Raw genomic sequence first — 72,089 nt, forward strand, 5'->3', positions numbered from 1 at the left:
AAAAGGGGTTTTGAGATCAAGAAATAAAAGATTAAAAGAACTAAGCAATAAAAGAACTAAAAGATTATCAAAATAGAAATTTAATGCAAGAAAAAAAGAAACAAGATCAAAACATAGTGAAAATGCTATAAATGCAGAAAGAGCCTTGACATGGGAAATGAGAATCTAAGAGATCCTATCATTGCCATAACAACAATTATGATAATTATGATGAGTCAATCTTACCTAGTTAACCTCAGACATCGAGGAGTAAGTCAAGCAAGCATAATTGACCTTAATCCATAAGTCCTAGCTAACTTACCAAACTAGTTAATAAAAGCTAGCGTCAATGAAAACAAGAGGCAACTAACTACCCAAGAATTATCACTAAATGCCAGACATCATAACTTTAGTATCTTAGGAACTCAATCCCAAGTCAAGGTGTGAAAATCTACTCCAACTTATCAAGTGGCATTTTTACAAATACTTGGTGGGCACAAGACCAAAACATGAGAAATTACAAGCAAAATTAGAAAACTATAACCAACTATCAACAAAACCAAACATAAACAAGCAATCAAGCATAAAGGAAGCATGAAACATAAAATCCATTGATAAAATCTTCAAGAAACACAAAATTGCAAATATGAATAAAGTAACTTGAACCAAGAGGGAATGAAAGTAAAAGTGCTATAATTAAAGAGGAAATTGAGAATACTTACAATTAAAGAAGCAAAATCCAAAATTAAAGCTTGCTATAAAATGCTACAATGGAAATGGAAATGAAACCCTAAGAGAGCAATCTACTCTACACTACTCCTACTCCTAATTACTATATAAAACTATGTCTAAGTCCTAATACTCCCTAATGCCTTCATATATCTTGAATCCCCCTTCATATAGCATCCAAATTCAGCCTTCAAGCCTTTCAAAATGGGCCAAAAGGCTTCAGAAATCGCGAAACACGTGTTTCATTAATGAAATCACGTGCAGGATCCTGTGCGTATGCACAGATGTGTGCGTACACACACTTTGCTGAATGGAGACCTGTGTGTACGCACAGGGGGTTGTGCGCACGCACACTTCGCTGTGTGTGCTTTTCCTTCTTTTCTTCATGTTTTCTTCCTTGTACATGCTTTCTTCCACTTTTGGCTATCCATTCTTGCCTCTATGACTTGAAATCACTCAACAAACAAGTCATGAAATCAAATGGCATGAAAGTGAAATTAAATTACTCTATTTAAGGACAAAATTACATGTTTTCACATTTAATATTAAATTAGGGACAAAGCACAAAAGTACGCTATTTGGGTGCTTAAGTGTGAGTTTATGTTCTAGAATTCATCCAAATTGAGTCAAAATATATCATCAAATATGGACTCATCAATTTTCTCACACTTAAACAATAGCATGTCCTCATGCTAAACCAACAAGGAAAATAATGAAAAGGGGGTAATCAACTTATTAAATGCAACTGCCTATATGCATGCAAGTATGTATATATACTATCTATAGCTATATATCTATCTATACTATAGTATCTATATGGAATTGGTGCAAACAAACAAATGAATTCCTAAGCAAGTATAGACAAATAGGGCAAAGTGAGGAAATAATCCAATGCAAACAAGATCTAAAGAATTGATTCAAGTTTCAAAATGAAGCAACTTGCAAGAGTGCATGATAAGAGGTATGAAAACATAGAGCTGAGTAATTGAACCCTCACTAGGTGTGTATACACTCTAATCACTCGGTGTCTACGGGTCAATTCACTCAAATCTTCTCTAATCATGCTTTCAAGGGTTTGCTTTTCATCTAACAATCAACAAACAAGTGATGCATGAATGCAATTATCAGGAGGACTTATTAGGGTTGTAATGGGGTTGTTAAGGTGTGATAGATATGGCTAAGTGGACTAAAATGAATTGAATCCTTGATAAGTTTAAGTATTTCACTCAACCTTTATCAATCCAATACAAAGATATGTAATCATAACTCCCCATCATCTATTTTTTCATAAACATTCATGTATGCTTTTCATTCACATCACATATGCATTTCTTATTCACTTTTGTTGGGGGTAACCTTTGTCCTTTTTTTTTTTTGAAAATAAATGCATATGGTTTAGTAGTTCATACATGAATGCACCAATTTTTCAAATTTTTTTAAGAAATACCAAAATTAAACATTTTTATTCACTACCAATGTTTCCCGAAAATTCTTCCACACTTAAATGAAACACACTCCTCAACCTAAGCTAATCAAGTATACAATCCAAGGTAAATCATGATTTTTCGCTTAAGGTTGTGACGTGCTAATATCAAGAACAATGAGGTAATTAAAGCTCAAAGGGGGTTAACAATGGTAAATGCCAAGGGTAGGCTATATGGGCAAAGTAAGCTTTAATCAAAGATGGCTTCAATCATGCTCAATGCAATTCAAAACATCAATCACTGAAAATAAAGAATCAAGCAAAATCAAGATTACAATCATAGAAGAGATATAGCACACAATGAACAAAATTAGTAGTTAAAATGTGTAACCACTCATTGTAAGCTCAAAAATTCACAAGGTATTTGTTCTTTACTCTTCTATGTTCCATAGAATCATTCAAGCAAGGTTAAAAATAAATTTCCAAATCAATTCTTTAGAAAGCCCTTGAAACAAAATTCTTGGAAAATTTTGTTGTTTTTTTCACCAAAAATTTATTTCCTATATGTATGTATGATGTGATGGATGCAAATTTTTCAAAATTTCCTAGTTATTTTCCTAATTTTCAACCAACAAAAATAACATGAACAATTAGGATCAAAATGAACTAGGCACATGCTATTAACATCATCCAATCACAATCCATATCTATACTATATACCAAGCAAAATAAAGTGCGATATATATATATATATATATATATATATATATATATATATATATATATATATATATATATATATATATACCAAAGTAATACTAAAGATGACTAGAAACAACTAATATATATACCAAAGTACCAATATGTAGCAAAAGATAAAGTACTGTAAATATCTACAAAAGCATAATAAAATTGAAATAAACTAAATGAAAAGTGTTCAGGACAGAATGTTTACACCAAAAAATCGTAGATCCTCCCCCACACTTCTCTCTGGTCAGGGGACTCGACTACCTGACCAGCTTCAACTGCTGGCTCCTCCGGTGCCGACTCGTCGGTCTCAAGCTCAGGCTCTGGCTCTGGTGTATCTGGAGTAGGTGGCCCAGGGTCTCGACCCTCAAACTTCGCCACAATCCACTAAAAGCGGCGAGGGTTATGGTGCTCAAAACGGTGGAGGGTCTTAAGGATCTCCTGACCCTGTTCATAGGGAGTCTGAGGTCGGAGTGTGGGTACAGGAGGTGCTGAGGGCACTGATGGCTCTCCTGATGATGGTGGCTCAGTCGTCTTCCTCTTCTTCTGTGGTGGCGGTCCCTCATACTCGCCGTATGGTAGGAATGACTGCTTGCTGATGAAGACAGACGTCCTGTCTGTCAGGCATCTCTCCACTCCAGATAAAGCTGCTAATTTGGTAATCATCGATGGGAAGGGAATGTTGTATTTCTGTTGTTGGTTCACCTTCCACTTCGAATCTCTGATAAGGGGAATAAAAAAATCCTCTTCCCCTCCAAAATGGCCCATAGTAGAACAGCCACACAGATGCGAATATGAGTGGCATGCGTGCTCGGTAGGATGTAGTCGGCGATGATCTGCTGCCAGATCCTCGCCTCAGGATGAAGGTCGGAGCACGCAATGCTAATCGGAACCGCATTCTCTCCTCTGCTATACTCCCATCTGGCCTCAGGTAGGCCAATCTTCTTCAGGACCACGTCCAATGAAAGCTTGCCGGATGTCAAGTCCTTCACTATCTGAGGATAAGCATCCCTAGCCGGTGAAATATGCGGGATCTATAAGAGGGTCTCCATCGCGTGGTGTCCAGTGTGACACCTCTCAGAAAAACAGTTGGGGCATCCCTCTTTAACAAATTTCCGTAGAATTCCTTGACCTGGTGTTCATTAATTTCCACCGGATCAAATCTTACGAACTTCCACTGGTAAAAATTAAGTCTATCAAGAATTTGGTGCGCATATTTTTCCAGTAAGTTTAGCTTTCTCTCACAGTGAAAGGCTCTCTTTTCTAGTTTCTTATATTGCTCTTTGGCCGTTTCATTTATGAACGTGTCCGGTTGAGAACTCGGAGGCGCAGGAGGAGGACGAGCCAAAGGATTGGCTTTTTTCTTTCCCTTGCGAGTCATCCTGAAAAAGACAAAAACAGAATACAGCTCAGGAGAAACAGATAAAAATTCACAGAAAGAAGAGAAAATAGTTAAGCAATGCATATTAAAGCCGCAAAGGTAAACACACATTCAATTAAGGGAAAACATATTCAAAACAGTCAAATGCTCAAAAAGAAATGAAGTTTTCCCACAATCAAGCAACCTAAGTAACATAAAAGAAAATGAGCAGAAAATGAAGGACATATATGACTTAGGTGTAACAATGCAAGTCAATTGGACCAAGAGTTGGTCATTCTCTAATCATGTCTTAAAAGTGTAATCAAGTTTAAATAAAAAACTGGCACTAAGAGAATAGCCAAGTCAACAATGAGAGCATGCACTTATTCATGTTCAGAGGTGGAAAACAATTAAACACATACAACCCTTGTTTAACAAAGCAATCAGTTGAAGAAGTTCAATTTGGATTGCTAAAAAACTTAAAGGAACAATTAACTGTGTATGCGATTAGTTATATCAAAACAATATGAATAAGGTATAACCACAATTCACTCAACAAAACTAGTTATGTACTTAAAATGCACCAACTGAGTAATTAAGGCTGGGATTTCAAATCAAGTTGGTGTTTAAGCAAGAATGAGCAATAAGTACATAACCCGACAAATTACCCAAGGTAAAGCAAAATATGCACAAATAAGGTAACACCAAACAGAATAATCGCAACTGTAAAGTTTGAGTTCAGATTGGTGTTCAACAAATATGACACAAGGTGCATCCATGAATTCAGTGTTAATCACCATCAAGAATCTCATAAAACAGCATAGGTATGAATGGCAATGCATAATGGAAGGAAAATTCAATGCTTATGCTGATCAGACACAGAAATTGAATAAAAAATTCCATTCAGGCATTTCATCAAGCAAGATATGTGCAGGATTTACAAGCAGCATTCTTAGTTCAGTTAAAGCAGTATTCAACACAGAGAAAATCAAAACAATCAGCCCATGAAATTAGAAATAATCAACCAACAATCAACATTCAATCCAGACAACAGGAATAATCTAACCTAATGCCACCAAGTTACTAAAACAGAAATTAAAAGCAGTTATAAAAAATAAATGAAACAAAAACAGTAGATGCGCAAGTTACAGAGGAGGAAAATAGAACCTGTAATGTAGAGGAGAGAAGAAGAAACAGGGAAGACGGGGTGACGGTGAATGTCATGGCGGCACAGAAGCTCGCTGCCGCTGGTGGCTGGTCGGAGACTGAAGGACACAGACGGGGGCTACTTGTGGCACAGCAGGGCTGCAACGCAGAGACATGGGATAATGGGGAAGAAAAATGGGAATGGAACAGAAAGGAAAGAAGGAAGAAGAGAGAGAGAGAGAGAGGGCGACGGCGGTGTGGTCGCCGGTGGTGGCTGGGTGGACGGAGGTGGTGGTTGGTTGCAGGGTTGAGGGCTGGCGGCTTCTGAAAGTTATGGTGTCTCAGAAAAGAAGAAGAAGAGAAAAGGGTTGGGGGGTTTTGTGAAGCGCGACAGTCCACTTTCGAACTAACGTTTGAAAAGGACCTGTGCGTACGCACAAGCTCTGGTGGGGATGCACACTTAAGGAAAAAGGAAGAGTATGCGCGCGCACAGCAGCGTGCGGGCGCTGCGAGCAGAAGGGATGTCGCGGCCTATGCAGGCGCACAAGGCGTGTGCACGCGCACAAGAGAGTCAAAAAGAGGTTGTTCCCACGCACAAGGGGTGCGTGCGCCGCGGACAGAAGGGTTGTCACAAGTTGTGCGTGCGCTCTGGGCTGTGTGCACGCACAGGGGCTTCTCTCTCTCTCTCTCTAGAGAAAAAAGGGTGAAGTGTGCGTATGCACGCAAGGTGTGCGGACGCACAAGGGAAAAAAAGGGCAGTGTGCACACGCACAAGCTGTGCGTGTGCCGTGGATAGAGGCAATGTTTAAGAATGTGTGTGCGCACGTTGCTGTGCGTACGCATAGGGACGAAAAAATAGGAGAACTGTGTGCGCGCACAAGGCTGTGTGTACGCACAGGACTTTGTTCCTGCAACAAAAAATTATGCTTCTAAGGCATCAAACATGACATCCAAAATAGGTTTTCAAGTCCCAAAACATCATAAAACTCCCAAAACACATTAGTACACTAAAATTAACTAGCAACCATCAAAATAGACTAACCAACCAAGCAAAATAACCAATTATTCAAGCATTAAAAACTAAAAGAGAGAAAGTTAGAAGGATATTACCATGGTGGGGTGCCTCCCACCTAACACTTTGGTTTAAAGTCCTTAAGTTGGACTTCGAGGAGATCCTTGTTAGGGTGGCTTGTGCTTCCACTCCTCCTTGAATCTCCAACCAAGTTTGCTTTTGATTGGGCCTCCGGGGTCCCAAGTGAATTGCACCAAACTCTTGAGAGACTCCAAGCTAAGCGCTAGGATCCATAAGTGTTGACTCCCTAAACCAATTCCCGGATACCATGTTCTAGTCTCTTGTTCATCTTCTCGTTGATCTTCATTGTTGCACATAAATGAACATTGTCTTGAATCACCATGGAAGCACTTATGCACTCCCCAGAATCCACTAAATCGACTCTTGCACCAAAATTGAGCTCTAAATGTTAAATTGGCCCCTTTGATGAGCTTTCCATTTCTTTGCCAATTAACATTCTTCTCTCCACCATCCATTACTCCAAGAAGGGTTTGAAGTTGACAATCCATCTCTAAGACGGCATATTGATGTGGGTCTAGAAAGCTTGTCGGAGAAATCTTCACCCACTCAATTTGCTCTTGCATAAGTACCTTCACTTCTTGGTAGCCAAAATCTTCCTCAACTTCTTTTGAATCTTCCTTATCATCACTCAAATCATAAATTAGAGGTTGTGTGAAGTCCACATCAACATCTCCTTCAAATTCAAGCAAGGGAGGCTTATGAATATTATTGAAGGGATCAACCAAGTTTGACAAAAAAGCTTGAATGATGGAATCCTCTTGATAAATTCTCACCAACTCTTCATTTGTCTCCCCTTATGCTTCATGTTGCGACTTGTCATCTTCTACTTGACTTTGCAATTCTTCGCTCACTCCACACTCCTCACTTGATTCCACACGTTCATTCACTAGAATTTTTTGGTCATGGCCTGAATGCAATGAAGCTAACCGGTCAAGAGTTTCCGATGAGATAGACATGACTCGTTCTTGCTTCTTCTGAAACTCTTGTTATTCTTGAATGAGCATGAAAAGTACTTCTTGTGTGGCCTGATCCATATGTGAAGATGAAGATTGATGTGATGAAGGTTGATGGTGCACGAAATTGTGATCACTACAACTTCGCACAACTAACCAGCAAGTGCACTGGGTCGTCCAAGTAATACCTTACGTGAGTAAGGGTCGATCCCACGGAGATTGTTGGTATGAAGCAAGCTATGGTCACCTTGTAAATCTCAGTCAGGCAGACTCAATTGGGTATAGTGATAAACGAATAAAGCATAAAGATAAAGATAGAGATACTTATGTATATCATTGGTAAGAGCTTCAGATAAGCGAATGAAGATGCCTTTCCTTCCGTCTCTCTGCTTTCCTACTGTCTTCATCCAATCCTTCTTACTCCTTTCCATGGCAAGCTTATGCAAGGGTTTCACCGTTGTCAGTAGCTACCTGATGAGCGGATAATTTGTATACTTTTTGGCATTGCTTTTAGTATGTTTTTAGTATCTTTTAGTTAGTTTTTAGTATATTTTTATTAGTTTTTAGTTAAAATTCACTTTTCTGGACTTTACTATGAGTTTGTGTGTTTTTCTGTGATTTCAGGTATTTTCTGGCTGAAATTGAGGGACCTGAGCAAAAATCTGATCCAGAGACTCAAAAGGACTGCAGATGCTGTTGGATTCTGACCTCCCTGCACTCGAAGTGGATTTTTTGGAGCTAAAGAAGCCCAATTGGCGCGCTCTCAACGGCGTTGGAAAGTAGACATCCTGGGCTTTCCAGCAATATATAATAGTCCATACTTTGCTCAAGATTTGATGGCCCAAACCGGCGTTCAAAGTCACCTCAAGAAATCCCAGCGTTAAACGCTGGAACTGGCACCCAAATGGGAGTTAAACGCCCAAACTGGCACCAAAGCTGGCGTTTAACTCCAAGAAGAGTCTCTACACGAAATTGCTTCATTGCTCAGCCCAAGCACACACCAAGTGGGCCCGGAAGAGGATTTTTATGTTATTTACTCATTTCTGTACACCCTAGGCTACTAGTTTCTTATAAGTAGGACCTTTTACTATTGTATAAAAAATCTTTTGATCACTTTTAGATCTCTAGATCATCTTTGGACATTTTAGTTCTTAGATCATTGGGAGGCTGGCCATTCGGCCATGCCTAGACCTTATGCTTATGTATTTTCAACGGTGGAGTTTCTACACACCATAGATTAAGGTGTGGAGCTCTGCTGTACCTCGAGTATTAATGCAATTACTATTGTTCTTTCATTCAAATTCTGCTTGTTCTTTATCCAAGATATCACTTGTTCTTCAACATGATGAAGGTGATGATTGACGCCCATCACCATTCTCACTCATGAACAGAGTGACTGACAATCACTCTTGTTCTACAAGCATTTGAGGCTTGGTGAATATCTCTTGGATTCCTGATTGCACGATGCATGGTTGATCGCCTGACAACCGAGTGCTCGCCTGACAAACGAGCCAACCATTCCGTGAGATCAGAGTCTTCGTGGTATAGGCAAGAACTGATGGCAGCATTCAAGAGAATCCGGAAGGTCTAACCTTGTCTGTGGTATTCTGAGTAGGATTCAATGATTGAATGACTGTGACGTGCTTCAAACCTGTAACCTACTGGGCGTTAGTGACAGACGCAAAAGAGTTATTCTATTCCGGTAGGGGAGGGAACCGAACCGGTGATTGGCCGTACTGTGACAGAGTATTGAGCATTAGCTTTCACTGCGAGGATGGGAGGTAGCTGCTGACAACAGTGAGACCCTATACGAGCTTGCCATGGAAAGGAGTAAGAAGGGTTGGATGAAGACAGTAGGAAAGCAGAGAGACGGAAGGGAAGGCATCTTCATGCGCTTATCTGAAGTTCCTATCAATGAATTACATAAGTATCACTATCTTTATCTTTTATGTTATTTTCGTTCATCACCATATATATCTGAGTTTGCCTGACTAAGATTTACAAGATGACCATAGCTTGCTTCAATACTAACAATCTCCGTGGGATCGACCCTTACTCACGTAAGGTTTATTACTTGGACGACCCAGTGCACTTGCTGGTTAGTTGTGCGAAGTTGTGTAATGCCATGGTATTGGGCTACCACGTTTTTGGAGCCATTACCAGGGATTATGAGAGTTGTGAAAAAGTATAGTTCACAATTTCGCGCACCAAGTTTTTGGCGCCGTTGCCGGGGATTGTTCTAGTTTTGAGCGAGCCTTTGGTAACATCAGTGCCAAGATCCGGCAACAACATCAAATTTTTGGTGTTATTGCCCGGGATTGTTCAGGCTGGACAACTGACGGTTCATCTTGTTGCTTAGATTAGGTATTTTTTTTTCGAAATTCTTGAAGATGAATTCTATAGTTTCATGATGATTTGTTGAAATCTGGCTGGCTGAGAAGCCATGTCTAATCTGATTGGACCGAGGTTTCAACTTATCACCACAAGAGCTTGTTGATTTCGTATCAATCTTGCTTTTGGAGCAGTGATTTGCTAAGGCTTGGCTGACCTTTGGTCATGTCTAGTGTTTTGGACCGAAGCTTTCTTTGGAAGCTTGGCTGGCTGTGAAGCCATGTCTAATTCCTGGACCGGAGTCTTAGACTAGCATTGCACTGATTCCTGGAATTCTCATTAAGAATTTTGATACCTTCTTTTTCCACTTAATTTTCGAAAAAACACAAAAAAATTAAAAAATTAAAAAAAATCATAAAATTCAAAAATATTTCTTGTTTGAGTCTAGTGTCTCATCTTAAGTTTGGTGTCAATTGCATGCATTCATATGTCTTAGTGATCTTCAAGATGTTCTTGATAATTCACTTGCTCTGATCTTCGAATTCTATTGACTTGAGTATTTTGTGTGTCTCATATGCATTTTCAGTTCATTAGTGTCAGTAGTATACAAACTGCTAAGTTTGGTGTCTTGCATGCATTGTTATTTGATTCTTGTTGCATTTTAATTATTAAAAATCCAAAAATATTTTTAAGTTGTGTCTTTTCAAGTCAATGATACAAGGGATTGAAGATTCAGAACACACTGCAGAGGAATTATACAGAAAAAGCTGAGCATTCAAAAATGCCCAGTGAAGAAGGCAGACTGGCGTTTAAACGCCAGCCAGGGCACCTGGTTGGGCGTTTAACGCCCAAAGAGGTAGCATTTTGGGCGTTAAACGCCAGAATGTATACCATTCTGGGCGTTTAACGCCAGGATGGTGCTAGGGGGAAGATTTTGTTTTCAAATCAATTTTTTTCAAGTTTTTCAAAATCAAATCTTTTTCAAATCAAATCTTTTCACTCAAATGTTTTCAAAATCAATTTCTTTCCTTTTTCAAAGATACTTACTAACAATTAATGATTTGATTGAACATTTTTTGCCTTTTCTATTGAGGAAGGTTTTATGTTTGAATCATATCTTTTCTTGTTAGGCAAGTCACTAATTTTCCAAATCAAATCTTTTAAAATAATTTTCAAAACATATCTTTTAAAATGGTTTTCAAATCATATCTTCTCAATCACATCTTTTTAAGACAATAACCTTTCAATCATATTTTTTTATCATATCTTTTTCAAATTAGTTTTCAATCAAATCTTTTTAGTTTCTAATTTCAAAATCTTTTTCAAAAATCACTTGATTTCTCTTCCACTTTCAATTTTCGAAAATTATCAATCAAATTTTCAAAATGTTTTCAAAATCTTCTAATTGAATTTTCGAAAATCCTCTTCCCTCCTTCCCACATCCTTCTATTTGTGGAGTACCACTCCTTCTAAATGCACAAATTCGAACCTTATCTAATTAAAGTTCGAATTCTTCTTCTCCTTCTTCTTTCTATTTCTCTTTTCCTCTGACATTTCAAGGAATCTCTATACTGTGACATAGAGGATTCCACATTTTCTTTTTCTCTTCTCTTTCATATGAGCAGGAGCAGAGACAAAGGCATTCTTGTTGAAGCTGACCCTGAACCTGAGAGAACCTTGAAGCGAAAGCTAAGAGAAGCCAAAGCACAACTCTCTTTAGAGGACCTGACCGAATTCTTCAAAGAAGAAGAACCCATGGCAGCCGAAAACAACAACAATGCCAACAATGCAAGGAAGGTGCTGGGTGACTTCACTGCACCTACTCCTGATTTTTATGGGAGAAGCATCTCTATCCCTGCCATTGGAGCAAACAACTTTGAGCTTAAGCCTCAATTAGTTTCTCTAATGCAACAGAATTGCAAGTTCCATGGACTTCCAATGGAAGATCCTCATCAGTTTTTAGCTGAATTCTTGCAAATCTGTGACACAGTCAAGACTAATGGGGTTAACCCTGAGGTCTATAGACTGATGCTATTCCCTTTTGCTGTAAGGGACAGAGCTAGAATATGGTTGGATTCTCAACCTAAAGAAAGCCTGGACTCTTGGGAAAAGCTAGTCAATGCCTTCTTGGCAAAGTTCTTTCCACCACAAAGATGGAGTAAGCTTAGAGTGGAAGTCCAAACCTTCAGACAGAAGGATGGAGAATCCCTCTATGAAGCTTGGGAAAGATACAAACAATTAATCAAAAGATGTCCTTCAGACATGCTTTCTGAATGGAGCATCATAGGTATTTTCTATGATGGTCTCTCTGAACTATCTAAGATGTCCTTGGATAGCTCTGCTGGAGGATCTCTTCATCTGAAGAAGACGCCTGCAGAAGCTCAAGAATTGATTGAAATGGTTGCAAATAACCAATTCATGTACACTTCTGAAAGAAATCCTGTGAACAATGGGACTAGTCAGAAGAAAGGAGTTCTTGAGATTGGCACTCTGAATGCCATATTGGCTCAGAACAAGATATTGACTCAACAAGTCAATTTGATTTCTCAAAGTCTGTCTGGAATGCAAAATGCACCAAACAGTACAAAGGATGCTTCATCTGAGGAAGAAGCTTATGATCCTGAGAACCCTTCAATGGAAGAGGTGAATTACATGGGAGAACCCTATGGAAACACCTATAATTCTTCATGGAGAAATCACCCAAATCTCTCATGGAAGAATCAAGAGAGACCTCAACAAGGTTTCAATAACAATAATGGTGGAAGAAACAGGTTTAGCAATGGCAAGCCTTTTCCATCATCTTCTCAGTAACAGACAGAGAGTTCTAAGCAGAATACTTCTGACTTAGCAACAATGGTCTCTGATCTAATAAAGACCACTCAAAGTTTCATGAATGAAACAAGGTCCTCCATCAGAAATTTGGAAGGACAAGTGGGTCAGCTGAGCAAGAAAGTTACTGAACTCCCTCCTAGTACTCTCCCAAGTAATACAGAAGAAAATCCAAAAGGAGAGTGCAAGGCCATCAACATGGCCGAATATGGAGAGGAAAGAGAGGAAGAAGACGCCACTGAGAAAGACCCCAGTGGGCGTGCACCACTCTCCTCTGAGTTCCTCAATGAGGAACCTTGGGAATCTGAGGCTCAAAATGAGACCATAGAGATTCCATTGGACTTACTTCTGCCATTCATGAGCTCTGATGAGTATTCTTCCTCTGAAGAGGATGAGTATGTCACTGAAGAGCAAGTTGCTAAATACCTTGGAGCAATCATGAAACTAAATGACAAGTTATTTGGAAATGAGACTTGGGAGGATGAACCTCCCTTGCTCACCAAAGAACTGGATGACTTGTCTAGGCAGAAATTACCTCAAAAGAGACAAGATCCTGGAAAGTTTTCCATACCTTGTACCATAGGCACCATGACCTTCAAGAAGGCCCTGTGTGACTTAGGGTCAAGTGTGAACCTCATGCCTCTCTCTGTAATGGAGAAGCTAGGGATCTTTGAGGTACAAGCTGCAAGAATCTCATTGGAGATGGCAGACAACTCAAGAAAACAAGCTCATGGACTTGTAGAGAATGTTTTGGTAAAAATTGGAGACCATTACATTCCCACTGATTTTATAGTCCTAGAGACTGGGAAGTGCATGGATGAATCCATCATCCTTGGCAGACCCTTCCTAGCCACAGCAAAGGCTGTGATTGATGTTGACAGAGGAGAGTTAATCATTCAAGTGAATGAAAAATCCTTGGTGTTTAAGGCCCAAGGATATCCCTCTGTCATCATGGAGAGGAAGCATGAAGAGCTCCTCTCAAAACAGAGCCAAACAGAGCCCCCACAGTCAAACTCTAAGTTTGGTGTTGGGAGGCTACAACCAAACTCTAAGTTTGGTGTTGAAACCCCACATTCAAACTCTAAGTTTGGTGTTGGGAGGTTTCAACACGGTTCTGAGCATTTCTGAGGCTCCATGAGAGCCCTCTGTCAAGCTAATGACATTAAAGAAGCGCTTGTTGGGAGGCAACCCAATGTTTTATAATTAATTATTTTCTTTTGTTATTTTATCTTTTTTGTAGGTTGATGATCATAAGAAGTCACAAAAACAATGAAAAAAGCAAAAACAGAATAAAAAACAAAAAAAAGCACACCCTGGAGGAGAAGAAACTGGCGTTCAAACGCCAGTAATGCTAGCTGTTGGGCGTTTAACGCCCAGTCTGGCACCATTCTGGGCGTTTAACGCCAGAAAGGGGCACCAGACTGGCGTTAAACGCCAGTAAAGGGCAAGAACCTGGCGTTAAACGCCAGGAATGGGCACCAGCCCAGCGTTTAACGCCAGAAATGGCTCAAAACGTGATTTTGAGCAACATTTGGTGCAGGGATGACTTTTCCTTGACACTACAGGATCTGTGGACCCCACAGGACCCTACCATCACTCTCTCTCTCTTCCCCCATTCACCAATCACCTCAACACCTCTTCCCCAAAAAAACCCCTCACCTATCAAATCCCATCTTTCTCTTCACCACTCACATCCATCCTTCATAAAACCCCACCAACCTCACCCTTCAAATTCAAACCACTTTCCCTCCCAAACCCACCCATAATGGCCGAACCTTTACCCCCTCTCTCCTATAAATACCCTTCTTCAACTCTTCATTTTCACACAACCTAAACACCCTTTCCTACCCTTCTTGGCCGAACACACTACCATCTCCCTTCTTCATCATTTCTTCTTCTTCTACTCTCTTCTTTCTTCTTTTGCTCGAGGACGAGCAAACATTTTAAGTTTGGTGTGGTAAAAGCGTTGCTTTTTCGTTTTTCCATAACCATTTATGGCATCCAAGGCCGGAGAAACCTCTAGAAAGAGGAAAGGGAAGGCAAAAGCTTCCACCTCCGAGTCATGGGAGATGGATAGATTCCTCTCAAGGGTGCATCAAGACCACTTCTATGAAGTTGTGGCCTTGAAGAAGGTGATCTCCGAGGTCCCCTTTTCACTCAAAAAGGGTGAATATCCGGAGATCCGCCATGAGATCCGAAGAAGAGGTTGGGAAGTTCTTACCAACCCCATTCAACAAGTCGGAATCTTGATGGTTCAAGAGTTCTATGCCAATGCATGGATCACAAAGAACCATGACCAAAGTGTGAACCCGAATCCAAAGAATTATCTCACTATGGTTCGGGGGAAATACTTGGATTTTAGTCCGGAGAGTGTGAGGGTGGCGTTCAACTTGCCTATGATGCAAGGAGATGAGCATCCTTACACTAGAAGGGTCAACTTTGATCAAAGGTTGGACCAAGTCCTCACAGTCATATGTGAAGAGGGCGCACAATGGAAGCAAGATTCAAGAGGAAAGCCGGTCCAATTGAGAAGGCATGACCTCAAGCCCGTGGCTAGAGGATGGTTAGAGTTCATACAACGCTCTATCATCCCCACTAGCAACCGGTCCGAAGTTACCATAGACCGGGCCATCATGATCCATAGTATCATGATTGGAGAAGAAATAGAGGTTCATGAGGTTATAGCCCAAGAACTCTATAAGGTGGCGGACAAGACCTCCACCTTGGCAAGGTTAGCCTTTCCTCATCTCATTTGTCACCTCTGTTATTCAGTTGGAGTTGACATAGAGGGAGACATTCCCATTGATGAGGACAAGCCCATCACCAAGAAAAGGATGGAGTACACAAGAGATCTCACTTATCATGAGATCCCTGAGATTCCTCAAGGGATGAATTTTCCTCCACAAAACTATTGGGAGCAGCTAAACACCTCCCTAGGAGAACTAAGTTCCAACATGGGACAACTGAGGGTGGAGCATCAAGAACACTCCATCATCCTTCATGAAATTAGAGAAGATCAAAGAATCATGAGGGAGGAGCAACAAAGACAAGGAAGAGACATTGAGGAGCTCAAACACTCCATAGGATCTTCAAGAGCAAGAAAGAGCCGCCATCACTAAGGTGGACCCGTTCCTTGATTTCCTTGTTCTTTATTCTTCTGTTTTTCGATTTTTATGCTTTATGTTTATCCATGTTTGTGTCTTATGATCATTAGTGTCTTGGTGTCTATGCCTTAAAGTTATGAATGTCCTATGAATCCATCACCTTTCTTCAATAAAAACGTGCCTAATTGATAAAAGAAAGAATTGCATGAATTTTGAATTTTATAATAGTTTAATTATTTTGATGTGGTGGCAATATTTTTGCTCTCTGAATGTATGCTTAAACAGTGCATATGTCTTTTGAATTTGTGGTTCATGAATGTTGGCTCTTGAAAGAATGATGAAAAAGGAGACATGTTACTGAGGATCTGAAAAATCAATAAAATGATTCTTGAAGCAAGAAAAAGCATTTCAAAAAAAAAAAAACCGAAAAAAAAAGAGAAAGGAATAAGAGTTGTGATCCAAGGCAATAAGAGTGTGCTTAAGAACCCTGGATACCTCTAATTGGGGACTTTAGCAAAGCCGAGTCACAATCTGAAAAGGTTCACCCAATTATGTGTCTGTGGCATGTATGTATCCGGTGGTAATACTGGAAGACAGAGTGCTTTGGGCCACAGCCAAGACTCAATAAATAGCTATGTTCAAGAATCATCATACTTTACTAAGAGAATCATTAACACTATCTGGATTCTAAGTTCCTAAAGAAGCCAACCATTCTGGATTTCAAAGGATAGAGTGAGATGCCAAAACTGTTCGGAGGCAAAAAGTTAAAAGCCCCGCTCATCTGATTAATACTGATCTTCACAGATGTTTTTGGAGTTCATTGCATATTCTCTTCTTTTTATCTTATTTGATCTTCAGTTGCTTGGGGACAAGCAACAATTTAAGTTTGGTGTTGTGATGAGCGGATAATTTGTATACTTTTTGGCATTGCTTTTAGTATGTTTTTAGTATCTTTTAGTTAGTTTTTAGTATATTTTTATTAGTTTTTAGTTAAAATTCACTTTTCTGGACTTTACTATGAGTTTGTGTGTTTTTCTGTGATTTCAGGTATTTTCTGGCTGAAATTGAGGGACCTGAGCAAAAATCTGATCCAGAGACTCAAAAGGACTGCAGATGCTGTTGGATTCTGACCTCCCTGCACTCGAAGTGGATTTTTTGGAGCTACAGAAGCCCAATTGGCGCGCTCTCAACGGCGTTGGAAAGTAGACATCCTGGGCTTTCCAGCAATATATAATAGTTCATACTTTGCCCAAGATTTGATGGCCCAAACCGGCGTTCAAAGTCACCTCAAGAAATCCCAGCGTTAAACGCTGGAACTGGCACCCAAATGGGAGTTAAACGCCCAAACTGGCACCAAAGCTGGCGTTTAACTCCAAGAAGAGTCTCTACACGAAATTGCTTCATTGCTCAGCCCAAGCACACACCAAGTGGGCCCGGAAGAGGATTTTTATGTCATTTACTCATTTCTGTACACCCTAGGCTACTAGTTTCTTATAAGTAGGACCTTTTACTATTGTATAAAAATCTTTTGATCACTTTTAGATCTCTAGATCATCTTTGGACATTTTAGTTCTTAGATCATTGGGAGGCTGGCCATTCGGCCATGCCTAGACCTTATGCTTATGTATTTTCAACGGTGGAGTTTCTACACACCATAGATTAAGGTGTGGAGCTCTGCTGTACCTCGAGTATTAATGCAATTACTATTGTTCTTTCATTCAAATTCCGCTTGTTCTTTATCCAAGATATCACTTGTTCTTCAACATGATGAAGGTGATGATTGACGCCCATCACCATTCTCACTCATGAACAGAGTGACTGACAACCACTCTTGTTCTACAAGCATTTGAGGCTTGGTGAATATCTCTTGGATTCCTGATTGCACGATGCATGGTTGATCGCCTGACAACCGAGTGCTCGCCTGACAAACGAGCCAACCATTCCGTGAGATCAGAGTCTTCGTGGTATAGGCAAGAACTGATGGCAGCATTCAAGAGAATCCGGAAGGTCTAACCTTGTCTGTGGTATTCTGAGTAGGATTCAATGATTGAATGACTGTGACGTGCTTCAAACCTGTAACCTACTGGGCGTTAGTGACAGACGCAAAAGAGTTATTCTATTCCGGTAGGGGAGGGAACCGAACCGGTGATTGGCCGTACTGTGACAGAGTATTGAGCATTAGCTTTCACTGCGAGGATGGGAGGTAGCTGCTGACAACAGTGAGACCCTATACGAGCTTGCCATGGAAAGGAGTAAGAAGGGTTGGATGAAGACAGTAGGAAAGCAGAGAGACGGAAGGGAAGGCATCTTCATGCGCTTATCTGAAGTTCCTATCAATGAATTACATAAGTATCACTATCTTTATCTTTTATGTTATTTTCGTTCATCACCATATATATCTGAGTTTGCCTGACTAAGATTTACAAGATGACCATAGCTTGCTTCAAAACTAACAATCTCCGTGGGATCGACCCTTACTCACGTAAGGTTTATTACTTGGACGACCCAGTGCACTTGCTGGTTAGTTGTGCGAAGTTGTGTAATGCCATGGTATTGGGCTACCACGTTTTTGGAGCCATTACCAGGGATTATGAGAGTTGTGAAAAAGTATAGTTCACAATTTCGCGCACCACTACCTCCCATCCTCTCATTGGAAATGTTCAACGCACCCTGTCACGGCACGGCTATCCATCTGTCGGTTCTCAATCAGGCCGGAATAGAATCCAGTGATTCTTTTGCGTCTGTCACTAACGCCCCGCCCTCAGGAGTTTGAAGCACGTCACAGTCATTCAATCATTGAATCCTACTCAGAATACCACAGACAAGGTTAGACCTTCCGGATTCTCTTGAATGCCACCATCAGTTCTCGCCTATACCACGAAGATTCCGGTTAAAGAATCCAAGAGATAAACACTAGAGCCTTGGTTGCTTGTAGAACAGAAGTGGTTGTCAGTCACTTTGTTCATAAGTGAGAATGATGATGAGTGTCACGGATCATCACATTCATCAAGTTGAAGAACAAGTGATATCTTGGACAAAGAACAAGCGGATTTGAATAGAAGAACAATAGTAATTGCATTAATACTCGAGGTACAGCAGAGCTCCACACCTTAATCTATGGTGTGTAGAAACTCCACCATTGAAAATACATAAGAACAAAAGTGATCATTGGTTTCGGCCCCAGAGAGGGAACCAGAAGAACCAAGATCTGATCTAAGAACTAGATGTCCAAAGATGAAAAATACAATAGTAAAAGGTCCTATATATAGAGAACTAGTAGCCTAGGGTGTACAGAGATGAGTAAATGACATAAAAATCCACTTCCGGGCCCACTTGGTGTGTGCTTGGGCTGAGCAATGAAGCATTTTCGTGTAGAGACTCTTCTTGGAGTTAAACGCCAGCTTTTATGCCAGTTTGGGCGTTTAACTCCCATTTTGGTGCCAGTTCCGGCGTTTAACGCTGGAATTTCTGAGGGTGACTTTGAACGCCGGTTTGGGCCATCAAATCTTGGGCAAAGTATGGACTATCATATATTGCTGGAAAGCCCAGGATGTCTACTTTCCAACGCCGTTGAGAGCGCGCCAATTGGGCTTCTGTAGCTCCAGAAAATTCACTTCGAGTGCAGGGAGGTCAGAATCCAACAGCATCTGCAGTCCTTTTGAGTCTCTGAATCAGATTTTTGCTCAGATCCCTCAATTTCAGCCAGAAAATACCTGAAATCACAGAAAACACACAAACTCATAGTAAAGTCCAGAAAAGTGAATTTTAACTAAAAACTAATAAAATATACTAAAAACTCAACTAAATATACTAAAAACATACTAAAAACAATGCCAAAAAGCGTATAAATTATCCGCTCATCACAACACCAAACTTAAATTGTTGCTTGTCCCCAAGCAACTGAAAATCAAATAAGATAAAAAGAAGAGAATATACTATAGACTCCAAATTATCAATGAAACTTAGCTCCAAATTAGATGAGCGGGACTAGTAGCTTTTTGCCTCCAAACAGTTTTGGCATCTCACTTTATCCTTTGAGATTCAGAATGATTGGCTTCTTTAGGAACTCAGAATCCAGATAGTGTTATTGATTCTCCTAGTTAAGTATGATGATTCTTGAACACAGCTACTCTATGAGTCTTGGCCGTGGCCCAAAGCACTCTGTCTTCCAGTATTACCACCGGATACATACATGCCACAGACACATAATTGGGTGAACCTTTTCAGATTGTGACTCAGCTTTGCTAGAGTCCCCAATTAGAGGTGTCCAGGGTTCTTAAGCACACTCTTTTTGCCTTGGATCACAACTTTCTTTCTTTCTTTTTCTTTCTTTTTCTTTTTTTCCCTTTTCTTTCGTTTTTCTCCTTCTCTTTTTTTTTCTTTTTTTTTCTTTTTTTGTATTCACTGCTTTTTCTTGCTTCAAGAATCATTTTTATGATTTTTCAGATCCTCAGTAACATGTCTCCTTTTTCATCATTCTTTCAAGAGCCAACAATTTTAACATTCATGAACCACAAATTCAAAAGACATATGCACTGTTCAAGCATACATTCAGAAAACAAAAAGTATTGTCACCACATCAAACTAATTAAGCTAGTTTTAAAGATGAATTTGAAATCCTGTACTTCTTGTTCTTTTGTGATAAAAAACAGTTTTCATTTAAGAGAGGTGATGGATTCATAGGATATTCATAACTTTAAGGCATAGACACTAAGACACTAATGATCATAAGACACAAACATAGACAAACATAAGCATAAAAATTTCGAAAAACAAGAAAATAAAGAACAAGGAGATTAAAGAACGGGTCCACCTTAGTGATGGCGGCTTGTTCTTCCTCTTGAAGGTCTTATGGAGTGCTTGAGCTCCTCAATGTCTCTTCCTTGTCTTTGTTGCTCCTCTCTCATGATTCTTTGATCTTCTCTAATTTTATGGAGGAGGATGGAATGTTCTTGGTGCTCCACCCTTAGTTGTCCCATGTTGGAACTCAATTCTCCTAGGGAGGTGTTAATTTGCTCCCAATAGTCTTGTGGAGGAAAGTGCATCCCTTGAGGCATCTCAGGGATCTCTTGATGAGTGGGATCTCTTGTTTGCTCCATCTTTTTCTTAGTGATGGGCTTGAGGTCATGCCTTCTCAGTTGAACCGGCTTCCTTCTTGAATCTCTCTTTCATTGAACGCCCTCTTCATAAATGTCTATGAGGACTTGGTCCAACCTTTGATCAAAGTTGACCCTTCTTCATGGCCACAACTTCATAGAAGTGGTCTTGATGCACCCTTGAGATGAATCTCTCCATCTCCCATGACTCGGAGGTGGAAGCTTTTGCCTTCCCTTTCCTCTTTCTAGAGGTTTCTCCGGCCTTGGATGCCATAAATGGTTATGGAAAAACAAAAAGCAATGCTTTTTCCACACCAAACTTAAAAGGTTTGCTCGTCCTCGAGCAAAAGAAGAAAGAAGAGAATAGAAGAAGAAGAAATGAGGAAGAAGGGAATGGCTTTGTGTTCGGCCATGTATGGGTGGGTTTGGGAGGGAAAGTGGTTTGAATTTGAAGGGTGAGGTAGGTGGGGTTTTATGAAGGATGGATGTGAGTGGTGAAGAGGTATTGAGGTGATTGGTGAATGGGTGAAGAAGAAGAGAGAGTGGTGGGGTTGGTGGGGATCCTGTGGGGTCCACAGATCCTGTGGTATCAAGGAAAAGTCATCCCTGCACCAAATGGCATTCAAAATCACGTTTTGAGCCATTTCTGGCGTTAAACGCCGGGCTGGTGCCCATTCCTGGCGTTTAACGCCAGGTTCTTGCCCTTTTCTGGCGTTTAACGCCAGTCTGGTGCCCCCTTTCTGGCGTTAAACGCCCAGAATGGTGCCAGACTGGGCGTTAAACGCCCAACTGCTAGCCTCACTGGCGTTTAAACGCCAGTGGGTTCTTCCTCCTGGGTGTGCTGTTTTTCTTCCTGTTTTTCATTCTGTTTTTGCTTTTTTCATTGATTTTGTGACTTCTCATGATCATCAACCTACAAAAAAGATAAAATAACAAAAGAAAATAGTTAATTATAAAACATTGGGTTGCCTCCCAACAAGCGCTTCTTTAATGTCATTAGCTTGACAGAGGACTCTCATGGAGCCTCACAAAAGATCAGAGCAATGTTGGAACCTCCCAACACCAAACTTAGAGTTTGAATGTGGGGGTTCAACACCAAACTTAGAGTTTGGTTGTGGCCTCCCAACACCAAACTTAGAGTTTGACTGTGGGGGCTCTGTTTGGCTCTGTTTTGAGAAAAGCTCTTCATGCTTCCTCTCCATGGTGACAGAGGGATATCCTTGGGCCTTAAACACCAAGGATTCTTCATTCACTTGAATGATTAGCTCTCCTCTATCAACATCAATCACAGCCTTTGCTGTGGCTAGGAAGGGTCTGCCAAGGATGATGGATTCATCCATGCACTTCCCAGTCTCTAGGACTATGAAATCAGTAGGGATGTAATGGTCTTCAACTTTTACCAGAACATCCTCTACAAGTCCATAAGCTTGTTTTCTTGAGTTGTCTGCCATCTCTAGTGAGATTTTTGCAGCTTGTACCTCAAAGATCCCCAGCTTCTCCATTACAGAGAGGGGCATGAGGTTTACACTTGACCCTAAGTCACACAAGGCCTTCTTGAAGGTCATGGTGCCTATGGTACAAGGTATTGAAAACTTCCCAGGATCCTGCCTCTTTTGAGGCAGTTTCTGCCTAGACAAGTCATCCAGTTCTTTGGTGAGCAAAGGGGGTTTATCCACCCAAGTCTCATTTTCAAATAACTTGTCATTTAGCTTCATGATTGCTCCAAGGTATTTAGCAACTTGCTCTTCAGTGACATACTCATCCTCTTCAGAGGAAGAATACTCATCAGAGCTCATGAATGGCAGAAGTAATTCCAATGGAATCTCTATGGTCTCATTTTGAGCCTCAGATTCCCATGGTTCCTCATTGGGGAACTCATTGGAGGCCAGTGGACATCCAGTGAGGCCTTTCTCAGTGGTGTTCACTGCCTCTTCTTCCTCCCAGAATTCGGCCATGTTAATGGCCTTGCACTCTTCTTTTGGATTTTCTTCAGTATTGCTTGGGAGAGTACTAGGAGGGAGTTCAGTAACTTTCTTGCTCAGCTGACCCACTTGTCCTTCCAAATTTCTGATGGAGGACCTTGTTTCAGTCATGAAACTTTGAGTGGTTTTGATTAGATCAGAGACCATGGTTGCTAAGTCAGAGGTATTCTGCTTAGAACTCTCTATCTGTTGCTGAGAAGATGATGGAAAAGGCTTGCCATTGCTAAACCTGTTTCTTCCACCATTATTGTTGTTGAAACCTTGTTGAGGTCTCTCTTGATTCTTCCATGAGAAATTTGGGTGATTTCTCCATGAAGAATTATAGGTGTTTCCATAGGGTTCTCCTAGGTAATTCACCTCTTCCATTGAAGGGTTCTCAGGATCATAAGCTTCTTCTTCAGATGAAGCATCCTTAGTACTGCTTGGTGCATTTTGCATTCCAGACAGACTTTGAGAAATCAAATTGACTTGTTGAGTCAATATCTTGTTCTGAGCCAGTATGGCATTCAGAGCATCAATCTCAAGAACTCCTTTCTTCTGACTAGTCCCATTGTTCACAGGATTCCTTTCAGAAGTGTACATGAATTGGTTATTTGCAACCATTTCAATGAGCTCTTGAGCTTCTGTAGGCGTCTTCTTCAGATGAAGAGATCCTCCAGCAGAGCTATCCAAAGACATCTTGGACAGTTCAGAGAGACCATCATAGAAAATACCTATGATGCTCCATTCAGAAAGCATGTTTGAGGGACACTTTTTGATTAATTGTTTGTATCTTTCCCAAGCTTCATAGAGGGATTCTCCATCCTTCTGTCTGAAGGTTTGGACTTCCACTCTAAGCTTACTCAATTTTTGAGGTGGAAAGAACTTTGCCAAGAAGGCATTGACTAGCTTTTCCCAAGAATCCAGGCTTTCTTTAGGTTGAGAGTCCAACCATGTTCTAGCTCTGTCTCTTACAGCAAAAGGGAATAGCATCAGTCTGTAGACCTTAGGGTCAACCCCATTAGTCTTGACTGTGTCACAGATTTGCAAGAATTCAGCTAAAAACTGATGAGGATCTTCCAATGGAAGTCCATGGAACTTGCAATTCTGTTGCATTAGAGAAACTAATTGAGGCTTAAGCTCAAAGTTGTTTGCTCCAATGGCAGGGATAGAGATGCTTCTCCCATAGAAGTCGGGAGTAGGTGCAGTAAAGTCACCCAGCACCTTCCTTGCATTGTTGGCATTGTTGTTGTTTTCGGCTGCCATGGGTTCTTCTTCTTTGAAGAATTCGGTCAGGTCCTCAACAGAGAGTTGTGCCTTAGCTTCTCTTAGCTTTCGCTTCAAGGTCCTTTCAGGTTCAGGGTCAGCTTCAACAAGAATGCCTTTGTCTTTGTTCCTGCTCATATGAAAGAGAAGAGAACAAGAAAATGTGGAATCCTCTATGTCATAGTTATAGAGATTCCTTGAGGTGTCAGAGGAAAAGAAAAATGGAAGACAGAGGTAGAAAATTCGAACTTATCAAAGAAGATGGAGTTCGAATTTTGCATTAAGGGATAATGTTAGTCCAGAAATAGAAGGATGTGAGAAGGAGGGAAGTAATTTTCGAAAATTAAGTAAAAGATTTTAAAATATTTTGAAAAACACTGATTAATTTTCGAAAATAAAAGTGGGGAAGAAATTAAGTGATTTTTTGAAAAAGAATTTGAAATTAGAAATAAAAAAGATTTGATTGAAAACTTATTTTGAAAAAGATGTGATTAAAAAGATATGATTGAAAAGATTTGATTTGAAAACAATTTTAAAAGATATGTTTTGAAAACAATTTTAAAAAGATTTGATTTTAAAAGTTAATGACTTGCCTAACAAGAAAAAATATGATTCAAACATTAAACCTCTCTCAACAGAAAAGGCAACATACTTAAAATGTTCAATCAAATCATTAATTGTTAGGAAGTATCTTTGAAAAAGGAAAGAAATTGATTTTGAAAACATTTGATTGAAAAGATATGATTTGAAAAAGATTTGATGTTGAAAAACTTTGAAAACTTGAAAAAAAATTGATTTGAAAAACAAAATCTTCCCCCTAGCACCATCCCGGCGTTAAACGCCCAGAATGGTATACATTCTGGCGTTTAACGCCCAAAATGCTACCTCTTTGGGCGTTAAACGCCCAACCAGGTACCCTGGCTGGCGTTTAAACGCCAGTCTGTCTTCTTCACTGGGCATTTTTGAATGCTCAGCTTTTTCTGTGTAATTCCTCTGCAGTATGTTTTGAATCTTCAATTCTTTGTATTATTGACTTGAAAAGACACAAATTAAAAATATTTTTGGATTTTTAGTAATTAAAATGTAACAAGAAACAAATAACAATGCATGCAAGACACCAAACTTAGCAGTTTGTATACTACTGACACTAATGAGAATGCATATGAGATACACAAAACACTCAAGTCAAGAGAGTTTAAAGATTAGAGTAAGAAATCATCAATAACATCTTGAAGATCCTTAAGACACATGAATGAATGCATGCAATTGACACCAAACTTAAAATGAGACTCTAGACTCAGACAGGAAACATAAAATATTTTTGGTTTTTATGATTTTGTAATTTTTTTGTGCTTTTTCAAAAATTATATGGAAAAGAAAAATAAAGGTATCAAAATTCTTAATGAGAATTCCAGGAATCATGCAATGTTAGTCTAAAGCTTTAGTCTAAAGGAATTAGACATAGCTAGCTAAGCTTCAGCAGGACATTGCATTCAAGAGCTAAATTGATGATGATCAATCAGCTTTGGTGATGATAAGAACATCACCTTGAAACACTAGAATTCATTCTTAAGAACTCTGAAAAAAAAAATACCTAATCTAAGCAACAAGATGAACCGTCAGTTGTCCAAACTGAACAATCCCCGGCAACGGCGCCAAAAACTTGGTGCACGAAATTGTGATCACTACAACTTCGCACAACTAACCAGCAAGTGCACTGGGTCGTCCAAGTAATACCTTACGTGAGTAAGGGTCGATCCCACGGAGATTGTTGGTATGAAGCAAGCTATGGTCACCTTGTAAATCTCAGTCAGGCAGACTCAATTGGGTATAGTGATAAACGAATAAAGCATAAAGATAAAGATAGAGATACTTATGTATATCATTGGTAAGAGCTTCAGATAAGCGAATGAAGATGCCTTCCCTTCCGTCTCTCTGCTTTCCTACTGTCTTCATCCAATCCTTCTTACTCCTTTCCATGGCAAGCTTATGCAAGGGTTTCACCGTTGTCAGTGGCTACCTCCCATCCTCTCATTGGAAATGTTCAACGCACCCTGTCACGGCACGGCTATCCATCTGTCGGTTCTCAATCAGGCCGGAATAGAATCCAGTGATTCTTTTGCGTCTGTCACTAACGCCCCGCCCTCAGGAGTTTGAAGCACGTCACAGTCATTCAATCATTGAATCCTACTCAGAATACCACAGACAAGGTTAGACCTTCCGGATTCTCTTGAATGCCGCCATCAGTTCTCGCCTATACCACGAAGATTCCGGTTAAAGAATCCAAGAGATAAACACTAGAGCCTTGGTTGCTTGTAGAACAGAAGTGGTTGTCAGTCACTTTGTTCATAAGTGAGAATGATGATGAGTGTCACGGATCATCACATTCATCAAGTTGAAGAACAAGTGATATCTTGGACAAAGAACAAGCGGATTTGAATAGAAGAACAATAGTAATTACATTAATACTCGAGGTACAGCAGAGCTCCACACCTTAATCTATGGTGTGTAGAAACTCCACCATTGAAAATACATAAGAACAAAAGTGATCATTGGTTTCGGCCCCAGAGAGGGAACCAGAAGAACCAAGATCTGATCTAAGAACTAGATGTCCAAAGATGAAAAATACAATAGTAAAAGGTCCTATATATAGAGAACTAGTAGCCTAGGGTGTACAGAGATGAGTAAATGACATAAAAATCCACTTCCGGGCCCACTTGGTGTGTGCTTGGGCTGAGCAATGAAGCATTTTCGTGTAGAGACTCTTCTTGGAGTTAAACGCCAGCTTTTATGCCAGTTTGGGCGTTTAACTCCCATTTTGGTGCCAGTTCCGGCGTTTAACGCTGGAATTTCTGAGGGTGACTTTGAACGCCGGTTTGGGCCATCAAATCTTGGGCAAAGTATGGACTATCATATATTGCTGGAAAGCCCAGGATGTCTACTTTCCAACGCCGTTGAGAGCGCGCCAATTGGGCTTCTGTAGCTCCAGAAAATCCACTTCGAGTGCAGGGAGGTCAGAATCCAACAGCATCTGCAGTCCTTTTGAGTCTCTGAATCAGATTTTTGCTCAGATCCCTCAATTTCAGCCAGAAAATACCTGAAATCACAGAAACACACACAAACTCATAGTAAAGTCCAGAAAAGTAAATTTTAACTAAAAACTAATAAAAATATACTAAAAACTCAACTAAATATACTAAAAACATACTAAAAACAATGCCAAAAAGCGTATAAATTATCCGCTCATCAGTTGACAATCTAACTCATGAGGGTAAGGGTTTTGCTTTTGTATGTAGGGAGGGCATGGTGTATAGAATTGGTGACTATAAAGGTAAGTGTTTGGGTTCCATTGGGGTGCATGGTGGTGATGGTGCGGGAAAGTCATAAAGAAAATATAAAAAAAACCTACTAATAAAAGCAACCAAACAACTAAAAAGTGCTATTTACACTATTAACATATTCATAGCAACCAAAAGATAGCACTCAATTGCGCAATTTCCCAGCAACGGCGCCAAATTTGATGATGCCCAAAAGCCTAGATTTGGATTTTTACACTAAAAATAGAATTTGTCCGTTGTAAGTATAGTCCAAACCCGACAATTAAATACCAATCAAATGTTAAATTCAAATCAATTCTAAACCGAGATTAAGAGTATTTCAACCTCAGGTCGTTCTCCCTAGGAATCAATTGAAAGTGTCATACCTTTGGTTGTTAATGAGAAAAAGAGGTTTTGAGATCAAGAAATGAAAGATTAAAAGAACTAAGAGATGATCAAAATGGAAATTTAATGCAAGGAAAAAGGAAACAAGATCAAAACTTAGTGAAAATCCTATAAATGCATAAAGAGCCTTGACTTGGGAAATGAGAATCTAAGAGATCCTATCATTGCCATAACTGAAAATTATGATGAGTCAATCTCGCCTTGTTAACCCCAAACATCGAGGAGTAAGTCAAGTAAGCATAATTGACTTTAATCCATAAGTCCTAGCTAACTTACCAAACTAGTTGATAAAAAGCTAGCGTCAATGGAAACAAGAGTCAACTAACTACCCAAGAATTATCACTAAATGTCGACATCATGACTCTAGTATCCTAGGAACTCAATCCCAAGCCAAGGTGTGAAAATCTACTCCACCTTACCAAGTGGCATTTTTACAAACACTTGGTGGGCACAAGACCAAAACATGAGAAATTACAAGGAAAATTAGAAAACTATAACCAACTGTCAACAAAACTAAACATAAACAAGCAATCAAGCATAAAGAAAGCATGAAACATAAAATTCATTGATCAAAATTTCAAGAAACACAAAATTGCAAATATGAACAAAGTAACTTGAACTAAGAGGGAATGAAAGTAAAAGTGCTATAATTAAAGAGGAAATTGAGAATACTTACAATTAAAGAAGCAAAATCCAAAATTAAAGCTTGCTATAAAATGCTACAATGGAAATGAAAATAAAACCCTAAGAGAGCAATCTACTCTACACTACTCCTACTCCTAATTACTATGTAAGACTATGTCTAAGTCCTAATACTCCCTAATGCCTTCATATGCCTTGAATCCCCCTTCATAGCATCCAAATTCAGCCTTAAGCCTTCCAAAATGGGCTAAAAGGCCTAAGAAATCGCGAAGCACGTGTTTCATTAATGAAACACGTGCAGGGTTCTGTGCGTACGACAGATGTGTGCATACGCATATTTTGCTGAATGGAGACCTGTGCGTACACACAGGGGGTTGTCTGCACGCACACTTCGCTGTGTGTGCTTTTTCTTGTTTTCTTCATATTTTCTCCCTTGTACATGCTTTCTTCTACTTTTGGCTATCCATTCTTGCCTCTATGACCTGAAATCACTCAACAAACAAGTCATGGCATCGAATGGCATGAAAGTGGAATTAAATTGCTCTATTTAAGCACAAAATTGTATGTTTTCACATTTAATATCATATTAGGGACAAAGAACAAAAGTATGCTATTTGGGTGCTTAAGTGTGAGTTTTTGTGCTAGAATTCATCCAAATTGAGTCAAAATATATCATCAAATATAGACTCATCAGCAATGGATGCCAGAGGCGACTATTGCAAGAAACATGTGCAGCTGCTGCAAATCGAGCCACAGATAGAAGAAAAGAAGTAGGGGAACATTGCTTCGGGGTCAGGGCTAGCAAATGCAGCGTCAATTGAAGCTCATGGAGTAAGGATTAGGGTTAAAAAGATTCGGGGGGCTCATGGAGCAATGGATTTCATAGTAAAATTAGACAAAAATCAATTAGCTAAGATAAAAATTGGACTTGTAACTAACACAATTAGCTAGTATAGTTAGACAAAATTTAATAACTCACCTCGTTTTGCTGCTCCAGTAATGTAAAAAAATGAAATCAATGACCCAAGAGAAAAAAGACAAAATAAGAAAGTGAATACTCAAACAAACAAAGAAAGGAAGAAAGAGCAAAACCAGTGATGGATGGTGACGGCGAAAGGCTGGCGGCGACATAGATTGCAGGCGACAGAAGTAGGACGCTTATGCATCTACAGTAGATTCGAACAACGCACACGTAGAACGAGATGGCGAGCAGATCTAGAGGAAGAGACAAAACAGAGGAGCTCGACAAGGTCGAATCCGATAACGACTAGGGACAATGGCGAGAGAAGTTGAGGAATGAGCAGAAGTGAAAAATAGAATGAAACAGAAAAAAGGACAAGTTGAGGCCAAACCCTTGATGGATTAAAAGAGTCAGGTTAGCAACGGGTTTGTCAAAATCGCTACAAATCGAATCATATAGCTGCTCTTCTTAAAACCACAGTCAGAATTACCGTTAAATTGGTAAATTGTGGCGGCTGTCAAAACAGACACTAATAATTTGCTGCTATCTTCCGCTTTTGTTGTAGTGGTATTATATCAACAAACTCTGACGTCATTAACAATAGAAGTGATGGAATGACTAATAAGATTAATTTAAAATATTTAAAGGACAAATTTAATTAAAAAATCTTTCAGTTACTAAATTACAAAACGAGTGATCTTTCATGAATTAATTTGACCATTTACTCTTTAAAGTACTAAACTATATTTTACACATTAATTTTAAAATACTAATTTACAGTTATAGATTATTTGAAATTCTTTGATTGCATTAAAAATTATAAATATTAATTTAATATTAAAATAAAATTATTCTTTAAAAAATATTAAAATACCCTTTTAGAATAAAAATTTAAATACTCTTTCAGAATAAATATATTTTAATTATAATAAAATTATAAATTTAAACTTAAAAAAATACTAAAATATTCTTGTAATAAATTTTTATAAGAACACAACAAGGTCTGAATGTTACTAAAAATACTAAAGTAATTTTATAAGAACTAATTTGTATTATTTAATTGTATTAGGAATTAAAAATTTAAAATAATTTTAAAAACATTAAAATACTCTTATATTTAATTTTTAAGATATTAAAATAGTCTTTTAGTATTAATCTTGGAGATAATAATAATACTCATTTTTGTTTTTATCTTTCAGTCTTTCTCTCAGTATTAGTCTATCATCCAAACACAATGTAATAATTTTATTTATATTTAAGAAGCTACGTTTAGCTTTAGATATAGATAAATAACTAATGAGATCATCATCATCATTATTATTATTATTATTATTATTATTATTATTATTATTATTATTATTATTATTATTATTATGTTTGTTTACTTTTTACGTAAGTATATTTATTTTTTTAATTAAATTTATATAATACAATTTTTTTATAATTATGTTTATATTTAGGATAAAATACATAATTAAATTAAACCCAAAATAATATTACACAATTCACCCAAAAAGAGAAATACATGGATCACCCAAGTGCATATTTTTATATAAATCGAATGAGATGTCTTCGATTTATAAATCTTCATAGTAAATTTGAATTACCAAGACGAATACAAATCGAAGTAGTTAGAGTCGATCTATGCATACATGTCAGCCACCCAATAAATCGAATCAGTTACAATGAAAATTTACAAATTGAATGTATCTCATTTGATTTATATAAAAATATGCACTTGGGTGATTTGTGTAACGTTTTTCTTTTTGGGTGAATTGTGTAATATTGTTTTAGGTTTGGTTTAATTATGCATTTTATCCTTATATTTAATAGTATAATTTTGTTTCACACAAAATAAAATTATTATATATTTGTTTGTTTTTTAAGTGAGTATATATGTTTTTTTAATTAAATTTATATAATACAAAATCTTTTATCATTGTCTTCATATTTAATGTTATAATTTTGTTTCGCACAAAATAAAATTATTATATATTTGTTTGCTTTATATATATATATATATATATATATATATATATATATATATATATTAAATTTATATAACACAAAATCTTTTATCATTGTGTTTATATTTAATATTATAATTTTTTTACAAAAAATAAAATTTATTTAAATTTTAATATTATATACATAATATATATTTAATATTTTTTTTAAGATTCTAATATATCTTTTTTTTCTGAATTTGGTGTATAAATTTTTAACTTATTTCTTATGTATTATTTATTTTAATTCTAAAGCCTAGTAATTTATTTTTTGTACAGACATGTTATAATTAATAATCAGGTTACCTTTTTTAAATCCAGACCATTCAAATAAAATATAATAAATGAAAAGTTCTTATTTAACAAACTAACAAGGTGTGCAGCACTCCATACTTAACAAGGAGCGTTTAAGGATAAGCCGAAAATTGATATGTAAAATTTCCGTTTTAAACTTAGTTTTTTAATGTTTATTTTATTATAACACATTTATTATCTTGATGAAAGATTTATTATTATTATTATTACTTAATTTTTAAAATAATAATAAGAAGAAGAAGGAGGAGGAGGAAGATAAAGTATATTTTTTGTCCTTCAAGTTTGCTAAAAATTTAAAAAATATACCTAAGTTTTGATTTGTTTCAATTTTATCCCTAAAATCTTCTATTTGCATCAATTTTACCTTTTTTACTAATTTTTTGATAATTACTATTTTTCTTTTCAAATATACTCCTCCCTTGTACCTATCATCATCATCATCATAATCCCTCCCCCTCTCTCTCTCTCTTTCTCTCTCTCTCTCTCTCTCTCTCTCTCTCTCTCTCTCTCTCTCTCTCTCTCTCTCTCTCTCTCTCTCTCTCTCTCTCTTCGTCTTCAAAATCATATCCTCCATTATCATCGAGCAACCACTATCAACCTCCTTCTTCATCATCATCATCGGCCATATCTCTCTTTCTTCTTTTTCCTCCGACTCTCCTTCTCCACTCTTTCAACTCAAACTCCAAAAAGCCGCCACCACCACCACCACCAAGACGAAGACCTTCACTCTTTGTTGAGAGATGACCCAATCGAAATATGCACATATTTGTGGGTCGAATCCTTTTCCTTTTCAAATCACTACAACTTCTCCAACTTCACTGGTTTTCTCTCCAAATTTGATCTTTGGATCCTTGCCTACCAGCGTTCCTGTGCCTATGCCACTGGCACCTTCCCTCCCGCAATGCCATCTACTCCCACCATCTCCAAAATCTTCTCTCTCCAAAACGCCGTTGTTTGTGGTCATTTCAGATGGAATGATAAGGCCTAGCAGTTCCTCCTCGCTCCTAACGACAAGTCCTTCTTAAAACCCATCTCAAACGCAAACTTGTGAAGTTTGTGAACTCGTCTAAGCCCTATTTCTAGGACCGAGTGGTTCAGGAGGTTCTCTTGATGATCCTTGAGCCTGTTTTTGAGTCCAGGTTTTCGCCTTCTGACCAGGAAGAAGTGCACACATTGTGATTCGAATAATTAGGAGTAAGTTTGCAGGATACTTGTGGTTTCTGAAAGGCAATTTACATGAGATTATTGATAGTGTGAATCAGAATGTGGTAATGATGTGTTTTGAAAAATGTACAAAAGATAGGAAACTGGGTTTGCTAATAGAGAAGGAGGAAGAGTGATGGCTTCGACGGTGCTGGGTTTGCGTGAAGAAAAATAAAAAGGATGGTGGTTATCGAGAATGGAGCTCAATGGAGATGGTGGTGATGGAGATGGAGAGTCGAAGAAGAAAGGAGAAAGGGTTTGGCCGGCGATGATGAAGGAGAAGGTTGACAGTGGTTGCTCAATAATAATGATGGTGGTGGAGATGACGATGATGATGAAAAGAGAGAAAAAGAGAGAGAGAGAGAGACAAAGGATTGTGATGATGATGATGATGATAGGCATAAGGAGGGGTATATTTAAAAAGAAAAATATTAATATAATTATCAAAAAATTAGTAATAAGGATAAAATTGACGCAAATAGAAAATTTGAATGACAGAACTAAAACAAATCAAAACTTATGAATATTTTTAAAATTTTTAGCAAACTTCAGAAACAAAAGTATAATTTACCTTAATATGATGATGATGATGATGATGATGATGATGGAAAAATTTCAAGTGTACCAGAAATACCGATGTTCCAATTATTTTAACCATTGATTTCAATTAATATATATTATATATATTTTTTATAATTTAGATTAATGGTTAAAATAACTGGAACACCGGTATTTCCGATACACTTGAAATTCTTCCAACAATATTAATAGCTTCGCTTCTTCTAATCTGCATCATGCTTATACGATACTATTTTTACTTTATTTTACTGCATTTTTATATTAATATTGTAGTTATGAATTTTAGTGAAATCCCAGGCTTCCTGGAGCACAAAAGGAACATGCTTGCTGGAGCATGGCACACTTGCGGAGCACAGGAACATGCGGTACACGAGTATTGAAGTACGGTAGAGTTACAGAATGCTGGAGTATCATAGGTTCGCCCGCACTTGCGATCCAAACAATTTGGTTGGGCCGATTTCACCAAATTTGACTGATTTTCTCTGGATAAGAACCTGAATCAATTCTGATTTTGGACCGAATCGATTGAGGGTCTCATTCACTGATTTTTCAACCGAACTGACTTATTCGATCTAAATTTTACAACTATAATTCTAATAAATATATAATAATTTAATTTTTTGATATATAATTTTATACGATAAAAAAATTGATATTTTTTCCCTTCTACGATAGGAATACAACATGTAAAAATGTCACTAATATGTTATGATTAGCCACATAATTATAGTATAGAAATTAGAAAGTATTCCATAACCAGCATAAGCTTTTAAATGAATGACACATGACAAGATTAATCCAAAAACTTGGTTATTTTAAAACATATGAAAAAGATAAAATTATGTTATTATTTGTTATTATCTGAATCCTTATGCTAATCATCCTACCTATTTTAGCTTAACAACAACTGCATGAAAATGAAAACGATAGGTAATAGAATTATTTATTCTATTTTAGCTATTATTTAAGCGTCTGCATCACACTTTAGTTGCTTCTTTTTTTGTTGAATGACCACATATAGAATTACATACATAATTTCTTTTCTACACATGGAGGAAGAACATAAGCACACCATTCATTATAAACCACTCATATAAGCATATAATTAGTGAATTTTTGCAAATTCAGCACACATATAAGCATCTAAACCCGTCAGCATGAAAAATAAGAAAATAATATGCCAAAAACATGTAGGCATACCACATAATATGCAGGAAGCATATGAGCATATAAATACAAAATATGCAAGGAGCATATAAGGATACCATGCCATTATAAAATACTCATATAAGCATTCCATGATTAACATGCAGCAAATACAATTACCATACACATTAATTCAGACCTCGATTTCAGTGTCTGCAACACCCTATAGTTGCTTTTTTAATTCATTCAATGACCATCATGTAGGAAGAATACACGCATACCATACATTATAATGCATTCATATAAGCATACCAACTAATTAATTTATGCTATTTTATCATTCATATAAGCACATAAGGTCATCTGCATGACAAATAAGAATATAATAGGATGGTTAGCATATAAGCATTTCATCATTCTTATAAGCACATAAGGCCATGTGCATGACAAATAAGAATATAATAGGACGGTTAGCATATAAGCATGCCATATAATATGCAGGCATCATACATTCATATACACATGTACGCATAAAATATGCTTCCTACATATAAAAATACCATTCAATTAATTTATGCAAATTCTCCATGCATATAATCATACCATTCAATATAAAACAATCCCAAATTTAGTTGAATTTCAACTCATCGATCACATTTGGATACTACATTAATCATAAAAACAAACACCCCATTTACATTGTGCCTTCGAATCTAAATTATTCGAAAAATAAACATCCATGGCCCAATTTGTTGATCGTAATTGCTCACCTTGTTCGACTTCTCACCCTGGACAATGACATCGCCGGATACGTTTTCATGTTGATTTGATAAATTTTCTGCAACGGCAGACGGAATACAATCTAGCGGTTCAACCATATCGCACTCTATTAATGAACCTCGGCTCGGTGGTGTGCTTGAAGGAAGACCTTCACTTGAAACACGTTCGTCTTGCGATGTCGCCATTGGGAAGACGGCACACCGGCTGCGCACTCTCCTTGCTGGAGATCCGGGTTGTTGCGTCGGTGTGAATATCCTGCAAACCAATGGGACGCAGTGCTGGGCGGTGGACTGTGCGGACGAGAGGGCGGTGGTGGACGATGCAGACGGCAGTCGGTGATCGTGGCGGGGCTGAAGCGGCGAGATTCTCGGAGTAATCGAGAGAATGGAGGTCACACCGTCTTGAGAGAGGGAGATCGTTGTTTTGATTCTATAACTGACGGTAATCCTAATTTGTTTCAAATTTCAAATTAGAAAGAAATCAAAATTAATTAATTACCCATAATTTAATTTTAATTACAATTAGACCCCATTGTATGCATTGTACAATAAGGGTATTGGCTCCTCATACTTTTCCTTTTAAATAATAGGAAAGATAAAATAAACTGGGATTTTTATTTTTATAAATTAAATAAATATAATAATTACCAAAATAAATAATTTAAAAAATATTTACCGAAATAAATACCCCTCTCTTATCTCGTTTACACTGTAAACGAGATACGTGTAAACGAGATATATGTATTTATAAATAATTAAATATAATTTTTAAAAATAATAAAAAATATTAATAATATAGTTTGGATCAAACTTTTAAAAATAGAATGTTTTAGATAATAGGAAAGATGGACGATTTTAAATAACAGAAAAAATAAACCGTCCATTTTAAATAATGGGAAAGATTAATTGTCTATTAAAACTAAACACGTTAACACATTGATGTGAAAGCACATAAGTGCACCGTTCCACTATTAACACAGTTATCTTTTTCTAACTGCCTACTATTAATACTATTGTTTCTAACTAATAAAATTTTTAAATTTTTCTAAGTATTAATTTTTAAATTCAAATTATATATATTTCAAATTTTGTTTGTTGCGTAAGAGTAAATAAAAATTTGAAATATAATTTAAAAATTTTGTCGGTTAAAAACAATAGGATTAATAGTGAGTAGTAAAAAACCTTTCATGTGCACTTACGTGCTTTCACGTAAACATGTTAAATGACAATCCATCTCCACTGTTATTTAAATGTACATAGAAAATTTTTTAGATTAAATTATGATCCAATTGGATTGATTTAAATTTGAAAAATAAAAATAACTGTTTGCCAATTGTTAGAAGAGGTTGATGGAGATAGTGTGAAGAGAATTGAAACGGCTAACGTCAGAGTACGATTTTCTCTCACGTTATCTCCCATTATCCACATAGGAGATAACTAATTCAATTCTCTTTCTACTATCCCCATCAACCTCTTTTAATGATTGACAAACGGTTATTTTTATTTTTCAAATTTAAATCAATCCAATTGGATCATAATTTAATCTTAAATTTTTTTTGTTCTATTTTTTACTACTAATTGATCAAACATATCAATTTTAATCTTTTCTAGCAACCTTTTTATGTACCATTCGCATGCTAAAAGTTTGGATTATTGATATTATTAATATCTTTTATTATTTTAATTTTTTTTAAAAAATACATATATCTCGTTTACAGTGTAAACGGGATATTTATCTTGTTTACACTGCAAATGAAATATACACGTGTCGCGTCCACCTCTCTTATCTCCTTTACAGTGTAAACGAGATAAGAAGGGTATTTATTTCGATAAATATTTTTTAAATTATTTATTTCGATAATTATTATATTTATTTAATTTATAAAAATAAAAAATCCAGATAAAGCGTCCATTTTAAATGATAAGAAAGATAGATTGTCTATTGAAAATAAGCACGTCAACACGTGCACCATTAAATTGCCTACTATTAATACGATTAAACTTTTTCTAACTACCCACTATTAATACTATTGTTTCTAACTGATGAGCGGATAATTTATACGTTTTTTGGCATTGTTTTTAGGTAGTTTTTAGTAAGTTCAAGCTACTTTTAGGGATGTTTTCATTAGTTTTTATGTTAAATTCACATTTCTGGACTTTACTATGAGTTTGTGTGTTTTTCTATAATTTCAGGTAATTTCTGGCTGAAATTGAGGGACCTAAGCAAAACTCTGAAAAAGGCTGACAAAAGGACTACTGATGCTGTTGGAATCTGACCTCCCTGCACTCAAAATGGATTTTCTGGAGCTACAGAACTCCAAATGGCGCGCTCTCAACGGCGTTGGAAAGTAGACATCCAAAGCTTTCCAGCAATATATAATAGTCCATACTTTATTCGGAAATTGACGACGTAAATTGGTGTTGAACGCCAAGTACATGCTGCTGTCTGGAGTTAAACGCCAGAAACACGTCATGTTCCGGAGTTGAACGCCCAAAACACGTTATAACTTGGCGTTCAACTCCAAGAAAAGCCTCAGCTCGTGGATAGATCAAGCTCAGCCCAAGCATACACCAAGTGGGCCCCGAAAGTGGATTTATGCATCAATTACTTACTCATGTAAACCCTAGTAGCTAGTCTAGTATATATAGGACATTTAACTATTGTATTAGACGTCTTTTGACCACGTTTCATCTTTGGTCTCAGTTTTGTTTTATTCTTCATCTTAAGAGGCTATTGAGCACGTTTTAGGGGGCTGGCCATTCGGCCATGCCTGAACCTTTCACTTATGTATTTTCAACGGTAGAGTTTCTGCACACCATAGATTAAGGGTGTGGAGCTCTGCTGTACCTCAAGTTTCAATACAATTACTATTACTTTCTATTCAATTCTCTTTTATTCTTATTCCAAGATATACATTGCACAAAACTTTGATGAATGTGATGATCCGTGATACTCATCATCATTCTCTCCTATGAACGCGCGTGACTGACAACCACTTCCGTTCTACCTTAGGCCGGGCGCATATCTCTTAGATTCCCCAACAGAATCTTCGTGGTATAAGCTAGATAGGTGGCGGCATTCATGGGGATCCGGAAAGTCTAACCTTGTCTGTGGTATTCCGAGTAGGATCCCGGGAATCCGGAAAGTCTAACCTTGTCTGTGGTATTCCGAGTAGGATTCCGGTATTGAATGACTGTGACGAGCTTCAAACTCCTGAAGGCTGGGCGTGATGACAAACGCAAAAGAATCAAGGGATTCTACTCCAACCTGATTGAGAACCGACAGATGATTAGCCGTGCTGTGACAGAGCATTTGGACCATTTTCACTGAGAGGATGGGATGTAGCTATCAACAAGGGTGATGCCTCCAGACGATTAGCCGTGCAGTGACAGCGCATAAGACCATTTTCCCGAGAGGATTTAAAGTAGCCATTGATGATGGTGATGCCCTACATACAGCTTGCCATGGAAAGGAGTAAGAAGGATTGGATGAAAGCAATAAGAAAGTAGAGATTCGAAAGGATTCTAGCATCTCCACACGCCTATCTGAAATTCCCACTATTGATTTACATAAGTATTTCTATCCCTTTTTATTTTCTATTTATTATTAATTTTCGAAACCCATAACCATTTAATCTGCCTAACTGAGATTTACAAGGTGACCATAGCTTGCTTCATACCAACAATCTCTGTGGGATCGACCGTTACTCACGTAAGGTATTACTTGGATGACCCAGTACACTTGCTGGTTAAGTTGAACGGAGTTGTGTCCACACATAGCCAAGAGCCATAATAATGATTCCATACAACAACAAAGAGTACTACATTGATGTGATCACAATTTCGTCCACCAAGTTTTTGGCGCCGTTGCCGGGGATTGTTCGAGTTTGGACAACTGACGGTTCATCTTGTTGCTCAGATTAGGTAATTTTCTTTTCAAAAATCTTTTTCAAAAATTTTCTTTTCTTTTTCATTTTTTCTAACTTTATTTTCGAAAAAAATTAATAAAAATCCAAAAAAATCATAAAATCATAAAAACCAAAAATATTTTGTGTTCTTGTTTGAGTCTTGAGTCAATTTTTAAGTTTGATATCAATTGCATGCTTTAAAAATTTTCTTGCAATTTTTTTCGAAAATTTTATGCATTCATAGTGTTCTTCATGATCTTCAAGTTGTACTTAGTAAGTCTTCTTGTTTGATCTTGATGTTTTCTTGTTTTGTGTTGTTTGTTGTTTTTCATGTGCATTTTTCGTTTGTTAGAGTCCATGCATTAAAGATTTCTAAGTTTGGTGTCTTGCATGTTTTGTTTGCATCAAAAATTTTTCAAAATTATGTTCTTGATGTTCATCATGATCTTCAAAGTGTTCTTGGTGTTCATCTTGACATTCATAGTGTTCTTGCATGCATCTTGTGTTTTGATCCAAAATTTTCATGTTTTGGGTCATGTTTGTGTTTTTCTCTCTCCTCATTAAAAATTCAAAAATAAAAAAATATCTTTTCCTTATTTCCCTCCAAATTTTTGAAATTTTGGGTTGACTTGGTCAAAAAATTTTCAAAATTAGTTGTTTCTTACAAGTCAAGTCAAAATTTCAATTTTAAAAATCTTATCTTTTCAAAATCTTTTTCAAAAATCATATCTTTTCCATTTTTTTCTTATTTTCGAAAATTTTAAAAAATTATTTTTCAAAATCTTTTTCTTATTTTTATACCATATTTTTAAATATGCTAACAATTAATGTGATTGATTCAAAAATTTGAAGTTTGTTACTTTCTTGTTAAGAAAGGTTCAATCTTTAAATTCTAGAATCTTATCTTGTAGTTTCTTGTTAGTTAAGTCATTTTAAAAATTAAATCTTTTTCAAACATATCTTATCTTATCTTTTATATCTTATCTTTTTCAAAATTTTATCTTTTTCAAAATTTGATTTTAAAATATCCTATCTAACTTCTTATATTCTTATCTTTTTAAAATTTGATTTTAAAATCTTTTTCAACTAACTAATTAACTTTTTGTTTGTTTCTTATCTTTTTCAAAATCACCTAACTACTCTTTCCTCTCTAATTTTCGAAAATATCTCACCCCTTTTTCAAAAATTCTTTTTAATTAACTAATTGTTTCATGTTTTAATTTTAATTACATCTTATCTTTAATAATAATGCAAGGAGAATACTTGGTGACTTCACAAAGCCAACGTCCAAATTTGATGGAAGAAGCATCTCCATTCCTGCCATTGGAGCCAACAACTTTGAGCTGAAACCTCAGCTAGTTGCATTAATGCAACAAAACTGCAAGTTTTATGGACTTCCATCTGAAGATCCTTATCAGTTTTTAACTGATTTTTGTAGATCTGTGAGACTGTAAAGACGAATGGAGTTGATCCTAAAGTCTACAGACTCATGCTTTTCCCTTTTGCTGTAAGAGACAGAGCTAGAATATGGTTGGATTCACAATCCAAGGATAGCCTGGACTCCTGGGATAAGCTGGTCACAGCCTTCTTGGATAAATTCTTTCCTCCTCAAAAGCTGAGCAAGCTGAGAGTGGATGTTCAAACCTTCAAACAAAAAGATGGTGAATCCCTCTATGAAGCTTGGGAAAGATACAAGCAGCTGACCAAAAGATGTCCATCTGACATGTTTTTAGAATAGACCATATTAGATATATTCTATTATGGTCTGTCTAAATTTTTGAAAATGTCATTGGACCATTCTGCAGGTGGATCTATTCACCTAAAGAAAACGCCTGAAGAGGCTCAAGAACTCATTGACATGGTTGCAAACAACCAATTCATGTACACTTCTGAGAGGAATTCCGTGAATAATGGGATATCTCAGAAGAAAGGAGTTCTTGAAATTGATGCTCTGAATGCCATATTGGCTCAGAACAAAGTGTTGACTCAGCAAGTCAACATAATCTCTCAAAGTCTGAATGGATGGCAACATGCATCCAACAGTACTAAGGAGGCAGCTTCTGAAGAAGCTTATGATCCTGAGAACCCTGCCATGGCAGAGGTTAATTACATGGGTGAACCTTATAGAAACACCTATAACTCATCATGGAGAAATCATCCAAATTTCTCATGGAAGGATCAACAAAAGCCTCAACAAGGCTTTAACAATGGTGGACGCAATAGGCTGAGCAATAGCAAGCCTTTCCCATCATCTTCTCAGCAACAGACAGAGAATTCTGAACAAAACACTTCTAATTTAGCCAATCTAGTCTCTGATCTGTCAAAGGCCACTTTCAGTTTCATGAGTGAAACAAGATCCTCCATTAGAAATCTGGAGGCACAAGTGGGCCAGCTGAGTATGAAAGTCATTGAAACTCCTCCCAGTATTCTCCCAAGCAATACAGAAGAGAATCCAAAAGGAGAGCGCAAGGCCATTGATATAATCAATGTAGCCGAATGCACAAGGGAGGAGGAGGATGAAAATCCTAGTGAGGAAGACCTCCTGGAACGTCCCTCAATCAAGAAGGAGTTTCTTATTAAGGATCCAAAGGAATCTGAGGCTCATATAGAGACCATAGAGATTCCATTAAATCTCCTTCTGCCATTCATGAGCTCTGAAGACTATTCTTCCTCTGAAGAGGATGAAGATGTAACTGGAGAGCAAGTTGCTCAATATTTAGGAGCTATCATGAAGCTGAATGCCAAGTTGTTTGGTAATGAGACTTGGGAAAGTGAACCTCCCTTGCTCATTAGTGAACTGGATACCTGGATACAGCAAATTTTATCTCAAAAGAGATAAGATCCTGGCAAGTTCTTAATACCTTGTGCCATAGGCACCATGACCTTTGAAAAAGCTCTATGTGATCTAGGGTCAGGGATAAATCTTATGCCACTCTCTGTAATAGAGAAGCTGGGGATCATTGAGGTACAACCTGCATTGTTCTCATTACAACTGGCAGACAAGTCATTGAGACAAGCTTATGGAATAGTAGAGGACGTGTTAGTAAAGGTTGAAGGCCTTTACATCCCTGCTGATTTTATAATCTTAGACACTAGGAAGGAAGAGGATGATTGCATTATCCTTGGAAGACCTTTTCTAGCCACAGCAGGAGCTGTGATAGATGTCAACAGAGGTGAATTAGTCCTTCAATTGAATGGGGACTACCTTGTGTTTAAGGCACATGGCCATCCCTCTGTGACAAAAGAGAGTAAGCATGAAGAGCTTCTCTCAGTTCAGAGTCAAGAAGAGCCCCCACAGTCAAACTCTAAGTTTGGTGTTGGGAGGCCACAACCAAACTCTAAGTTTGGTGTTAAGACCCCATATCCAAACTCTAAGTTTTGTGTTGGGACTATACAACATTGACCTGATCACCTTGTGGCTCCATGAGAGCCACTGTCAAGCTATTGATATTAAAGAAGCGCTTGTTGGGAGGCAACCCAATTTTATTTATCTAATTTTTATTTTATTTTATTTTATAGTTATTTTGTGTTTTATTAGGTACATCATCATGTGGAGTCACAAAAAAAATATAAAAATTAAAAACAGAATCAAAAACAGCAGAAGAAAAATCACACCCTGGAGGAAGCACAGGCTGGCGTTCAACGCCAGTAAGGAGCATCTGGCTGGCGTTCAACGCCAGAACAGAGCATGAAATTGGTGCTGAACGCCAGAAACAAGCAACATTCTGGCGCTCAACGCCAGAAACATGCTTTACATGGGTGTTGAACGCCCAGAACGTGCACCACTCGGCGTTTAAACGCCAAAATGGTGTGCAAAGGCATTTTACATGCCTATTTGGTGCAGGGATGGAATTCCTTGACACCTCAGGATCTGTGGACCCCACAAGATCACCTCAGGGTCTGTGGATCCCACAGGATCCCCACCTACTATATTCCCACCTTACCTCCTAATCCTATTTTACTCTTTCCCATGTCACACTTCTCAAAAATCCTTCACCAATCACCTCAATCTCTCTTCCCCATTACCTCTTCACCACTCACATCCATCCACTCTTCTCCATAAACCCCACCTACCTTCAAAATTCAAAAACACATTCCCACCCAATCCCACCCATATAGCCGAATACACACATCCCTCAATCTCCTCCATATCTTCTTCTTATTCTTCATCTTTTCTTTCTTCTCTTGCTCGAGGGCGAGCAATTTTCTAAGTTTGGTGTGGTAAAAGCATAGCTTTTTGCTTTTCCATAACCATTAATGGCACCTAAGGCTAGAGACATCCAAAAAAAAAGAAGAAGAAGATAAAAAAAAGGGAAGACAAAAGCTTCCACCTCTGAGTCATGGGAGATGGAAAGACTCATGTAAAGGGTTTATAGCTCAGTGGTAGAACATTTGACTGCAAATCAAGAGATCCCTGAGATACCTCAGGGGATAAATTGTCCTCCACACAATTATTGGGAGCAACTAAGGATAGGAACACCAAAATTACTAGGAATCATGCAACAGAAGTAAGGAAGAGACATAAAGGAGCTCAAAAAGCACCATTGGACCTTCAAGAAGGCGCCACCCTCACTCAGGTGGATTCATTCCTTGTTCTTATTTCTTTCTGCTTTTCGGTTTTTTATGTTATGTTTATCTATGTTTTGTGTCTCTACTTCATGATCATTAGTATGTAGTAACTATGTCTTAAAGCTATGAATAAAATCCATTAATCCTTCACCTCTCTTAAATGAAATATACTTTAATTCAAAAGAACAAGAAGTACATGAATTTCGAATTTATCCTTGAATTTAGTTTAATTATATTGATGTGGTGATAATACTTTTTGTTTTCTGAATGAATGCTTGAACAGTGCATATTTTTGATCTTGTTGTTTATGAATGTTAAAATTGTTGGCTCTTGAAAGAATGATGAACAAAGAGAAATGTTATTGACAATCTGAAAAATCATGAAATTGATTCTTGAAGCAAGAAAAAGCAGTGAATAGCAAAAGCTTGCAAAAGAAAAATGGCGAAAAAAAATAGAAAGAAAAAGAAAAAGCAAGCAGAAAAAGCCAATAGCCCTTAAAACCAAAAGGCAAGGGTAAAAAGGATCCAAGGCTTTGAGCATCAATGGATAGGAGGGCCCAAGGAAATAAAATCCAGGCCTAAGCGGCTAAATCAAGCTGTCCCTAACCATGTGCTTGTGTCATAAAGGTCCAAGTGAAAAGCTTGAGACTGAGTGGATAAAGTCGTGATCCAAAGCAAAGAGAGTGTGCTTAAGAGCTCTGGACACCACTAACTGGGGACTTTAGCAAAGCTAAGTCACAATCTGAAAAGGTTCACCCAGTTATGTGTCTGTGGCATTTATGTATCTGGTGGTAATACTGGAAAACAAAATACTTAGCGCCACGGCCAAGACTCATAAGTAGCTGTGTTCAAGAATCAACATGCTTAACTAGGAAAGTCAATAACTCTATCCAAAATTCTAAGTTCCTAGAGAAGCCAATCATTCTGAACTTCAAAAGAAAAAGTGAGATGCCAAAACTGTTCAGGAGCAAAAAGCTACAAGTCCCGCTCATCTAATTAGAATTAATATTCATTGATATTTTGGAATTTACAGTATATTCTCTTCTTTTTATCCTAATTGATTTTCAGTTGCTTGGGGACAAGCAACAATTTAAGTTTGGTGTTGTGATGAGCGGATAATTTATACGCTTTTTGGCATTGTTTTTAAGTAGTTTTTAGTAAGTTCAAGCTACTTTTAGGGATGTTTTCATTAGTTTTTATGTTAAATTCATATTTCTGGACTTTACTATGAGTTTGTGTATTTTTCTGTAATTTCAGGTAAATTCTGGCTGAAATTGAGGGACCTGAGCAAAACTCTGAAAAAGGCTGACAAAAGGACTGCTGATGCTGTTGGAATCTGACCTCCCTGCACTCAAAATGGATTTTTTGGAGCTACAGAACTCCAAATGGTGCGCTCTCAACGGCGTTGGAAAGTAGACATCCAGAGCTTTCCAGAAATATATAATAGTCCATACTTTATTTGGAAATTGACGACGTAAATTGGCGTTGAACGCCAAGTACATGCTGCTGTCTAGAGTTAAACGCCAGAAACACGTCATGATCCGGAGTTGAACGCCCAAAACACGTTATAACTTGGCGTTCAACTCCAAGAAAAGCCTCAGCTCGTGGATAGATCAAGCTCAGCCCAAGCATACACCAAGTGGGCCCCGAAAGTGGATTTATACATCAATTACTTACTCATGTAAACCCTAGTAGCTAGTCTAGTATATATAGGACATTTAACTATTGTATTAGACGTCTTTTGACCACGTTTCATCTTTGGTCTCAGTTTTGTTTTATTCTTCATCTTAAGAGGCTATTGAGCACGTTTTAGGGGGCTGGCCATTCGGCCATGCCTGAACCTTTCATTTATGTATTTTCAACGGTGGAGTTTCTGCACACCATAGATTAAGGGTGTGGAGCTCTGCTGTACCTCAAGTTTCAATACAATTACTATTACTTTCTATTCAATTCTCTTTTATTCTTATTCCAAGATATACGTTGCACAAAACTTTGATGAATGTGATGATCCGTGATACTCATCATCATTCTCTCCTATGAACGCGCGTGACTGACAACCACTTCCGTTCTACCTTAGGCCGGGCGCATATCTCTTAGATTCCCCAACAGAATCTTTGTGGTATAAGCTAGATAGATGGCAGCATTCATGGGGATCCGAAAAGTCTAACCTTGTCTGTGGTATTCCGAGTAGGATCCCGGGAATCCGGAAAGTCTAACCTTGTCTGTGGTATTCCGAGTAGGATTCCGGTATTGAATGACTGTGACGAGCTTCAAACTCCTGAAGGCTGGGCGTGATGACAAACGCAAAAGAATCAAGGGATTCTACTCCAACCTGATTGAGAACCGACAGATGATTAGCCGTGCTGTGACAGAGCATTTGGACCATTTTCACTGAGAGGATGGGATGTAGCTATCAACAAGGGTGATGCCTCCAGACGATTAGCCGTGCAGTGACAGCGCATAGGAAAATTTTCCCGAGAGGATTAAAAGTAGCCATTGATGATGGTGATGCCCTACATACAGCTTGCCATGGAAAGGAGTAAGAAGGATTGGATGAAAGCAATAAGAAAGTAGAGATTCGAAAGGATTCTAGCATCTCCACACGCCTATCTGAAATTTCCACTATTGATTTACATAAGTATTTCTACCCCTTTTTATTTTCTATTTATTATTAATTTTCGAAACCCGTAACCATTTAATCTGCCTAACTGAGATTTACAAGGTGACCATAGCTTGCTTCATACCAACAATCTCTGTGGGATCGACCCTTACTCACGTAAGGTATTACTTGGATGACCTAGTACACTTGCTGGTTAAGTTGAACGGAGTTGTGTCCACACATAGCCAAGAGCTATAATAATGATTCCATACAACAACAAAGAGTACTACATTGATGTGATCACAATTTCGTCCACCACTAACCAATAATTTTTAAATTTTTTATGTACTTTCTTGAATATTAATTTTTAAATTCAAATTATATATATTTCAAATTTCGTTTGTTGCAAGGAGTACATAAAAATTTGAAATATAATTTAAATATAATTATATTTCAAATTTTGTTTGTTGTATGGGAATATATAAAAATTGAAATATATTTAAATTTCGTTTGTTATATGAGAATATATTTAAAAGATGGGAAGCATGAAGTTGATGCACGATAAATAAAACATAAAAATATGATAAAAGAATTGAACGGTTATCTCCCACTTAGTTATTCTCATCGACCTCTCCTAACAATGGCCAAACCTTTCCTAACGATTGGAAAACGGTTATCTCCTACTCTTCCTCTGTTTTATTTATCCCCATCAACCTCTTCTAATAATTTGCAATCGGTTATCTCTCACTCTTTCTCTGTTCTATTTATCTCCCTAACACACAATTAAAACGGTTATCTCCCCATTCTTTCTCTATTTTATTTATCCATCAACTTTACGCTTCCCATCTTTCAATTTTTAGGGGTGACACAGTTACGTATTTATTTTCATCATGGAACTTGAACATCGTACGAGTTTTTTTTTTCAAATTTATTAATAGTTTTATTATTTTCAAAAAATATATTTTTATATTTACAAATACATATATCTCGTTTACAGTATGAAAATTGAAAAACTACACATATCTCATTTACTGTGTAAACAAGATAAGAGAGGTATTTATTTTGGTAAATATTTTTTAAATTATTTATTTCGATAATTATTATATTTATTCAATTTATAAAAATAAAAAATCTGTTGTGAAATCAGATCTCATTATGAGGATTTTTCGGTCTTAATCCTTTTTCAATTGGACCCAAAACAAGTTTACCATCCCATATAAGTTGTCTTCGTATAATACAATGCCAAACTATAGTCTCATTAAACAATACACAACCTCTGTTTTTTATAACTCGGCCACTAATGTCCTATAAATTAGATACATAACAGTAGAACAAAGTAAAAAGCTTTTCAAAATGGCAATACACATTACGATTACCAAAGTCACACATTTACTCTCATACGGATGATATCTTCGGCTAATTACCTAACGATCCGATCAACAAGATAACGATATTGTAACATGCTCAGATGAAAATAATCTATAAGAGAGAAAATTCTAAAAGACAGAAGGTACATCATTCACTCTAAATACACATTGTACTCACCTTTCACTCTTAGTTGAGCGTCGGCGTATCTTTACGGGTACCCACCGTTGTTAGTTCTCTTGGAGTCGACGTATACCTCATCTGTCTCATGCGAAGACGAGTTCAACCCTAGACAGTATGAGTTATACATCTACAGGACTCACCACACCAGACTATTTGGCATCCACTGTGGGACCGAGTTTAATCTAACCCCACCATCACATCTTTTGCTCGTCTTTACCCCTTTTTGCAGGTTTTAATTGATGGTGGAAGAGCAGAATTTACCTCTTCCTCCTTCCACTTAAGCCGAACTGTTGGCTATAAACAAGTCATTATGGGCCTAGGTCCAGAGAGTGACCGAGCTATTGAACCAAAAATAAAATGGTCGGAGTGATGAAAAGGACCAGAAGAATGTTGATAACAGCAACAACCGTGACGACCATACCTTAAAGGCCAATATTGTGGTGAAAGTCACTCCATCGAAAGCGACAAAGAAGACAAATCATTTTTCAAAGGAAATCATGAACTTTCAGATGCCCAAAAATTTTACTTTGTTGACGAACCCTATGGCGGACTCAGCGATCCCAACATCCATGTTACCAAATTTCACTCCATGATGTTATTGAATGGTGCATCTGATCCAATACTTTGTCGTTCATTTCCTACTTTTTTTGGACGGTGTTGCCTTGATATGTTTTTTGGGTTTGCCTGCAGATTTTATATCAAATTTTGACAAGTGTAGCAACCTATTCGTCAACAATTTTGCAATGTCAAAATTTTATGTACACGACTCTGACTACCTTAGTACCATCAAGCAAGGACAACACAAAAGCCTCAAAGACTATGTGACGAGGTTCGCCAAGGCGGCCATGGAGATTCCAAACCTTAACCCAGATGTCCACCTACATGCATTAAAGAGTGACATTCTTCCTAAAAAATTCGAAGAGACTATAGCAGTGGCTAAACCAAACATTAACCATGTTCCGATAAAAAGTAGCAGGACAAATGGAGATAGAAGAACTTTGGCAAGTCCAAAAATCATAAAGGCCAACTAAAAGCAGAGAAGATGATAAACGAAATAGACACCAAAGCAACAAGGATGATCGAAGGTTGTTTAAACTAACCTCAAAATTTGACACACACTCCATTCAATACCAAAATGGAGGACAAATCCGACACTCCAAACTAATCAAACCTCTAAGGCTGCACAAGGATCAAATAAGATCCACATATCTGCGATAATTATCCGAATTCAATCCGTATTTTGCGGATATGATTTAATCCACAGAGTCATCAGACTAGATAGGATCCGATCTGCATTCTGATAGAATTGGATAGTGGATGCTGCATTTATATCCACAGATCCACATAATTAAATAAATAAATATATAATTCAATAATATAAATAACTAAAACTGGAAAGATGCAATCTCTCATAACCCTAAATCCCTAAACGTAAATGGCACTACTCTCTTCTTTGGCTCTCTCACCCATGAGTCCACGACCTAGACTCACCCTTGCTGCCTTGCCAAGTTGCTGCTCCTACTCTCCTCTCTAGCTCTCTCACCGACGACCCACCCAGACTCGCCCTCGCCAATCGCCCCGCTTCTTCTCTCATGTCGACGTTGCCTTCTTCGTCGCGTACATCCTCTCTTCGATCGTAACGTTCATTGTCTCCTCCATCACCTCCATCAGACCACATCTCCTTCATCGTCTCGCGTCGTTGCCGTCTTCTCTTCACTGTCGCCCTCGCCTCCTTCATCATTGTCTCGTCCTCGTCATCGGGCCTTGCACTCTTTGCCTTCAGGTAAGTTTTTTTAATGTAAATAATTGTTTTCTATTAAAAGTTTGAAAATATAAGAAAATAATAATAAAAAATTGGAATGATTTTTTGTTAATTTGTTAAAATTTTGTGAAAATAATAGTAATAAAATTCTGTAGGATTGAATAGTAATAAAACCATCTTAGGTATTCACAAGTGCTTCTGTGGCATATAATTATTTACATTGCTTCTTTCAATTTATTCTAACATGTTTCACTAATTTTTCTAACTTGCTCTTTCTTAATAGGAATGAATGGTTGCTAAAATTTAAAGGGCTTCAATTGGAGCTTGGTGTTTTAGTGTGCTAATTTAGTGTGTTTTATGAATTTTCAGTTTAAGTGTGTTGTGTTTAGGTTGTTGTTTTATGAATTTTAGTGGGGTGTTAAAAGTTATATTGGGTTATTTTATATTATACTTTAACTAATAAGTATTGTGATTATATTTTGTAATATGTGTTTTTCTATTACTCAAAAATCAAAAGAACTTTGATTGATAATATTTTAGGAGTAAATTGGTTTAAAAATGTGAAAAAATGGGTTTTGGTGACATTTTTTTTTATAGAAATAAGGCTTTTAAAACATATTCTGATATGCAGATATTCTGATATACTCATCGGATCTGACCTAAAAAAAGGCGGATATGGTATCCGATCCAATGAGTATAGTGCAGATCGGATCAAATTTCTAGCCATATCAATTCGATACATGAGAAGCCCTACAGACCTCCACACAAAGCTAGAACATATCGAGATCAGCGATATGTCAACAAGTCAAAGTATTGCACTATCCTCCAAAAGTACGGAATACCATGGATGACTGCATCATGGCAAAGGATCTCCTCAAGAAAATAGCTCGGCAAGGCTTATTGGACAAATATATTGACGGGCACGAACATAGAAGAAACACAGAACAACTCGGTGAATCATCCAAAACAAATGGCAGCCATAAAGATAAGTGAAGAAAGGTACCTGAAAATCATACACAATCGAGCAACATTATTAATTGCATTTTTGGTGACTTTGCAGGTGGAGGCAGTAGCAAATCCTCCAAAAAGAGGTCATACAGAGTCATGATGTCAGTAACCAAATCTGAATCGACCCCAATCACCAAGCTAAATATCCCAAAAAAAATTTAGATGACCATATAGTCATATCACTCCAGGTGAAAGATCTATTAGTATGAAAGGTATTTCTACATCCAGAGAGTAGTGTAGATGTCCTTTTTCTAAAAAATGAAGCTAAGTGACAAAGTCCTGCAACCATTCACAGGTGAATTGGTAGGATTCTCAAGTGAGCATATTTCAATAATTGGTTATATATGGTTACAAACAATAATAAGTGATCAATCGAACTGTAAAAATCCTAGATATACAATATTTAGTTGTGGAATGTCAGATCCCATATAACATTATTCTAGGACGCCCCTCTTTACTATACACATATGTGTCAAGTTTCCGTGCAAGATAATATAATTATGGTAGTTCACTTTAACCAGATGGAAGCTTGGCAACGCTATAACACGAGCCTCAAGACAAACACCCCAAAGCCACCTGAGCAACAGTACATACATGCAGTCTATAACTCGAAGAGCTTAACTTCCCTTATAGTGATCAATTTAGATCAGACATATAAGACTGACATATGCCAACAGACACCTTGACCAAAGTAATACTAAGAGAGGACAAAAACGAATTCACCTACATGGGAGATGCACTACATGGAATAGAAAAGGAATAACTCATTGGCTTGCTGCAACAGAATGTGAACTTGTTTTCTTCGACCCCAACAAACATGCCTGAGATTGACCTAAATGTCATCTACCACAAGATGGCACTGAATTCTTTCATCCAACCTCCATCTTAGAAGAAGAAAGACCTCAACACAGACAAAAAAAAAGCGTTCCTAGAAGAAACTAAAAAACTACTTGATGTCAGGTGATGAGCGGATAATTTGTACGCTTTTTGGCATTGTTTTTAGTATGTTTTTAGTATCTTTTAGTTAGTTTTTAGTATATTTTTATTAGTTTTTAATTAAAATTCACTTTTCTGGACTTTACTATGAGTTTGTGTGTTTTTCTGTGATTTCAGGTATTTTCTGACTGAAATTGAGGGTTCTGAGCAAAAATCTGATCCAGAGACCAAAATGGACTGCAGATGCTGTTGGATTCTGACCTCCCTGCACTCGAAGTGGATTTTCTGGAGCTACAGAAGCCCAATTGGCGCGCTATCAACGGCATTGGAAAGTAGACATCCTGGGCTTTCCAGCAATATATAATAGTCTATACTTTGCCCAAGATTTGATGTCCCAAACCGGCGCTCAAAGTCACCTACAGAAATTCCAGCGTTAAACGCCGGAACTGGCATAAAAATTGGAGTTAAACGCCCAAACTGGCATGAAAGCTGGCGTTTAACTCCAGAAAAGGTCTCTACACGAAATTCCTTCATTGCTCAGCCCAAGCACACACCAAGTGGGCCCGGAAGTGGATTTTTATGTCATTTACTCATTTCTGTAAACCTTAGGACACTAGTTTACTATTAATAGGACCTTTTGACATTGTATCCGTACCTTATGACCTCATAACATTTTTACACGTTTCTTTCCATAGTATGAGCCTCTAGACCCCATGGTTGGGGGTGAGGAGCTCTGCTGTGTCTTGATGAATTAATGCAATTACTACTGTTTCTTATTCAATCATGCTTGCTTCGATTCTAAGATAACACTTGTTCTTAATCCGGATGAATGTGATGATCCGTGACAATCATCATCATTCTCAACTATGAACATGTGCCTGACAACCACCTCTGTTCTATCTTAGATTGAGTAGTTATCTCTTAGGTTCTTTAATCGGAATCTTCGTGGTATAAGCTAGAACTGATGGCGGCATTCAAGAGAATCCGGAAGGTCTAAACCTTGTCTGTGGTATTCTGAGTAGGATTTAATGACTGGATGACTGTGACGTGCTTCAAACTCCTGAGGGCGGGGCGTTAGTGACAGACGCAAAAGAATCACGGGATTCTATTCCGGCCTGATTGAGAACCGACAGATGATTAGCCTATGCTGTGACAGAGCATCAGGGACGTATTTTCACTGAGAGGATGGGAGGTAGCCACTGACAATGGTGAAACCCTACATACAGCTTGCCATGGAAGGAGCCTTGCATGTTTGATGAAGAAGACAGTAGGAAAGCAGAGATTCAGAAGATGGAGCATCTCCAAACCCCAACCCATTCTCCATTACTGCAATACAAGTAACCATTTCATGTTCTTTTGCTTTTTACAATCAATCCTGATAATTTCTGATATCCTGACTAAGATTTACAAGATAACCATAGCTTGCTTCAAGCCGACAATCTCCGTGGGATCGACCCTTGCTCACGCAAGGTATTACTTGGACGACCCAGTGCACTTGCTGGTTAGTTGTGCGGGATTGCAAAAGTGTTATTGCAATTTCGTGCACCAAGTTTTTGGCGCCGTTGCCGGGGATTGTTCGAGTTTGGACAACTGACGGCTTATCTGGTTACTTAGATTAGGACTGTTTTATTTTTGTTGGTTTAGAGTCTTTTAGTTGAGTCTAGTTTCATATTTTAAGTTTGGTGTCAATTGCATGCTTCTGTTTTTCTTTTGATTTTCGAATTTTGCATGTTCTTAGTCCCTTTTTGATTCATAAAAATTCTAAGTTTGGTGTCCTCTTTGTGTTTTTCTTTTAAAATTTTCGAAAAAATTAGTGTTTGATTTCTAAAAATTTTAAGTTTGGTGTCTTTTTGTGTTTTTCTCTTTCCTCTTATCAAAAATCAAATCTTTTTCATAAAAATTTTTTTTCAATCATATCTTTTTAATTGCTGTTTTCAAAATCTTCTCTTTTACTAATTGATTCAGTTCTCAATTTGCTTTGATTTCATTTCCCTTTTGATTTTCGAATTTTTTTTATTTTTATTTTATTTCATTTTAATTTTTTTTTTCGGATATTTCAAAAAAAAAAAGCAAAATTTATCTCTTTGCAATCATTATCATTTCCCTTTTGTCCATTATGGACTCAAGTGGAATTAATCAGTCCAAGAGGACTCTGGGGTTATATGCTAACCCCATTACAGCTGCATATGGGAGTAGCATCTGTATACCTCCCATCAAAGCAAGCAGCTTTGAGCTAAACCCTCAACTCATTATCATAGTGCAGCAAAATTGCCAGTATTCTGGTCTTCCACAGGAAGAACCTACTGAGTTTCTGGCACACTTCTTACAGATTGCTGACACAGTGCATGATAAAGAGATAGATCAGGATGTCTACAGACTATTACTGTTTCCATTTGCTGTAAAAGATCAAGCTAAAAGGTGGTTGAATAACCAGCCTACAGCAAGTATAAAGACATGGAAACAGTTGTCAGACAAATTCCTGAATCATTTTTACCCTCCAAAGAGGATGACACAGCTAAGGCTGGACATCCAAGGCTTTAAACAAGAGGATAATGAATCCCTTTACAATGCCTGGGAGAGGTATAGAGGTATGCTAAGAAAATGTCCCTCTGAAATGTTTTCAGAGTGGGTCCAGTTAGACATTTTCTACTATGGGCTTACAGAAAAAGCTCAGATGTCTTTAGACCACTCAGCTGGTGGATCTATACACATGAGGAAGACAATTGAAGAAGCTCAAGAGCTTATAGACACTGTTGCTAGAAACCAATACTTGTATTCTAGCAATGAGTTCGTTCCAAAGGAGGAAGTCATGGCATTAGTCACTGATCCTAATCCTCAAGAATAGATGAATGAGCTTAATCAACAATTGCTCCTGATGACAGAACAGTTAGCAGAATTTAAAGAGATGCTCCATGAAACTAAAGTTGCTAATAAGAGCATAGAACTACAGTTGAATCAAGCAAAACAGCAAATATCTAAACAAATAACAGAGGAGTGTCAAGCAGCTCAATTGAGGAGTGGAAAGACTTTGAATAACACTGTTCAAAAGAGTAAAAAGCCAAACAAGGAACAAGTGACAGAAGACAACCAAACCTCTGTTCAAAATCCCTCTGAGGACAGTAAGAGCCCAGAGAGGAATATTGGCGTTCAAACGCCAGAAAGGGAAGGAAAACTGGCGTTAAATGCCCATTCCTTGCCCAGTTCTGGCGTTCAAACGCCAGAAAAGGGGGAAAAGTTGGCGTTAAACGCCCATTTTCCACCCAATCCTGGCGTCCAAATGCCAAGGGAAAATCAGACACCTGAGAGTGCTGACAGTAATCCCTCTAACAAGGCTTCTTCAACCACTTCTCTAAGGAATAAACCTGCAGCATCTAAGGTTGAAGAATATCAAGCCAAGATGCCTTATCCTCAGAAACTCCGCAAGGCGGAACAGGATAAGCAATTTGCCCGCTTTGCAGACTATTTAAGGACTCTTGAAATAAAGATTCCATTTGCAGAGGCACTTGAGCAAATACCTTCTTATGCTAAGTTCATGAAGGAAATCTTAAGTCATAAGAAGGATTGGAGAGAAACTGAAAAAGTGTTTCTCACTGAAGAATGCAGTGCAGTCATTCTAAAAAGCTTACCAGAAAAGCTTCAAGATCCTGGAAGCTTTCTGATACCATGCACATTGGAAGGCACTTGCACCAAGACAGCTTTATGTGATCTTGGAGCAAGCATCAATCTAATACCTGCATCCACTATCAGAAAGCTTGGGTTGATTGGAGAAGTCAAACCAACCAGGATATGCCTCCAACTTGCTGATGGCTCCATTAAACACCCATCAGGCATAATAGAGGACATGATTGTCAAGGTTGGGCCATTTGCCTTTCCAACTGACTTTGTGGTGCTGGAAATGGAGGAGCACAAAAGTGCAACTCTCATTCTAGGAAGACCTTTCCTAGCAACTGGACGAACTCTCATTGATGTACAAAAGGGGGAAGTAACCTTGAGAGTCAATGAGGAGGAGTTCAAGTTGAATGCTGTGAAAGCTATGCAGCATCCAGACACACCAGATGACTGCATAGGCGTTGACATTATTGATTCTCTGGTAGAAGAGATCAATATGGCTGAAAGCCTAGAATCAGAGCTTGAGAACATCTTCAAAGATGCTCAACCTGATCAAGAAGAACTAGAGGAAGTAAGGGAATTTTCGAAAATTCCTCAGGAGGAGGATAAACCTCCCAAACCTGAACTCAAACCTCTACCACCATCCCTGAAATATGCATTTCTGGGAGAGGGTGACACTTTTCCAGTAATTATAAGCTCTGCTTTAAATCCACAGGAAGAGGGAGCACTGATTAAAGTGCTAAGGACACACAAGACAGCTCTTGGGTGGTCCATAAGTGATCTCAAGGGCATTAGTCCAGCTAGATGCATGCACAAAATCCTGTTGGAGGATAATGCCAAACCAGTGGTTCAACCACAGAGGAGGCTAAATCCTGCCATGAAGGAGGTGGTGCAGAAAGAGGTCACTAAACTACTGGAGGCTGGGATTATTTATCCTATTTCTGATAGCCCCTGGGTAAGCCCTGTCCAAGTTGTCCCCAAAAAGGGAGGCATGATAGTGGTTCATAATGAAAAAAATGAACTGGTTCCTACAAGAACAGTCACAGGGTGGCGCATGTGTATTGACTACAGAAGGCTCAATACAGCCACCAGAAAGGATCATTTTCCTTTACCATTCATAGACCAAATGCTAGAAAGACTAGCTGGTCATGATTATTACTGCTTTTTGGATGGCTATTCAGGCTACAACCAAATTGCAGTAGATCCTCAGGACCAAGAGAAGACAACATTTACTTGCCCTTCTGGCGTGTTTGCCTACAGAAGGATGCCTTTTGGTCTGTGCAATGCACCTACAACCTTTCAGAGGTGCATGCTCTCTATCTTCTCAGATATGGTAGAGAAATTTCTGGAAGTCTTCATGGATGACTTTTCAGTATATGGAGACTCATTTAGCTCCTGTCTTAACCACCTATCACTTGTCCTGAAAAGATGCCAAGAGACTAACCTGGTTTTAAACTGGGAGAAATGTCACTTTATGGTGACTGAAGGAATTGTCCTTGGGCACAAAATTTCAAGCAGGGGAATAGAGGTGGATAAGGCAAAGGTAGAGGTAATTGAAAAATTACCACCACCTACCAATGTTAAGGCAATCAGAAGCTTTCTGTGGCATGCAGGATTCTATAGAAGGTTTATCAAGGATTTTTCGAAAATTGCAAAACCTTTAAGTAACCTGCTAGCTGCTGACACGCCATTTGTGTTTGACACACAGTGTTTGCAGGCATTTGAGACCCTGAAAGCTAAACTGGTCACAGCACCAGTCATCTCTGCACCAGATTGGGCATTACCATTTGAATTAATGTGTGATGCCAGTGATCATGCCATTGGTGCAGTATTGGGACAGAGGCATAACAAACTTCTGCATGTCATTTATTATGCTAGCCGTGTTCTAAATGATGCACAGAAGAATTACACAACCACAGAAAAAGAATTACTTGCAGTGGTCTATGCCATTGACAAGTTTAGATCCTACTTAGTGGGATCAAAGGTGATTGTGTACACTAACCATGCTGCTCTTAAATACTTACTCACAAAGCAGGATTCAAAACCCAGGCTTATAAGATGGGTGTTGCTTCTGCAAGAGTTTGATATAGAAATAAGAGACAGAAAAGGGACAGAGAATCAAGTAGCTGATCATCTGTCCAGAATAGAACCAGTAGCTGGGGCGTCCCTCCCTTCTACTGAGATCTCTGAGACTTTCCCAGATGAGCAACTCTTTGCCATCCAGGAAGCTCCATGGTTTGCAGACATTGCAAATTATAAAGCTGTAAGGTTCATACCCAAGGAGTACAGTAGTGTGCAAAGAAAGAAATTAATTTCAGATGCCAAGTATTACCTTTGGGATGAACCATATCTCTTTAAGAGATGTGCTGACGGAGTGATCCACAGATGTGTACCCAGAGAAAAAGCACAAAGGATCCTATGGCACTGCCATGGATCACATTATGGAGGACATTTTGGAAGTGAGCGAACAGCCACTAAAGTCCTCCAGTGCGGCTTCTACTGGCCTACTCTCTACAAAGATTCCCGAGAGTTTGTGCGTAACTATGACAGTTGCCAAAGAGCTGGTAACTTGCCTCACGGATATGCCATGCCTCAACAAGGGATATTAGAGATAGAATTGTTTGATGTATGGGGAATTGATTTCATGGGACCATTCCCACCATCATACTCAAACACTTATATTCTGGTGGCAGTGGACTATGTATCTAAGTGGGTAGAGGCAATTGCTACACCCACTAATGATACCAAAACCGTACTAAAATTCCTCCAGAAAAACATTTTCAGCAGATTTGGCGTTCCCAGAGTGCTAATCAGTGATGGGGGCACTCATTTCTGCAATAAACAGATATACTCTGCTATGGTTAGATATGGAATCAGCCATAAAGTGGCAACTCCGTATCATCCACAGACAAATGGGCAAGCTGAAGTCTCTAACAGAGAGCTAAAAAGAATCCTAGAACGGACTGTGATAGCCCGGAGAAAGGATTGGGCAAAGAGCTTGGATGATGCTCTGTGGGCATACAGAACAGCATTCAAGACTCCTATAGGAACCTCTCCATACCAACTGGTGTATGGGAAGGCCTGTCATTTGCCTGTGGAACTGGAACACAAAGCCTACTGGGCAACCAGATTCCTAAACATGGATGCACAGTTAGCTGGTGAGAAAAGACTGCTCCAGCTAAATGAGCTAGAGGAGTTCAGACTCAATGCCTTTGAAAATGCAAAAATTTATAAGGAAAAGGCAAAGAAGTGGCATGACAAGAGATTGTCAACCAGAGTCTTTGAGCCAAGACAAAAAGTTCTGCTCTTCAACTCTAGGCTCAAATTGTTTCCAGGAAAACTCAAATCCCGGTGGAGGGGTCCGTATGTGATTACAGGAGTATCACCATATGGATATGTTGAGCTTCAGGATATTGATTCTGACAAGAAGTTCATTGTTAATGGACAGAGAATCAAGCACTATCTTGAAGGAAATTTTGAGCAGGAATGCTCAAAACTGAGGCTTGAGTGATTCTCAGTGAAAGTCCAGCTAAAGACAGTAAAGAAGCGCTTGCTGGGAGGCAACCCAGTCATTAGAAAGTTGTATGAATTGCTCTTACAGAGGCAAGTATCAAAAATGAAGGAATTCACAGAGTTACAGAAGGATTCAGCTCAAAAAGCAGAGAAAATGAGCTTACTGGCGAAAAAAACGCCAGTAAGGGGCATTTTGGGCGTTAAACGCCAGAATGGGTACCATTCTGGGCGTTTAACGTCAGGAATGGTGCCATTTTGGGCGTTAAACGCCAGAATGGGCACCATTCTGGGCGTTTAACGCCAGGTGTGCAGCATCTTGGGCGTTTTGTAAAAACGCCCAGTGACAAAGGATTTCTGGCGTTTAACGCCAGCCAGGGCACCTGGCCGGGCGTTAAACGCCCAAAAGGGGTAGCAAATGGGCGTTAAACGCCAGAATGGGTGCCATTCTGGGCGTTTAACGCCAGAAAGGTGGGGGGACCACATTTTTGTTTTCAACTCAAATTTTTTCAAACTTTCCTCTTTTTAACCATACTCTTCTACATAAATGCACTTCAACCTTTCATCATTCACTTTCAAATCTTCACAAATCAAAACCATTCTTCAAATCTATTTCAAATTAATCCCAAATCTTCTTCAAAAACTCACCCTTTTCTCAATTTCTTTTCATATCTTCTCAAATCTCCTTTCAAATTCTTATTTTTTCGAAATCTCTTCTCCCCTCCCTTATAAATTCACGTTTGGAACCCCCTTTACCCACACCATTCGAATTTCCTCTTCCTCTCTCTCTCTTCTTTCTTTTCTTTTGCTTGAGGACAAGCAAACCTCTAAGTTTGGTGTGCTTTTCCGTGATCACTAAGCCAAGATTCATCAATATCATGGCCCCTAAGGGAAAACAAACCAATTTAAGAGGCAAGAAAGAGAATAATCCAAAGAATCTTTGGAATCAAGAGAAGTTCTTAACTAAAGAACATGAAGACCATTATCACAAAATAATGGGTCTGAGGTCAGTGATCCCGGAAGTTAAATTTGATCTGAAAGAAGATGAATATCCGGGGATCCAAGAGCAAATTCGAAACAGAGGATGGGAAATTCTAACCAATCCTGAGACAAAGGTTGGGAGGAACATGGTTCAGGAATTCTACTCAAATCTGTGGCTGACAGATAAGCAGAGAATGACTGGAACCGCTTACCATACCTACAGAACCATGGTCAGAGGGAAAGTCATGTACTTCCATCTGGACAAAATAAGAGAAATCTTCAAGTTACCCCAACTGCAAGATGATCCTGACTCCTTCAATAGGAGGATGGTGAGAGTAGATAAAGGGTTGGATCAAGTTCTAGAGGACATATGCCTCCCTGGAACTAAGTGGATAACCAATTCTAAGGGTGTCCCAAACCAACTCAAGAGGGGAGACCTCAAGCCAATTGCAAGAGGTTGGCTAGACTTCATTGGGCGTTCCATATTACCCACTAGCAACCGTTCTGAGGTCACCATCAAGAGAGCAGTGATGATTCATTGCATTATGCTTGGAAAAGAGGTGGAGGTCCATCATGTGATTGCTTGTGAGATCTACACAATTGCAAATAAGAATTCCACTGAAGCCAAATTGGCTTATCCAAGCTTGATTTCCTTGCTCTGTAAAGAGGCCGGGGTGAAGATGGGAGTAGATGAGTTCATACCCATTGAACACCCAATCACCAAGAAGTCAATGGAAGGACAAGTGCAAGACAACTCCATCAAGAGGAGGGCGCAGGAATTCCTCCCTGAATTCCTAAGAATTGACTACTGGTCCAACCTAGAAGCATCTATTAACAAGTTGCAAGAGACTATGGAGCAACTGAAGGAAGAACAGCAGAATCAAAACTGCATGTTCTGCAAATTGCTGAAGGAACAAGAGAAGCAGGGGCGTGAACTCCAAGAGTTGAAACGCCAAAAGCTCTCCTCTCAAGCTGAGGGAGCATCCACTTCTCAAAATCAAGGTTGTTGAGTCCTAACTCTGTGAAAACCTCTATCATTAAGAGCCTATTTTTTCGTTTTTCTTTTCTATTTTAATTTTTTTTTAGTCTCATCTTATATCTATATTTGAGTCTTATTCTTAGTTCATAATTAATAAAATTTATGCCTTAAAGTGATGAATGTCCTATGAATCTATCACCTCTCTTAAATGAAAAATGCTTTAATCACAAAAGAACAAGAAGTACAGGATTTCGAAATTTATCTCTGAAACTAGTTGAATTGGTTTGATGTGGTGACAATACTTTTTGTTTTCTGAATGAATGCTTGAACAGTGCATATGTCTTTTGAATTTGTTGTTTTAAGAATGTTAAAATTGTTGGCTCTTGAAAGAATGAGGAGAAAGAAAACTGTTATTGAGGATCTGAAAAATCATCAAATTGATTCTTGAAGCAAGAAAAAGCAGTGAAAAAAAAATTCAAAAAAAAAGGAGAAGAAAAAGAAAAAGAAAAAAAAGGAAGAAATAAAGTTGTGAACCAAAGCAAAAAGAGTGTGCTTAAGAACCCTGGACACCTCTAATTGGGAACTTTAGCAAAGCTGAGTCACAATCTAAAAAGGTTCACCCAATTATGTGTCTGTGGCATGTATGTATCCGGTGGTAATACTGGAAGACAGAGTGCTTTGGGCCACAGCCAAGACTCATACACTGGCTATGTTCAAGAATCAATATACTTAACTAGGAGAATCAATAACACTATCTGAGTTCTGAGTTCTTATAGATGCCAATCATTCTGAACTTCAAAGGATAGAGTGAGATGCCAAAACTGTTCGGAGGCAAAAAGCTACTAGTCCCGCTCATCTAAATTGGAGCTATGTTTCTTTGATATTTTGGAGTCTATAGTATATTCTCTTCTTTTTATCCTATTTTGATTTTCAGTTGCTTGGGGACAAGCAACAATTTAAGTTTGGTGTTGTGATGAGCGGATAATTTGTACGCTTTTGGCATTGTTTTTAGTATGTTTTTAGTATCTTTTAGTTAGTTTTTAGTATATTTTTATTAATTTTTAATTAAAATTCACTTTTCTGGACTTTACTATGAGTTTGTGTGTTTTTCTGTGATTTCAGGTATTTTCTGACTGAAATTGAGGGTTCTGAGCAAAAATCTGATCCAGAGACCAAAATGGACTGCAGATGCTGTTGGATTCTGACCTCCCTGCACTCGAAGTGGATTTTCTGGAGCTACAGAAGCCCAATTGGCGCGCTCTCAACGGCATTGGAAATTAGACATCCTGGGCTTTCCAGCAATATATAATAGTCCATACTTTGCCCAAGATTTGATGGCCCAAACCGGCGCTCAAAGTCACCTACAGAAATTCCAGCGTTAAACGCCGGAACTGGCATAAAATTGGAGTTAAACGCCCAAACTGGCATGAAAGCTGGCGTTTAACTCCAGAAAAGGTCTCTACACGAAATTCCTTCATTGCTCAGCCCAAGCACACACCAAGTGGGCCCGGAAGTGGATTTTTATGTCATTTACTCATTTCTGTAAACCTTAGGACACTAGTTTACTATTAATAGGACCTTTTGACATTGTATCCGTACCTTATGACCTCATAACATTTTTACACGTTTCTTTCCACAGTATGAGCCTCTAGACCCCATGGTTGGGGGTGAGGAGCTCTGCTGTGTCTTGATGAATTAATGCAATTACTACTGTTTCTTATTCAATCATGCTTGCTTCGATTCTAAGATAACACTTGTTCTTAATCCGGATGAATGTGATGATCCGTGACAATCATCATCATTCTCAACTATGAACATGTGCCTGACAACCACCTCTGTTCTATCTTAGATTGAGTAGTTATCTCTTAGGTTCTTTAATCGGAATCTTCGTGGTATAAGCTAGAACTGATGGCGGCATTCAAGAGAATCCGGAAGGTCTAAACCTTGTCTGTGGTATTCTGAGTAGGATTCAATGACTGGATGACTGTGACGTGCTTTAAACTCCTGAGGGCGGGGCGTTAGTGACAGACGCAAAAGAATCACGGGATTCTATTCCGGCCTGATTGAGAACCGACAGATGATTAGCCTATGCTGTGACAGAGCATCAGGGACGTATTTTCACTGAGAGGATGGGAGGTAGCCACTGACAATGGTGAAACCCTACATACAGCTTGCCATGGAAGGAGCCTTGCATGTTTGATGAAGAAGACAGTAGAAAAGCAGAGATTCAGAAGATGGAGCATCTCCAAACCCCAACCCATTCTCCATTACTGCAATACAAGTAACCATTTCATGTTCTTTTGCTTTTTACAATCAATCCTGATAATTTCTGATATCCTGACTAAGATTTACAAGATAACCATAGCTTGCTTCAAGCCGACAATCTCCGTGGGATCGACCCTTGCTCACGCAAGGTATTACTTGGACGACCCAGTGCACTTGCTGGTTAGTTGTGCGGGATTGCAAAAGTGTTATTGCAATTTCGTGCACCATCAGGTTTATAAAAGAAATTAGATTCACAAGTTGGTTAACAATGTAATCATGGTTAAAATACAATGGCAAATGGGATGTGCATGGACTTTATTGACCTCAATAAGGCATGTCCAAAAGATGCATATCATTTACTTTGCAATGATAAATTACTTGATAGTTCATCTGGATTTCAATCTTTAAGTTTTATGGATGCTTATTCTGGTTACAACAAAATACTTATGTATTCGGCTGACTAGGATAAGACTGCTTTTATTACTATCTAAAACAACAACAACAACAAAGTCTTGTCCCACTAGGTGGGGTCGGCTACATTAATCAAGAGACGCCATTGAGCTCTGTCATGTATCATGTCTACAGAGAGACTGTTTACATGTAGATCTCGTTTGCCCATCTCGTGGATGGTCTTCTTAGGTCTTCCTCTGCCTTTTGTCCATCTTTCATCTCATCCACCCTCCTGACTGGGTGTTTTGTCGGTCTTTTTCTCACAAGTCCAAACCACCTGAGATGCGATTCTACCATCTTTTCCACAATGTGTGCTACTCTAACTCTCTTTCTTATATCTTCGTTCCTTATCTTATCCAATCGCGTATGTGGTGCACGAATTTGCAATCCGTACAACTAACCAGCAAGTGCACTGGGTCGTCCAAGTAATACCTTACGTGAGTAAGGGTCGATCCCACGGAGATTATTGGTTTGAAGCAAGCTATGTTTATTTTATTAATCTTAGTCAGGATATTAATTAAAATTATCAGTTGGAATTATTAGATTGGAAATATAAAAGAGAATAAAATCGTTACTTGTTGTGCAGTAATGAGAAATATATTGGAGTTTTGGAGATGCTTTGTCCTCTGAATTTCTGCAATGTAATATTCAACTCAATTGTTTGTAAAGCACGTCTACGGCAAGCTGTATGTAGGGTGTCACCATTGTCAGTGGCTACCTCCCATCCTCTCAGTGAAAACGGTCCAGGTGCTCTGTCACAGCACAGCTAATCAGCTGTTGGTTCTCGATCATGTTGGAATAGGATCCATTGATCCTTTTGCATTTGTCATCACGCCCAGCAATCGCGAGTTTGAAGCGCGTCACAGCCATTCAATCCTTGAATCCTACTCGGAATACCACAAACAAGGTTTAGACCTTCCGGATTCTCAAGAGTGGCCGCCATCAATTCTAGCTTATACCGCAGAGATTCTGATTAAGGAATCTAAGAGAAGCTCATTCAGTCTGATGTAGAACGGAGGTGTTTGTCAGGCACCTGTTCATGGATTGAGGGAGGTGACGAGTGTCACGGATCATCACCTCCTTCATAATTAAGCACGAATAAACATCTTAGATCGGACCATACACACGTTTGAGTGAAATAGAACCAATTGCATTAATTTATCGAGACGCTGCAGAGCTCCTCACCCCCAATAATGGAGTTTAGAGACTCATGCCGTCAAAAAGTATGTAATTCAGATCTGAAAATATCATGAGATACAAAATAAGTCTCTAAAAGTTGTTTAAATAGTAAACTAGTAACCTAGGTTTACAGAAAATGAGTAAACTAAGATAATTGGTGCATAAATCCACTTCTGGGGCCCACTTGGTGTGTGCTGGGGCTGAGACTAAAGCTATCCACGAGCTGAGGTTTTTCTTGGAGTTGAACTTCAAGTTATAATGTGTTTTGGGCGTTCAACTCCGGATCATGACGTGTTTCTGGCGTTTAACTCCAGACAGCAGCATGTACTTGGCATTCAACGCCAAGTTACGTCGTTTATCTTAGCGCAAAGTATGGACTATTATATATTGCTGGAAAGCCCTGGATGTCTACTTTCCAACGCCGTTGAGAGCGCGCCAATTGGACTCCTGTAGCTCCAGAAAATCTATTTCGAGTGCAGGGAGGTCAGGATCCAACAGCATCAGCAGTCCTTTTTCAGCCTAACTCAGATTTTTGCTCAGTTCCCTCAATTTCAGCCAGAAAATACCTGAAATCATAGAAAAATACACAAACTCATAGTAAAGTCCAGAAATATGATTTTTGCCTAAAAACTAATAATATTTAACTAAAAACTAATTAAAACATGCTAAAATCTACATGAAATTACCCCCAAAAAGCGTATAAAATATCCGCTCATCACAACACCAAACTTAAACTGTTGCTTGTCCTCAAGCAACTAGATAAACGAAATAGGATGAAAAGAATTTAAGAAGTAACAATATTTAAGAGTTTTGAATGGAGCTCAGATTCTTATTAGATGAGCGGGACTTGTAGCTTTTTGTTTCTGAACAGTTTTGGCATCCCCCTTTATCCTTTGAAATTCAGAATGATTGGCATCCTTAGGAACTCAGAATTCAGATAGTACTATTGATTCTCCTAGTATAGTGTGCTGATTCTTGAACACAGTTATTTTATGAGTCTTGGCCGTGGCCCTAAGCACTTTATTTTTCAGTATTACCACCGGATACATAAATGTCATAGACACATGACTGGGTGAACCTTTTCAGATTGTGACTCAGCTTTGCTAAAGTCCCCAGTTAGAGGTGTCCAGAGCTCTTAAGCACACTCTTTTGCTTTGGATCATGACTTTAACCACTCAGTCTCAAGCTTTTCACTTGGACCTTCATGCCACAAGCACATGGTTAGGGACAGCTTGATTTAGCCGCTTAGGCCTGGATTTTATTTCCTTGGGCCCTCCTATCCACTGATGCTCAAAGCCTTGGATCCTTTTTTTTTACTGCTTTTTCTTGCTTCAAGAATCAAATTCATGATTTTTCAGATCATCAATAGTATTTTTCGTGATCCTCATTCTTTCAGGAGCCAATATTCATCAAATTCAAAATACAAATTATGCACTGTTCAAGCATTCATTCAGAGAACAAAAAGTATTGCCACCACACATAGTTAATTATAATTTTTATTATTAAGAACTCGAAAAAGAAAAATTACTTCTTTATTCTAATTATCTACTATTTTATTCATGCTTGATGATGATGAGAAAAATAAATTATAACTTAATTGGGAATAAAACCAGAATAGATATACTAATTACTACTACTGCTACTACTACTACTACTATATATATCTCCTAAGGTAAATTTCTATAAAAACACTATCACAGAGATAAAGCTAAAAATTGGAACCCAACAACCTGTTGTTTTGAGAAGTAGATGTTCCTCTAATCTGTGGGGTGCTTTTCAAGGATTAATTTTTGGCGCTTCAGCTCCCTTAGATCACGCCCTTGCTCTTCCTGTTCCTTAAGCAGTTTGCAAAGCATGCTACTTTGATTGTTCTGTTCTTCCTTTATTTGGTCCATAGCTTCTTGCAATTTGGAAATAGAAGCCTCAAGATGTTCCCAATTGAGGAAGTTCTGGGAGGATTTCCTGTGCTCTCTTCTTGTTTGAATCATCCTGCAGCTGTTGTCTGTCCATTGATATTCTAGTGATTGGCCTCTCAACTGAGATATACTCTGTTATTCCCATCTTCACTCCGGCATCTTTGCAGAGCATAGAAATTAAGCTTGGATAGGCCAATCTGGCGTCCTTGGAATTCCTGTTTGCTATTTTGTATAGTTCACATGAGATCAGTTGATGGACTTCTACTTCTTTTCCCAACATGATGCAGTGAATCATTACTGCTCTTTTAATGATAACTTCAGAACGGTTGCTGGTGGGCAATATGGAATGCCCAATGAAATCCAGCCAGCCTCTGGCTACTGGTTTTAGATCTTCTCTTTTGAGTTAATTTGGGATGCCAGTCATGCTGGTGGTCCACCTGGCTTCAGGGGTGCATATATCCTCTAGAATCTTGTCCAGACCTTTATTTACCCTCATCATTCTCCTATTAAAGGAGTCTGGGTCATCTTTTAGTTGAGAAAGCTTAAATATCTCCCTGATCTTGTCAGGATGGGTATGAACAATCTTTCCTCTGACTAAGGTCCGATGGTCATAGAGAGCAGCTCCAATTATTCTTTGCCTGTCTGTCTGCCATAAATTAGCATAGAACTCCTGAACCATGTTCCTTCCCACTTTCGTTTCAGGATTGGCTAGAATTTCCCAGTTCCTGTTTCGAATTTGCTCTTGGATCTCCGGATATTCATCTTCCTTCAGATCAAATTTGACTTCCGGGATCACTGATCTGTGACTCATTATTTTGTAGTAATGGTCTGAATGTTCTTTAGTTAAGAACTTCCCTTGATTCCAAAGTGGCTTTGGAGTATTCTCTTTCTTGCCTCTTGGGGTGAGTTATTTTCCTTTAGGAGCCATGATCTTAATGAGTATGTTTTTGTGATCACGGATAAACACACCAAACTTAGAGCTTTGCTTGTCCCCAAGCAAAAGAGAAGAAAGGAGAGGAATAGGAGGAGAGCAAGTGTGGCATGGTGATGATGAGAGGGGCGCCGAATTCAATATATAGGGAGGGGGTGGGAAATTTCGAAAATAAGAAAAAGATAAGATAGAAGATATGATTTATAAAAGATAGATATGATAAGAAAAAGATATAGTTTAAAGAGAAAGATATGAATGATATTTAAAAAGATAAATCTGAATTTTTAATTTAAAAAAAAGATTTTAAAAAAGATAATTGAGTTTTGAAAAACTTAGAAGAGTTGGATTGGATTGGAAAACAATTTGTCTTTATGGATTAAGACATATTTGATATTTTTGAAAAAGGAATTTTAGAAATTAGGGTTCTTAGAAAACTAGTTTGATTTTGAAGGATGACATTTTGAAACATGTTTATGCAAGAAATCATGAATTGAAACATAAAAATTTAGAAAAATTGTAAAGAAAAACGAATTTTACCTCCTCCCCACCATCCTGGCGTTAAACGCCCAAACGATGCATGTTTTGGGCGTTTAACGCCCAAATGCTGCTTCTCCTGGGCGTTCAACGCCCAGCTGATGCTTCTTTCTGGCGTTGAACGCCAGGAAGTCCTTTGTCACTGGGCGTTTTTCTGAACGCCCAGGATGCTAACAATCTGGCGTTAAACGCCCAGAAGGTGCTTCTTTCTGGCGTTCAACGCCCAGAAGATGCTCCTTTCTGGCGTTTAACGCCCAGATGGCTACCCTTACTGGCGTTGAACGCCCAGTGGGTGCTTCTTTTGGGCGTTCAACGCTCAAAATGTTTCTTACTGGCTTTTTCACGCCAGTGAGCTTCCAAATTTCCCTGTAACTCTGTGAATTCAATCAATTGCTATTTTTACCCTTTGAAGATACTTGGACACATACCTGTAAAAAAGAGGAAATTTATTTAATCAGTAAATAAACTTTGTAAATGGCTGGGTTGCCTCCCAGCAAGCACTTCTTTATTGTCTTTAGCTGGACTACCACTGAGCTCTAATCAAGTCTCAGTTTTGAGCATTCTTGCTCGAAGTTACTTTCAAGATAATGTTTAATTCTTTGTCCATTAACAATGAACTTTTTGTTAGAGTCATTATCCTGAAGCTCTACGTATCCATATGGTGATACACTTGTAATCACATATGGACCTCTCCACCGGAATTTTAATTTCCCGGGGAATAATTTGAGCCTAGAATTAAATAGCAGAACTTTCTGCCCCGGCTCAAAGACTCTGGATGACAATTTCTTATCATGCCATCTTTTTGCTTTCTCCTTGTAAATTTTTGCATTCTCGAAAGCATTGAGTCTAAATTCCTCTAGCTCATTTAACTGAAGTAATCGTTTTTCTCCAGCTAACTTGGCATCAAGGTTCAGGAATCTGGTTGCCCAGTAGGCCTTATGTTCCAGTTCCACTGGCAAGTGACATGCCTTTCCATATACAAGCTGGTATGGAGAGGTCCCTATAGGGGTCTTGAATGCTGTTCTGTATGCCCACAGAGCATCATCCAAGTTTCTTGCCCAATCCCTTCTACGGTTAATTACAGTCCGTTCCAGGATTCTTTTGAGTTCTCTATTTGAGACTTCAGCTTGCCCATTGGTCTGTGGGTGATATGGAGTAGCTACCCTGTGGCTAACTCCATAACGAACCAAAGCAGAATAAAGCTGTTTATTGCAGAAATGAGTGCCCCCATCACTGATTAATACTCTAGGGGTACCAAATCTGCTGAAGATGTGTTTCTGGAGGAATTTTAACACTGTTTTAGTGTCATTAGTGGGTGTTGCAATAGCCTCCACCCATTTGGATACATAATCCACTGCCACCAGAATATAAGTGTTTGAGTATGATGGTGGGAAAGGTCCCATGAAGTCAATGCCCCATACATCAAACAACTCAATCTCCAAGATCCCTTGTTGAGGCATGGCATAACTGTGAGGTAGATTGCCAGATCTTTGGCAACTATCACAATTAAGCACAAACACTCGGGAATCTTTATAGAGAGTAGGCCAGTAGAAGCCACTTTGGAGGACTCTTGTGGCTGTTCGCTCACTTCCAAAATATCCTCCATATTGTGATCCATGGCAGTGCCATAGGATCTTCTGTGCTTCTTCTTTAGGCACACATCTACGGATTACTCCGTCTGCACATCTCTTGAAGAGATATGGTTCATCCCAAAGATAGTACTTTGCATCTGTGATCAATTTCTTTGTTTGTTGCCTACTGTACTCTTTGGGTATGAATCTTACTGCCTTGTAGTTTGCAATGTCTGCAAACCATGGCACTTCCTGGATGGCAAAGAGTTGCTCATCAGGAAAGGTTTCAGAGATCTCAGTGAGAGGGAGGGACGCCCCTTCTACTGGTTCTATTCGGGATAGGTGGTCTGCTACCTGATTCTCTGTCCCTTTTCTGTCTCTTATTTCTATATCAAACTCTTGCAGAAGCAACACCCATCTTATAAGTCTGGGTTTTGAATCATGCTTTGTGAGTAGATATTTAAGAGCAGCATGATCAGTATACACAATCACTTTTGATCCTACTAAGTAGGATCTAAACTTGTCAATGGCGTAAACCACTGCAAGTAGCTCTTTTTCCGTGGTTGTGTAGTTCTTCTGGGCGTCATTTAAAACACGACTGGCATAGTAAATGACGTGCAGAAGCTTGTCATGCCTTTGTCCCAACACTGCACCAATGGCATGGTCACTGGCATCACACATTAGTTCAAATGGCAATGCCCAGTTTGGTGCAGAGATGATTGGTGCTGAGACCAATTTAGCTTTCAGAGTCTCAAATGCCTGCAGACACTCTTTATCAAAGATAAATGGCGTCTCAGCAGCTAGCAGGTTGCTTAGAAGTTTGGCGATTTTTGAAAAATCCTTTATAAATCTCCTATAGAATCCTGCATACCCCAAAAAGCTTCTGATTGCCTTAACATTGGTTGGTGGTGGTAATTTTTTAATTACCTCTACCTTAGCTTGATCCACCTCTATTCCCTTGTTCGAGATTTTGTGCCCAAGGACAATTCCTTCAGTCACCATAAAGTGACACTTCTCCCAGTTTAAAACCAGGTTAGTCTCTTGGCATCTCTTTAGAACAAGTGCTAGATGGTTAAGGCAGGAGCTGAATGAGTCTCCAAACACTGAAAAGTCATCCATGAAGACTTCTAGAAATTTTTCCACCATATCAGAGAAAATTGAGAGCATGCACCTCTGAAAGGTTGCAGGTGCATTGCACAGGCCAAATTGCATCCTTCTGTATGCAAATACTCCAGATGGACATGTGAATGCCGTTTTCTCTTGATCCTGGGGGTCTACTGCAATTTGATTATAACCTGAATATCCATCCAGGAAGCAGTAGTATTCATGACCTGCTAGTCTTTCTAGCATCTGGTCTATGAATGGTAAAGGAAAGTGATCCTTTCTGGTGGCTGTATTGAGCCTTCTGTAATCAATACACATACGCCACCCTGTAACTGTTCTTGTAGGAACCAGTTCATTTTTTTCATTGTGAACCACTGTCATGCCACCTTTCTTAGGGACGACTTGGACAGGGCTTATCCAGGGGCCATCAGAAATAGGATAAATAATCCCAGCCTCTAGTAACTTAGTAACCTCTTTCTGCACTACTTCCTTCATGGCTGGATTCAGCCGCCTTTGTGGTTGAACAACTGGCTTGGCGTCACCCTCCAGTAAGATTTTGTGCTTGCATCTGGCTGGGCTAATGCCCTTAAGATCACTGATGGACCACCCAAGAGCTGCTTTGTGTGTCCTTAGCACTTTAATTAGTGCTTCCTCTTCCTGTGGCTCTAAGGTAGAGCTTATGATTACAGGAAAGGTATCACCTTCTCCCAGAAATGCATATTTCAGGGATGGTGGTAATGGTTTGAGCTCAAGTTTGGGAGGTTTCTCCTCTTCCTGAGGGATTTTCAGAGGTTCTATTATTCTCTCTGATTCTTCCAAATCAGGCTGAACATCTTTAAAGATGTCCTCTAGCTCTGATTCGAGACTCTCAGCCATCTTGACCTCTCTTACCAGAGAGTCAATAACATCAACACTCATGCAGTCATTTGGGGTGTCTGGATGTTGCATGGCCTTGACAACATTCAACTTGAACTCCTCCTCATTGATTCTCAAGGTTACTTCCCCTTTTTGGACGTCAATGAGGGTTCGGCCAGTTGCTAGGAAAGGTCTTCCTAGAATGAGAGTTGCACTCTTGTGCTCCTCCATTTCCAGCACCACAAAGTCAGTAGGGAAGGCGAATGGCCCAACCTTGACAATCATGTCTTCAATCATGCCTTATGGGTATTTAATGGAGCCATCAGCAAGTTGAAGACATATCCGGGTTGGTTTGACCTCTTCAGTCAAACCAAGCTTTGTGATAATAGATGCAGGTATTAGGTTGATACTTGCCCCAAGGTCACATAGAGCTTGCTTGGTACAAGTACCCTCTAATGTGCATGGTATCATAAAGCTCCCAGGATCTTTAAGCTTCTCAGGTAAGC

The 72,089-nt window shown here is 38.4% G+C and overlaps 2 non-coding genes across 2 annotated transcripts; one reads left to right on the top strand and one right to left on the bottom strand.

Moving 5' to 3' along the window:
• Positions 1–11,921: 11,921 nt before the first annotated feature.
• LOC130948164 (small nucleolar RNA R71) lies at positions 11,922–12,029 on the bottom strand. The gene has a single exon (XR_009072952.1). It is a non-coding gene; the product is annotated as a small nucleolar RNA R71 (small nucleolar RNA).
• Positions 12,030–23,504: 11,475 nt separating this feature from the next.
• On the top strand, positions 23,505–23,612 carry LOC130947785 (small nucleolar RNA R71). The gene has a single exon (XR_009072806.1). It is a non-coding gene; the product is annotated as a small nucleolar RNA R71 (small nucleolar RNA).
• Positions 23,613–72,089: the final 48,477 nt, after the last annotated feature.

This window comes from Arachis stenosperma, chromosome 1 (genome assembly GCF_014773155.1).
Source record: "Arachis stenosperma cultivar V10309 chromosome 1, arast.V10309.gnm1.PFL2, whole genome shotgun sequence".
Classification (NCBI taxonomy): Eukaryota; Viridiplantae; Streptophyta; class Magnoliopsida; order Fabales; family Fabaceae; genus Arachis; species Arachis stenosperma.